General features: G+C 36.7%; 5 protein-coding genes and 4 long non-coding RNA genes across 19 annotated transcripts; 3 read left to right on the forward strand and 6 right to left on the reverse strand.

Annotated features, from left to right (window-relative positions):
* The first annotated feature begins 2,874 nt into the window (after positions 1-2,874).
* Positions 2,875-5,392, forward strand: LOC113294125 (uncharacterized mitochondrial protein AtMg00810-like). The gene is made up of 2 exons (XM_026542544.1): positions 2,875-3,325; positions 5,328-5,392. Exons 1-2 carry the CDS (start codon positions 2,875-2,877, stop codon positions 5,390-5,392), a joined length of 516 nt encoding a protein of 171 aa, XP_026398329.1.
* A 2,436-nt stretch (positions 5,393-7,828) lies between these two features.
* LOC113295631 lies at positions 7,829-11,947 on the reverse strand. Of its 4 annotated transcripts, none has more exons than XR_003332879.1 (6): positions 11,689-11,947; positions 9,877-11,534; positions 9,628-9,774; positions 9,481-9,537; positions 8,771-9,292; positions 7,829-8,339 (listed from the first exon to the last, which is right to left on the reverse strand). It is a non-coding gene; the product is annotated as an uncharacterized LOC113295631 (long non-coding RNA). The 4 variants fall into 4 exon arrangements; XR_003332877.1 differs by having other exon boundaries at positions 8,771-9,093; positions 9,172-9,292; positions 9,877-11,947; XR_003332878.1 differs by having other exon boundaries at positions 8,771-9,093; positions 9,877-11,947.
* Positions 11,948-12,689: 742 nt separating this feature from the next.
* LOC113295632 (IQ domain-containing protein IQM1-like) lies at positions 12,690-15,835 on the reverse strand. The gene is made up of 9 exons (XM_026543963.1): positions 15,729-15,835; positions 14,925-15,641; positions 14,705-14,819; positions 14,350-14,415; positions 14,155-14,243; positions 13,961-14,048; positions 13,621-13,851; positions 13,434-13,535; positions 12,690-13,313 (listed from the first exon to the last, which is right to left on the reverse strand). Exons 2-9 carry the CDS (start codon positions 15,590-15,592, stop codon positions 12,840-12,842), a joined length of 1,833 nt encoding a protein of 610 aa, XP_026399748.1. The 5' UTR covers positions 15,593-15,641; positions 15,729-15,835; the 3' UTR covers positions 12,690-12,839.
* Positions 15,836-37,655: 21,820 nt separating this feature from the next.
* Positions 37,656-39,532, reverse strand: LOC113292610 (probable LRR receptor-like serine/threonine-protein kinase At3g47570). The gene is made up of 2 exons (XM_026541491.1): positions 38,406-39,532; positions 37,656-38,289 (listed from the first exon to the last, which is right to left on the reverse strand). The coding sequence occupies exons 1-2, from the start codon at positions 39,205-39,207 to the stop codon at positions 37,874-37,876; spliced, it is 1,218 nt and encodes a 405-aa protein (XP_026397276.1). The 5' UTR covers positions 39,208-39,532; the 3' UTR covers positions 37,656-37,873.
* An 11,729-nt stretch (positions 39,533-51,261) lies between these two features.
* On the forward strand, positions 51,262-52,611 carry LOC113295649. 2 transcript variants are annotated; one of them, XR_003332881.1, is made up of 4 exons: positions 51,262-51,598; positions 51,825-52,001; positions 52,274-52,354; positions 52,504-52,611. It is a non-coding gene; the product is annotated as an uncharacterized LOC113295649 (long non-coding RNA). The 2 variants fall into 2 exon arrangements; XR_003332880.1 differs by having other exon boundaries at positions 51,269-52,001.
* Positions 52,612-52,732: 121 nt separating this feature from the next.
* Positions 52,733-54,506, forward strand: LOC113295650. The gene is made up of 3 exons (XR_003332882.1): positions 52,733-52,870; positions 53,266-53,306; positions 53,780-54,506. It is a non-coding gene; the product is annotated as an uncharacterized LOC113295650 (long non-coding RNA).
* Positions 54,507-57,259: 2,753 nt separating this feature from the next.
* On the reverse strand, positions 57,260-58,277 carry LOC113294126. The gene is made up of 2 exons (XM_026542545.1): positions 57,717-58,277; positions 57,260-57,400 (listed from the first exon to the last, which is right to left on the reverse strand). Exons 1-2 carry the CDS (start codon positions 58,275-58,277, stop codon positions 57,260-57,262), a joined length of 702 nt encoding a protein of 233 aa, XP_026398330.1.
* Positions 58,278-59,384: 1,107 nt separating this feature from the next.
* Positions 59,385-62,052, reverse strand: LOC113295652 (60S ribosomal protein L30). The gene is made up of 5 exons (XM_026543982.1): positions 61,935-62,052; positions 61,722-61,827; positions 61,517-61,618; positions 59,750-59,818; positions 59,385-59,659 (listed from the first exon to the last, which is right to left on the reverse strand). The coding sequence occupies exons 1-5, from the start codon at positions 61,953-61,955 to the stop codon at positions 59,619-59,621; spliced, it is 339 nt and encodes a 112-aa protein (XP_026399767.1). The 5' UTR covers positions 61,956-62,052; the 3' UTR covers positions 59,385-59,618.
* Positions 62,053-64,818: 2,766 nt separating this feature from the next.
* Positions 64,819-68,897, reverse strand: LOC113300539. Of its 7 annotated transcripts, none has more exons than XR_003335827.1 (9): positions 68,567-68,897; positions 67,621-67,908; positions 67,153-67,218; positions 66,751-67,016; positions 66,590-66,637; positions 66,390-66,444; positions 66,235-66,306; positions 65,439-66,135; positions 64,819-65,149 (listed from the first exon to the last, which is right to left on the reverse strand). It is a non-coding gene; the product is annotated as an uncharacterized LOC113300539 (long non-coding RNA). The 7 variants fall into 7 exon arrangements; XR_003335825.1 differs by having other exon boundaries at positions 66,751-66,813; positions 66,945-67,016; positions 67,153-67,908; XR_003335826.1 differs by having other exon boundaries at positions 66,751-67,218.
* Between the last annotated feature and the right edge of the window lie 2,427 nt (positions 68,898-71,324).

The following is a 71,324-nucleotide window of genomic DNA, read 5'->3' on the forward strand; positions in this document are numbered from 1 at the left end:
TAATGGCTTTGCGTGATGAGTTTGAGTCTGTTAGGGAATCAGTCCTTCATCGTTCACCTCTTCCCACGGTGCAAGTTGCTTTGTCTGAACTTATTACAGAAGAAACAAGGAAAATAATCACACCAGAGATATCAGGAGTATTTGATGTGACCTCACGATCCAACCCTAACAATTTTCCAAGAAACTCCAATGCTCAAGTGCAACGTGATATGTCTCAAGTACAGTGTCATAACTGCAAGACCTTTGGACACTTGGCAAGGAACTGCAATCTCTCATCGGCCAATACATCACTTGCTGCCACAATACCTGACACACCCACAACACAGTGTGGGTATTGTAAGGAATTTGGTCACTCATCTAGATTATGCACCTCACCAACCTCAAGAAACATGAGAAGGATCAATGCTATGGAGGAAAAAAATTCAATACACCTACCAGATTTACGGCAGCTCCAGTTTCTCAACCTCATGCATTAGTTGTACCTGGTGGTGGTTCAACACCAAACCTTGCTGATATTCAAGAGATGATTAAACAAGCACTCTCAATTGGTAACAACCCTACAGCTGCATCTGCCTTCTCTATCTCCTCAGGTATTTATTCAACGGAATGGTTTCTCGACTCAGGAGCATCAAACCATATGACTTTTAATCAAAAGTTTTTTGAAAGTCTTCATCCTGTCATCACCCCTAAGATTCATACTGCTGATGGATCAACAGTAACTGCAAGTCATATAGGCTTGGTCAACAATTCAAATAACTTCTATGTACCAGATGTGCTTCTTGTTCCAAATATTAAAATGAATCTTATTTCAGTTGGTCAACTGTGTTATCAAGGTTATAACACATATTGTTTTCCTTTTGGTTGTGCTATACAGGATCTCAAAACCGGGAAGCTAGTTGGGATAGTCCGTAGAGTTGGTCGGTTGTATCTCCTTCAATCTCTTGCTCTCTCAGCGGAATCTAAAAGTCATGTCGTAGCTGCTACTCCAACTGCACCTGTATCAATATATCCCTTCATGTCTTGGCATTCTAGGTTAGGTCATGCTTCCTTTTCTCGTCTTTCATATATGATCAATAAGGGTTTACTAGGAGATAATCGGTTAGATAAAGAAACAAATTGCATCTCTTGTAAACTGGCAAAACAACCAGCTCTTTCTTTTAATCTTAGCACTTCTGTCTCAACTGAACCTTTTGCTCTTATACATTCTGATGTCTGGGGTAAATCTCCAATTATGTCAAAGGGAGGTGCTTTGTATTATGTCAGTTTTATTGATGATTATTCGCGTTATACATGGGTATATCTATTCAGTTCTAGAGCAGATTTTCTTAAGTTATATGTTGATTTCTCAACCATGATAAAAACTCAGTTTGGTAAAGTGATCAAAGTTTTTCGTGTTGATCAAGGAGGGGAATATATTTCCAATCCATTCAAAAAATTTCTTAAAACCCAAGGCACCATTCTTCAACTGTCATGTACTGAAACTCCAGAACAAAATGGAGTTGCAGAACGTAAACACCGTCATATTATAGAGACAGCTAGAACTCAGTTAATTTCTGGCTCAGTTCCTTCAAATTTCTGGGGAGAATCAGTCCTTACTGCAGTCTACACCATCAATAGAGTCCCAACAACTGTCATAGGAGGAATGTCACCTTATGAGCGTCTCTATGGTAAGAAACCAAACTATTCTGAGCTTCGAGTCTTTGGTTCAACTTGTTTTGTACTCCTTCCAGAACGTGAACGTCATAAACTTGGTCAAAAGAATGTCTTGTGTGTCTTCCTTGGTTATGGTATTGAATAAAAAGGGTACTGTTGTTATGATCCAGTTAATAGAAAGCTTCGTGTCTCTCGTCATGTCACATTCTGGGAGAAAGTTCCATTCTGGTCACTTCCAAGCAGCAAATCATCATCTTTTGAGTCTTTCACTTATTCTGATCCATTTCCTAGTGAATCCAATCCTAGCACTTTTCCTATATCTACTCCTGAAAGTTCATCTCCTCTAGTTGTTGATCCACCAAATACGGATGACCAAGACCACTCTACGACTCAACCTAACAGTGCAACTCAGGAACGAGATCCTGATTCTGAAGAAAATTCTTTGCCACCTCGCAATCGAAGACCACCAGCTAAGTATGCAGACTATCATGTTCCTTCTTCTATTTTGTCATTTTATGAACCAAAAACATACAGAGAAGCTGCAGCCATTCCAGAATGGCAAGATTCAATGGATGATGAATTGGAAGCACATGCAGAGGCAGGCACATGGGAAATGGTGGACCTTCCTCCTGGAAAATCAGTTGTTGGAAGCAGATGGGTCTATAAAGTTAAGACCAGTCAGATGGTGAGTTTGAACGATGTAAATCACGAGTTGTTGCAAAAGGTTATACACAAGAGTATGGTGTTGACTATGAAGAAACATTTGCACCAGTGGCCAGAATGGTTACAGTTCGTACATTACTTGTTGTTGCTGCAGCACGACAATGGGGGATTCATCAAATGGACGTGAAAAACGCGTTTCTTCATGGTGAGTTACAAGAAGAGGTTTACATGCAACCTCCTCCTGGTTTGCCTCATGAACCTAATCAAGTATGTAAGCTTCGACGGGCATTATATGGACTCAAACAAGCACCTCGTGCTTGGTTTGAGAAGTTTAGCAATGCAATTCTCCAGTATGGCTTTACACAAAGCTTCTGTGATTCAGCTATGTTTGTCAGATCGTCAGAAAAATAAATTGTCATTCTTCTCTTGTATGTTGACGACATGGTTATTACTGGCAGTGATCTACAAGGTATTACTGAACTCAAATCATATCTCAGTGATTGTTTTAAGATGAAAGATCTTGGATCTTTAAGTTACTTTCTTGGCATTGAAGTTGGCATGTCACCCACTGGTTATTTCATATCACAAGTCAAATATGCATCTGAGATTCTACAGCGTGCAGGGCTATCTGACAATAAGGTAACTGACACACCTCTTGAATTGAATGTAAAATACAGTCCTATAGATGGGACTCTATTGTCTAATCCAACACTGTATCGTCAACTAGTAGGGAGTCTAAATTACTTGACCATTACGAGACCAGACATAAGTCATGCAGTTCACATAGTCAGTCAGTTTATGTCTGCTCCAAGATCTACTCATTATGCAGTTGTTCTCAGAATTCTAAGATATATCAAGGGGTCTCTTCATCAAGGTCTGTGTTTCTCATCCAAGTATGATCTCACTCTTCAAGCTTACTCAGATTCTGATTGGGCTGGGGATATTACAGATAGAAAATCTATTACAGGCTATTGTGTGTTCTTGGGAGACTCGTTGATTTCATGGAGAAGTAAGAAACAAAGTGTGGTTTCTCGTTCAAGTGCTGAAGCAGAGTATAGAGCACTTGCTCACACCACATCTGAACTCATTTGGTTACGGTGGCTACTTCGTGATATGGGAGTTCTAGTTTCTGCTCCTACACCACTGTATTATGATAACAAGGATGCTATTCAAATTACACACAATGATGTCTTTCATGAGCGTACAAAACATATAGAGATAGATTGTCATTTTACTCGTCATCATTTCAAGAAAGGTACAATCACTCTTCCACATGTTAAATAAAAATTTCAAGTGGCTGATCTTTTCACCAAGACTCACTCTGCAGCTCGTCTTCGATTATTAATTTCCAGACTCAAGATGTGTACTCCACCACCTTGAGTCTGAGGGGGGGTGTTAAGATATGTTCAAGATATGATATATCTTGACATTATTGTATTTGTTATTTAGTTGTAACTGCATATATATTCTTTCTGTATATATCCTAGATATTGTTAGGTGTATCTTTTATTTGCCTTATCTAGTTGTGTAAACATGTATAAATCAGGCTTTTGACTATCAATGAAGATACAAAGAATTATTCTCACAACGCATTAGAATCTCTATGCTCATGTTCATCAGAAATTTCCTCATAGCCTGCTGGACTAAGTTTCAAATATCATATAAACAATTTTCTAAGCAATGTAAATAGTGCTGGACAAAATTTCAAATATGATATATACAATTGAACATATTCTGCCTCACTTCACAGAGAAATGCATGACTGTAGAGCCAGATTCATGAGAATTGAGAACCCAAAGAATGATATCTGAATAAAATTAAGATAATGAACTCGCATTGTTGCAGGAAAAACAAAAACTGATTTACTAGCAGAATGTTGAAGAAAATACAAGAACTTGGGATTGAGTTCCCTGCAGTAAGTATCAAATGAGAAAAACCCAACTAAGATTTCGTGAAAAAAGAAAACCCAGAGATTAAGAATACAAAATAATGAAGTAGTACTACTGCTCATCTGGTTACAGGAGAAAGAACAACAGGTTTACTGGAACAGTGCAAGAATTTGAGGTTGAATTTCCTGAATGAAATGAACAAAACTAAGAACTCATAAAAAAAAAAATCCAGAGATTAATAATACAAGATAATGAAGTGGTAGTACTACTTACTCGTGCAATTTGATATCCTAGGTCACAGGAATCAGGGAATAGCCCTGAAAATCCGCCCCTATTACTATTGGCCTTTCCCCTGCACAACACAAAGACTAGCTTGAGCCACAATCTCTTAAGTACATGAAACTAAAGAGAATGTAAACAACAAGAATGATATGTTTACCTGGTAATGTGAGCCATTTTTGTGCAGAAATGGTAGGTTTCGGGCAAGTATAACAGGCAAGATTCCGCTCAGGCACTCTGTCAACAGGCAAGATTCCCGATCTCGGCGACAACTCCATAAGCATTCCTCTCTATATGCAGAAAGCATTTACACGAGATAAATATGAACCACAAGCCCTACTTGAGAGTGAAAAAGAATATACGATTTTAAAAAAGACTTAGCTTGACAGCTGTTGTCCTTGCCGGTACCTTCAGGTGAGGAGCTTTGTTAAAAGAAAGATACCGAACTCTGCTTGAGAATGGCTTCTACATATAGCAATTTAGAGGAAACCAAATAAAATGAGCATCAAAAGATCCTATATGCAGAACTAGCATCTGAAAAAAATAGAAAAAGTGATGCTAATTGCATACCAAAGCTCCTCAACCACTACTCCAGAATCTGCGAGATTTCGCCGAGTCTGGTAACTCTCAAATGACAGGTTTTGGAGGAAAAAATATTGTCGGCTCTACAGTGGGAGTTATGTGCTTTCCTTCTAACGCAGTAAGCGAGTTTCCCTTGGGTCTTCGAAGCAGACGAATTTTATAAATTTGCACTATCAAGAACCAGGATTCCATATTAAACTCTTCAGTGATCCTTCAAAAGAGTTGATGAATATTTTACTTTTTTGAAACTTTTTTTTGCAGAGTTTGATAAAGATGGAAAAGGAATTCAACTCGGTGATCTTTACTGGGAGAGCAAAATACCTTGAGCTATTGCAAATACTAAACCTCATCGACTACTGTAATAAAGCAAGGTGCTACAAATGCTGCAACCTTTTCATAAAACATTCTTAGTATCAATGTCAGGGGTTAGTATAGTTCTTAGCAGATTATAAATAGAGCTAGATAAACAAAATACAATCTGTGTTGTTTAATTTGTGGAAGAAGAAATTTACTGAAAGTTGTTAGTTTTCACCAAAAATTGAGAAAATTGTTTCCACATTGACCCAAAATAAAATCAAGCTAGCAGTATGCTAGGTATCTTGCTAATTGATCCTTCCTACGGATACAGAAACGTAGAATCAGTTGATGACAAACCAATTAGGTTGGTGTGGTCAACGGCAGAATTGAAACATAACTGAGAACTTGGCTTTCAACTGTTGTTGTGAAATTTATTGATGAACGAAGACCAACTGACAGTGCAGTTTCCTACTCAAACTAGCACGTTTTATAACTAATACTAATAACCGTAACACTAACATAATCAGTATGATAAGTTGATAGCACTAAAAGAAAACATGGAAAACTATAAATATGGATCCTTAAGATAATGTATTAGATAATGTACGAAGTATTCCCAACAATTTCCTTGATTTTTCCTGCACATACTTATTTGAATCCCATCCCATACATGAATAAACAAAATAAATCACTAACGTATGCATCACATGTTTCTATTGAAATAAGGTTGAGTCACTAACGAAATGTACAAATCATAAACCAACACAGGTTAACTCAATAAAAGGCCGATGATATAAAGACAGAAGAAAAGAAACTTATAATAGTTATCCAAATTCAAAACGAAAAACTTATAAGTCTGTAGATTATATGAATATCACTTCAAAATATCAATGAAGATTAGCAGTTTATAAGAATGTTATCAGGGTTCGCAACTTCTATTTAGCTTCTGAAAAGATTATCACGGCATAGTGTCTCCTCAATTTCAACTGACTCCATTCTTTTTGTGTCTTCCTCCCCTAATTCTTTCAATGAAAGTAAAGTGTTCTTGTGAGGGAATACTATACTAAAGTTTTCCTTAAACTCCACAAGCTTTTTCGAAGTTGAATCTTTTGTGTCATGAAGGTAGAGATAGTTATGAACATAACTTAAAACACAGTCACTCTTCGTAATGGCCAACAATTCTCTATCGTCAGCCCTAAAATCTTTACTTCAACCCAATGACAGATGTTCGTCTCGTTCTTTCATCTCATGCTTATCATTCTTACCTTTTAGAAACCATGTGTCAACACCTTCAATTCCTTGGGCAACTATAGAATAAAACAAAAACCCATCCAAAACCCCTATTCTGCTATGGAAAAATTGGAAAAATGCCCCAATATGAGATGCAATGTTGGAAATCTGCCCCAACGTTAAAAATAGTTGGAAAAATATCCCATTTCGTTAATTTTGACATCCAACCCAGTTAAGTCACATGCGTAAAACCACCATCACCACCAGAACTACCATTAATACCGCCGCTTCCACCACCAGAACCTTAAACATGAACCCTAAACCCTCAATCCTGGATTTTGAACCCTTAACCGTGAATTTTGAAGGACGTATTTGTCTTTTTATTCGCGTGTGTGGGCTCACACATGTGACTTAACTGAGTTTTTGACGGAATGGGGCATTTTTCCGAACTTTTAAATGTTGGGGCAGATTTCCAACATTGCACCCCATATTGGGGCATTTTCCCAATTTTCCCTTCTGCTATACCACCATTCACTCTCTGGTGGCAAAGGAGGTGGTGAAAGATGCTCACAGAACTTCTCCTCATCCAAATCAAAGGTGACGATCATTTTTAATTCATAATCCAGCCAATAAAGTGCTCCATTAGCAAAGGCACCAGGTGCATCCCCTACATGGAAATTGAATTGAAAATCGAACTTTCCAAGGTTTCTCCACCCAGTGCCACTCCCTAGAGTGTATATGTGGACTTCGACGTTGGTCTCTGACATATATATTCCTACAACTTTGTACTCATCGGTTGAAGAAACATAACCACATCCGGTCATCAAAAAGGCATCCTCACAATCTCTTTGAAGTTCTGGAAGCATGACATATTCCTTGGTAAAAGGGTTGCAAATGCAAACAGATAAGCCTTGGGCAAGAAAGATCAACCCATTAAATGAACCAAGATAGCTAAAACTCTCAAACGATGGATGAGAAAAAACACTTCTCCAATTTGTGCAGACTAGTTTAGAATCGAGCACCAATTCAGTCGGTAGTCTGCTTAAACATTTCTACGGTAATCTCTGTAGGTAGAATCTGGAAGTAATCCATGAAACCCTTGTATAGAGAAACAGAAATTCTTCTTGGGGATTGAGAATTTGGAAAATAGGGTTTTAGGGCTGTGGAAAAGATATAAAAAACATAGCTTTGTCGAATATAAGAAGGGATTCGGTTATCTTCACACCCACATTTTATACTGTGACAGCCACACGTGGGATGTGCCTTATTAGTTGTTACGGCAATATTTTACAGCAAATCCGCTTTACAACCCAGAAAAAATATGAATCCAAGGTAGACAAATTTTATTCAACATTTCATCACAAGGCCAAAAATTCGCATTAGCTTACATGTGGAAACTCTGGGACTACGGAGTCGCATGTATACAAGTTTAGGACTAGGCACAGGACCGTATCTTTCCGGAGGCTCACAGAGCTTGGAATTGAAGCTCCCTGGGGAATTTATGACAGCCAATATGAGGTCCAATTCCTGAATTCCATAATGCACATTAATCATTTTCCAAAACTGTATGCGGGTACTTCCACATGTAAGCTTCGACGACAATAGAACAGTGTTATCAAAGGGATAATTGTTCAGAACTGTATCTTTGTATTCTGGTAATGCACTTGCTGCAGGAGCTGCTGTTGCCTCTTGGTTGGTGTCGGCATCCTTACTTTTATAAGGATACTTGCAACTGATAGAACACCTCTGGAGAAAAATAACGAAACATCAGTAATCTGTTTGTTGAAGTTTGTTGCTATCCTCTCTCTGTTTTATTGTGTTGAATAGATGTATAAATTGCTTTATTTGATCAGGTTGATCGATCTTGTAAAGAAATTGAGAACTGAAGTTGTTTTGTATTTTGAATGGATATGATAGTGAAATTGATCGATTCTGATCGATTCAGTGGATTATATGATAAACTTTGAACTAGTAATCTGTTTGTTCGATTGCATGTAAATGAAATTGTTCATCAATTTGACTGATTCTGTCAAATCTCAGCTTAATCTGATGGAATTGTGAAATCGAGAAAGCTAATTTCTATTTCTTGGGACAAACTTTGTGACGGACAAATAACAGTTAAGTCATCTTAGTTAAGAGTTAGAAAGAAGGATTATCTGAATTATAAAGGGACTTACGGGTCCAAGACATTTGATGTAGTTGAGTTGCAAATCATTCCTGGAGCATCGTTCATGGTTTACTTCTTTATGAGCAGAAACATAAAAAGTAGATCTGTTATGGGACAGACATCTTCAAAGGAAGTATCTACCAGTGGTAGAATGGTTGACTGCTCTCTCCTTCGAACCACACATCATAGTAGAAATGTAGGTTGTGACCATACCAATGTCGTGGGTCAATCTGACAGTTCATATTGATCAAGGTCCCTGAACTTACAGCTTCAAGCCAACACTGCAAGGCTAGTTTTTGAGCCCCTTTCATCCTTGGATAAGCCCTTTCCAACCTGAATAATAAGTTCACGGTGAGTTTTCTAGCCAGAACAGAATTTTTAGGTAGAAATTTGCTGTATTTGTAGAGTTACCAAGCCTAATATCTAACAAGCAAAAAATAAATCCCATCTTTTGAGATTTGTACGTCACAAAATACAACTGTATCTGGTAAGCTTGAAAATCCACCCCTTCCTAGTAACATTGGTCTTTCCCCTGCATAACACAAACACTAGGTTGAGCCACAAACTCATAAGTATATGCAATTAAAGAGAATGTAAACAACAAGAATGATATGTTTACCTGATAATGTGAGCCATTTTTGTGCAGGAATAGCAGGTTTTTGGCAAGTATAACAACAACAAAAAGAAGATATTCTAGAAGCAGCCAGAAGATAAACATACCACTCTGTCAGCAGGCAACATTCCAGATCTAGATGACTACTCCATAAGGATTCCTCTCTATATGCAGGAAGCAATTACACGAGAAAAAAATGAACAACAAGCCTGCTTGAGAGTGAAAAAGAATATACGAATTTTCAAAAGACTAACCGGTCCAAGGTATTTGATGCATTTGTATGGTTAGCCAGGTGAGGAGTATCTTGACAGCAATTGTCCTTGCCCATACTGTCTGTTGAGGAGCTTAATTGAAGAAAGATACCACACTCCACTTGAGAGTGGCAAAGTCCAACTTTCCACCTACAACATTTGAGAGGAAACCAAATAAGAACAACATAAGAAATCCTAAAATACAGATCTAGCATCGGAAAAAAAATAGAAATAGTGATGCTAATTGTGTACCAGAGTCCTCTACCACCAGTCCAGAATCTGTGAGATTTCTCTGATCTGGTAGCCACGGCAATTTAAGACATGAAGCAAACTTCTGCAGTATTCTCAAAAGGTCATGAACTTTGTGGGGAAGACAAAGTTGGAACTAGGAGAATGAAGCATGCTGCATTGGATTTCCATAACTAGAATGGGCAAGTGCTTTGACTTGCACCAATTTGTTATAGTTTCTATCCCCCTTGACCCAAAACAAAATCTACCTTGCTAATATTTGATCCTTCCCAAGGATACAGAAAAGTAGAATCATTTGACGACAAACCAATTAGGTTGGTGAGGTCAAAACTGAAACATTAATCATATGATAATTCTTACAGAGAAGTCTGCCTACTTAACTCAACTGTTGTTGTGAAATTTATTGACGAACAAAGGCAAACTGACAGTGCAGTTTCCCAATCAATTAGTAACTGCGACGTTAACATATTTTCAGTACCAAAATGCAGGATGAAAATACGGAAAAGTAAAAATATGGATCCCTAAAATTATCTACCAGATAATGTAAGAAGTATTCCCTAGTACTGGAAAAGCTGCCATTTCCTTAATTTTGCCTGCAAATACTTATTTGACTCCCATCCCATGTATAAATAAACAAAATAAATCACTAACATATCCATCACATGTTTCCATTGAAATAAGGTTGAGTTATTAAACAAATGAACAATTCAGAAAGCAACACAGATTAACCCGATACAAAGAACACTACTATAAAGTTAAACCGATGATATAAAGGATAAAAAGTAACTTATAACACATAATTCAGTGAGACAATGCCAATAACTTAGAGCATCACCCTAGAATTATACAAACATCACTTTAAAAACTCAATGTAGAATACCAGTTTATGAGAATGTATTCAGGGTCCGCATCCTCTATAGCTGCTGGAATCACGGATTTCTGCCTCCTTCAACTGACTCCATTGAATGTGTATATTCTTCCCCTAATTCTTTCAGTGAAACTAAAGTGTTTCTGTGAGGAAATACTTTACAGAACATTTCATTGAACTCCACAAGCATTTTCGAATTTGAAGCTTTTGTGTCGTAAATGTGGACATGTCTATCAGCATAAGTTAAAACACGGCCGCTCTTCGTAACCGCTAATAGTTTGCAATCGCCAATCGTAAACTCTTTACTCCAACCCCATGACTGACGTTGGTCTCGCTCTTTCATGTGATGCTCATCATTGTTCCTTTTTAATAACCATGTCTCAAAACCTTGGACTCCTTGGACAACTAGCCTAATAGAATAAAACAAAAGCCCATCCAAAACCCCTATTCTGCTATACCACCAATTACTCTCTGGTGGCAAAGGAGGTCCTGAAAGAGGTTCACAAATATATCATCCAGCCCATGAAGTGCTCCATTAGCAAAGACACCAGCTACATCCCAAATATAGATACGGAATTGAAAATTAAACTTTCCAAGGTTTCTCCATCCATTACCAGATCCTAGAGTGTAGACAAATATATTACTACAACTTTGTACTCATTGGTTGAAGAAACATACCCGAAGCTGCTGCTGCTCGCGAAAGTAAACCGTTCAATATCACACCAATTTCTCTTAATTTCTGGAACCATCACCTATTCTTTTGTGATGGGGTTACAAATACACACTGATTGGCCTTCAGCAAGACAGATCAACCCATTAAATGAACCAAGAAAACTAAAATGCTTATTGGGGGGATTTGATTCATGATTTTCAACACACTCAATATAATGAATTTTTTTATTATGATAAATAAATATCATAAGTAGAAGCAAGAAAACCCAACTTACCAGATTCATCATCAGCAGAAGAATTATTGAGATGATCGAAGTGAATTTTGGAGAATGATGGATGAGAAATAACATTTCTCCGATTTGCATTCCAGAACAAATTCCTGCTTAAAATGTCAATTGTGATCTCTGTAGGTAGACAATTGAAGTAAACCATGAAACCCTTTTAATCTTTCTATAAAAAAAAAACAGAAATTCTTCTCAGATTTAAGAATTAGCGATTGAAACAGTGGAAGATTGGGTTTTAGGGCTCTAGAAGAATGAGTAATAAAGCCAATAAGAAAAAATGAAGGAGAGAGCGGATAAAACAAGAATGGATTTTATTTTCACACACACATTTTATATTTTGGCAGCCATGTGTCGTATGTGCCTATGATACAGCATAGCGCACCATCTTGAACCATCATGGTGCATGTCATTCATGGAATATTTGAGAGACAAGTAAATTCCATATCATGAGATCATTCTTACTAAGTAATTTCCATGTTAATATTGCAGCTATTACTTCTAAAAAGATGTAAATTTGGGCTAGTTAAATGTATTCGTCTCTCTGTAGCAAATTTGATTCGAAACGCGACATGTTAACATATTCTGCTTGGAGCAATTTCATTCAGACTCTCAGTTTTGATGCTGCATGAAGTTTTGGTGGTTTCCACGTGCACTATGATTACGGTATGTATCAGATAAATTGACGAGACACATCACTCTTGGACTTGAAGCAAATATCTGCAATCTTCTTGAGGGATAATGGACTAGGACAGAGAAGCGTGTGGCAATGAGATACTAGAACTAGATTATGGTCAACATTTCAGTGTGTTTGACCTGCACCAACCTATTCTAAGTCATCACTAGCCACATTGACTAAACAATGAAGAAGAAAGAAAGAGACATCTCAAAAGAATTTTTATTCAAAATTACATTACATTACACGTGGTTAATAATTGGTACCTGCTTTACAAGAAAAAATAGGTTAAAACCCAGAAAGATAAAAGAATCTAGGTAAAAAAAAATGAGCAAGGTCAAGTAAGACCTACAAAAAGGAATGTTGGGTTAGTCCCTTCATCACTTCCTTTATTATTTCGTTGAAACTGGGAAGGAAAAAGATTGTTCTCAGGATCTAACAATTTCTCTATGATATTCTGATATGAATTCTAGTTAGCTGGTGTAGGTGTAGAGACCCTCCTAGGGCTAGGGAGTCCCATATATGCAAGTCTTGGAGAAAGTCGGATTTTGGGACTCGGTCGGGGTGAAGGGATTGGACCGTTTTTCCGGATGGTCCCAGATGCGACTCTAGGAGATAGATTGACTTGCTCGAGTGCTTGGAATTGAAGCTCGCTCGGGTAGTCTCTGACACAACCAATACGAGGGCCAACTCCTGAACTCCATTTGCAGGATAAACGTTTTCCAAAACTGAATGCGGGTACTTCAACATTTGTTTCTTTGGTTTTCGTCTTGTCTTCTTGACACTCGGTGATAACAGGAGTAGTGTTGTGAAAGCGCTCATTGTCCGTAACTGCATCTTTTTCCACTGGCAGTGCAGTTTCTGCGGGAGCTTCCAGTACTGCCTCTTGTTTCGTCTCTGTATCCTTAGTTTTATAAGGATAGTCGTCATCGACAGCACACCTCTGCGAAAACGATGATGAAACATCAGTTATCTAGTCAATTTTTAGTCTTAAGTTCAGAGTGTTAACCTCTTTCATACAATGCACGAAATACCAGCTAATGAAACGCTTCAGAGCACTTACCTTCACATTTGTCAGGTCTACGAAGTGATCCTCGAGGAAGCTAATGAATTCCTTAAAATTCTCCTCGGTGGGAAGATAATGTCCACTGTAAGGCCATATTGCCTGCAAGGACAAGATACTATTTGTCAGAAAATGAAAGTCGCACTTTCAAATCGTACTATATGCACGAAGTTATATGTATATATACCTGGAGGACACCATTATGCGCAACCAATCTTCCAGCAGCTGTTGTAGCTCCACCAGCAAGAAAACTAGAGTGTTGAAAGGCACCTTTCTTCTTTTGGCCTATATACAATGATCTTGATGTGCTAAGAACAAATATCCATTTGGAACCCTCAACAGTATCCACAAACAACCGGCTCTGTCTATAAACAAGCTTCCCGCCTTGTACTACAACTTCATACGCTTCCCTCTCTATCTGCAGAAAGCGATACACGGTATATATGAATCACAAGGCTTCTATTAATTATTTTTTATTCCTGCTTGAAAGCTGTGAAGAAGAATATATGAATATTATAGAGACTTACGGGTCCAAGATATTTGATACAATTACGTTGCAGATCATTTCTTGAGCATCGTTCATGGTGCACTTCTTTGCCATCTCCAACATCCAACCTTCATGATCAATAAAGACCAAATTATGAAGAGAAAAAAAAGGCACGTGATGTTATTGTAACTTTGTAAGGAGATTAAATGAGATCTAAAAGAAGTATCTAGCTACCAGTAGAAGAATGGTTGACTGCTCTCGCTTTTGAACCACACATCATAGTAGAAATGTAAGTTGTGACCATACCGATGTCGTGGGTCAATCTAAAAATTTGAGCATGTAGAAATACGTTAATCTCATATCAAATGACTTGAAAAATCTTAGAGTTTTTCTCAGACAGCTCATATGGATAAAGATCCCTGAACTTACAGCTTCAAGCCAATGTTGCAAAGCCAGTTTTTGTGCCTTTTCGTCCTTGGATAAACCCTTTCCAACCTGTATAATAAGTTTGCAAGGATTCAACGATATTTTCTGACCAAACTAGATATTTTTTTGAAACTTTTGATATACCAACAAGAAAATGAAAGCAGGGATGACAAGAACGTAAGACGCAATAGTCAAAACCGAGCCCGCCACAGAAGAAAATGAGAATACACCCAAAAGAGTTCAATGGGGTATCTCTTTGACAAAAAATGGTCCCTTAATATCAGCAAGGAAAGAAATTCCAAATAGAACTCTTTATAAGTGTCAACTGCATGTGTATGGTTAGTCAAGTGAGGAGTACCTTGGCAGCTCTTGTCCTTGCACGTGCCCATCGTGAAACAGCGGTTTCTGGTCTTTCAATATTGAAGAAAGATACCGAACTTTGCTTGAGAGCAGCAAAGTCTAATGCTTTCCACCTATAACATTCAAAAGAGAAACAAAATTAGATTAAAAAACTATGAAAATAAACTAGCATTTGAAAGAAAAAAATAGATTAGGAAATAGTGATGTTAATTGCTTACCAAAGCTCCTCCACCACGACTGCACAATCTGCAAGATTTCTTCTAGTCCGGTAACTCTTATAGACTTTCTGAAGCTTAACCGCAGCAGCATCAAGTTCGCTGACAGGTCTTGGAGAAAAAAATATTGTTGGCTCTACAACCGGGATTATGAGCTTTGGACCTTTTGGTGCAATGAGTGAGTTCTGTTCCCTGGTCTTCAAAGCTGCCGGTTGTATGAAATTTGCACTATCAAGAACCAGATTTTCATACGAAAGTGTAGTCTTGAGCCTCAATGGTTGATTTTCCTCTTTCCTGAAGCTTATTGACTCTTCATTGATCACATTATGAGACTCACCGGACTCGCTGTTCTTTGAAGTCATCCCTGCATTGTTATTTTCAAGGACTAGATTCTTGAATGAAAAAGTTGTGTTCAGCTTGGACGCCTCATTACTCTTCGAGTGTTTAAAGCTTACTGATTCCTCAATAGCCATATTATTTTTATCAGACTCATCCATAACAACACTCTCAGAATCATTCATCTTAAAACTTAGTGTTCTGAGCATCATCTCAGATTCATTTCCATCTAAACTAAATGACCTTACATTAACTGTTTCGACATTATCCTCCAAAGATTGGGTTTTGATGATTTCTTTACAAGTTGATACCAACAAGGATAGTGACAAACCCATAGACACAAATCAACAAAAAACACTATATTTTCTTCAAGCAACCTTCAATCTGCATAGCAAACGCAATGAAAAATTCAATATCGAAGCAACAGATAATACAAAAAGAAAGAAAGATTCAAACAAAGGTTAGGGTTACCTACGAATATCCAAACTCCAAAGAGATAAGATTTCACAATCTCTCCTTTAAGATTAAACAAACTGAATTGAGATAAGAATAAATATTGTAACTCCAGTTGTTGGCCTTTTATATAAGAAGCCATGAACCAGAATTTAATGAAGTATCTATCCAGAAGACAGTTGAACCTTCAAGTACGTACGGACAAAAAAGTGTTGAAGTCTTATGTCACTTTCTCTAAAAACAGTGTTGAATGGTAAACAGAAGATGGATGCAAAAATGGGTTTCAACTTTTGAAAGAGTCAGAATCAAAGCTCGATGTTGTGGAAAAACAAAAAAACAAAAAGAAGAACGCGTGTTTTTTACATTTCTGTCAAAGACTCAACAGCAACAGCAACTACAGCGACAGAACATGAGCAGCAGCAACAACAACTAGTGGTACATGTCTATGTTAGACGTATGATGAAAATTTAAGAGCTTGAAAACAAAAATCTATCCATGGATGGATGGAGATGGTCAAGAATGAAGAATGGGGTGACTTTTGTTTGTTTTTTTGTGTCTGTGTTGAGTGTGTAAAGGGGCAGTCAAACTAAACCTATTTTTGGACAAAAGTCATAGAAGAAGAACACGAGTGTTGAGGACACGGCCTTTTACTAGGAATTCTTTTACTAAAATGGCCCCTTCTTTTAAGCTTTTGAATGTTTCAAAAAAGCTTTCGTTCTCTTTTACAATTTGTTTTCCATATCTTTGTGGAATTTTTTGTTACACTTTTGGCAGCCACCCCTTTGATTCGGTTTCATTCTTGTTTTTCTTTTTTTTGGGCATTATACAGTGATAATACTTGTTTGTAGGCGAATACATTTTATTTTTCCCCGGAAAAGATTGATTAAATAAGTAAAGGCTCTAAACAATTTATTTTTGTAAGGCTGACAATGTTGCATTCCCATTAAATAAGGTTTTACTTTATACATTTTTTTTTTGATCGGTAAAATTAATAATATTATAGAAAGGAAAAAATGTTCACGAAACATGAACGAAAAGTACAGACGATAATCAATCCAAACATCCCAAAGCAACGACCAGATGAGAAAGAAATGCAGACAAAAACAACACATAAGACTCATGGAGGTTCAAACACCACATCCTTCCATTTCAAAATAAAGTGTTGAACAGTAATGCCTATGAATTGAGGTTGCTGATACACCCAATACGCGATTGTAAACTTAATCTTCTGGATGACCTTCGTTGTAGGTAAAGACTTGTTTTCAAACGCGCGCCGGTTTCTTTCCTTCCATAAATTCCAAATGATTGCAGCAGGGATTGTGCTAATCACAACATCTTTTCTCGTTTTAGGTTTGTAATTAGGCCAAGAGTGAATAGCAATTTCAACAGATGGGGGAGTAATCCATACCAGGTTGAATAACTCAATGAAAGATCTCCATATGGTGTTCGCATACGAGCAGTGAAGAAGCATATGATGTGATGTTTCTCCGTCATCGATACATAAATAGCAGTGATTCACCCAATCTCTCCATTTTCTTTTACAAAGATTGTCTTGAGTTAAGACCTTTTGATTGACAGCAAGCCAAATGAGAAAACTCACCTTTGGAGGCCAATATTTGGACCAAATCTTCTTTGGAGGGACGTAAACCGCTCCTTGCTGAGAGTTTTTCCTAGAAACCAGCCACGTATAACATTTCTTAACCGAGAATTTACAAATTTCATTCTTATCCATCCAACCTCTTTCATCTTGATTGTTGTTAAGTGTAGTGTTGCTTTCATCCAGAGCATGCAGCAGCCTTGCAACACTTTCGATAACATGGTCTTGTATTCTTCTTGTAATTCCCAAGGACCAGCTCTTGTCGACATGATTGTACATTTGAGCTACTGTGAACTCTTTATGAGCGGAGGCTTCGAAGGCATAAGGAAATTGCTCGGCTAAAGGAGAGGTACCTAGCCAAATGTCCCACCATAATTTAGTTCTTTCACCATTCCCGACAATAAATTTGCAGTTGGACTTGAAGTCAGATAACTGGTTTTGAATTCCTCTCCAAACGCTGCAGCCATAAGCTTGTTTCGGATTCACCGCATTCCAGCCTAGCTTTTCAATGCCATACTTTTCGGAGATTAATCCCTTCCACAAGGGTGTGTTGGAAACAAAGCACTATAATCAAATTACACAAAGAAACCGCTGAGTCGCGTACTAGGTCGCTATCTTTAAGGTGTTTCGCGACTCTGCCTCTTGATTGTGCTAGCAGTCAGTTTTTTGTCGAAACCCTATGGGATAAAACAGCTTATCTCTTTCGATTTCTCTGCACTGAGAAATCGAATCAATAATAACTCTTTCAACAACACTTGCTCAGAAAAACTTGACGAAATACAAATAACGTTCTATATCTTTTCTTCCAGAAACCAGTTTTTTTTTTTATAATCAAAAAGAATCAATGGAATTAATGGAAAATTAATTTTCGATTAAATGCCAATTAAATTTCTTTGTAACAGCAAAAAAACGGCCGTATTAAAATTTCAACATTAACTGTAATTAATCATGATATAATTATCTTAATACGTTTTGAAAATTTAAGTTAAAACCAGCAAAAAAATTGTTTCTGGATCAGCAGACCTCCCAAGGCCCCAAGGCCCCGCTCCCGGACTAATGTAATATAATATATAGTATAAATAGTATATACCCTAGTGAAATTGTGTGGGGTGGGAATTGAACCCATGCCTATAGTGTGGGAGCTCAAAACAATGCCACCATACTATCTCTCTAACTTTGGCATATTATTACAAAACTATGTTTTTAAATATATACCCCAACAATCCCCCACTTATATTTTAAAACATTGAGCAAGTGCTATACAGTTGTGCATAAGCAAAGGTGCCTTTCGACTTGAACCTCTACATAGTGTTGAACTTTCTAAGTATCAGGTAACTAGAGTGACTCTCGTCTTGAACTCTAACTAATAATAGATTATACAACACACACAACTATATCTTAGAGTAAAGTTCTTAATTTTGCACATTAGGGCCATGTGCTTATCCCTTTCTTAACGAACGATCTAGAGAAATGCCCAAGTTCTCATAGAAGGCGGCCACACCTTCACATTCGTATAGGTGAGTCTATCAAGGATACTCCTGTATATCCCACTCTTAACTTAAGAGCTATAAACATCATTAAGAGTTTAAACACTCAACTTGTTTCCCACTTCAGGATATGATGCTATGGGAATGCATGACTCTATCATATTATTTGTAACTTCGTCTAGTCCCTTTGAACCTATTTCTAGGTTGGGTATCCATTACAAATGACTCAACTTCTCACGGGCAAAAGTCCCATACTTTTAGAGATATTCCATACCTTTTCTCTTGCTAATCCTTTCGTCAAAGTATCAGCTATATTTCCTTCAGACCTTACATGATCTACTCTAACAACACCAGTTGTGAGAAATTCTCTAACTGTGTCGTGCTTTCGACGTATCTGTCGATTCTTACTGTTATTATAACAGTTCTCTACTACTCCGATAGCCGCGGTACTATCGCAGTGGATCAAAGTGGCTGGTATCGGTTTTTCCCATACTGGAATGTCTGATAACAGACTCTTCAGCCATCCTGCTTCTTCACTAGCTGCTGCTAGTGCCATCAATTCAGCCTCCATCGTAGATTGGGCTATAATTGTCTGTTTCTTTGATCTCCAAGATACAGCGCCCCCAGCAATAGTAAAAACATATCCACTGGTGGCCTTGGAATCATCTGAAAGAGTATTCCAATTAGCATCGCTAAATCCTTCAAGGACTGCGGGATGCCTCTTATAGTGTAATCCTAGGTTTGTGGTTCTTTTCAGATACCGCATAACCCTCTCAATAGCATCCCAGTGTTCCAAACTAGGATTACTGGTAAACCTGCACAGAACTCCCACTGCATATGCAATGTCTGGTCTTGTACAATCAGTTGCATAACGCAGACTTCCAATTATACTAGCATATTCAGATTGTCTAACACTTTCTCCAGTGTTCTTAAACAATTTCACATTAGGATCAAACGGAGTACAAGCAGGCTTACAATCAAAATATTCATACTTTCTCAGAATTTTTTCAATGTAGTGAGATTGATCCAAACAAATACCACTACTAGTTCTAGTTATTTTGATTCCCAAGATTACACTAGCTTCACCCAAATCTTTCATGTCAAAATTCGAACTAAGCATACCTTTAGTTTCATTGACAACAGATAAATTGGAACCAAATATCAGCAAATCATCCACATACAAGCAAACAATCACACACACATCATTCTCAAATTTATAATAGATGCATTTGTCACCCTCGTTTATTCTGAAGTTATGTGAAATCATTAAATTATCAAATTTCTCATGCCACTGTTTAGGAGCTTGTTTTAAACCATAAAGGGATTTTTCTAGCTTACATACTTTCTGTTCTTGTCCAGGAATTACAAAACCTTCAGGTTGTTCCATATAAATTTCCTCTTCTAGTTCACCATTCAAAAAGGCAGTTTTAACATCCATTTGGTGAATAACAAGATTATGAGCAGCGGCAACAGCAATCAAAACACGTATAGATGTTAATCTAGTAACAGGAGAATAAGTATCAAAGAAGTCTACGTTCTCTCGTTGCCTAAATCCTTTAGCAACCAGTCTAGCTTTGTGCTTCTCTATTGTTCCATCAGGTTTTAGTTTCCTTTTCAAAACCCATTTACAACCTATAGGCTTACAACCAGGAGGTAAATCTACTATACGCCAAGTTCCATTAGACATATGAGAATCCCATTCATTATCTACAGCTTCTTGCCAGAAACTAGACTCTGCAGAACTGAACGCCTCTTGTAAATTAGAAGGTTCTTCCTCTACGGCATAAAATTCAAAATCAGGATCTCTTGTGTCAGTCCTAGCTCTTTTACTTCTTCTAGGTTCAACTTCAGTGATCCTAGTTTCTGCACTTCTAGGTTCTTCTAATCTATGTTCAGAATCAGCACTAGGTAAAACACTAGATAAAGAACCCCCACTATTACCCCCACTATTTCTAGATTTAAAAGGAAATCTCTCTTCAAAGAAATCAACATCAATAGATTCAATAATAACCTATTATTAATATCAAAGAACCTATAAGCTTTACTGTTTTGAGCATAACCAATAAAAACACATTCATAAGCTCTACTTTCTAACTTATGTCTTTTAGGATCAGGTTTTCTAACAAAAGCTAAGCAACCCCAAACTCTAAAATAAGAGACATTAGGTTTTCTATTTCTCCAAAGTTCATAAGGAGATATCATGGTTTTATTATTAGGAATGCGGTTCAAAACATGGCAAACAGTCAGCAAACATTCACCCCACCAATGAGAAGCAGCACCAGAGCTAAGCAAACAAGCAACAGTCAATTCAGTAAGAGTACGATTCTTTCTTTCAGCTTTCCCATTCATTTGAGGATTATATGGTGCAGTTCTTTCATGTATAATGCCATTAGTTTGATAAATTTCAGTAAAAGGAGAAGAATCATATTCAGTGCCTCTATCACTACGAAATCTCTTAATTTTCCTACCAAATTGATTTTCAATTTCAGCAATAAAAATCTTAAACTTTTCAATAGCTTCGTTCTTATGGCTCAACAAATAAACATAAGTATAATTAGAACAATCATCAATGAACGTCATGATATACCTCTTGCCATTTCTAGTTAGGATACCTTCATATTCACACAAATCAGAATGTATTAAGTCTAGTGGTTTCGATTCTCTTACAACAGATTTATGTGAAGTCTTGGTTATTTTTGCTTGACTACAGTATTCACATTTTTCAAAATCATTTTCAGAAAATTCAGGGAGGACACCTAACTTACTCATGTTATTTACTAACTTTTTACCCACATGACAAAGCCTTCCATGCCAAACATTAAAATTGCAAACCATATAAGCAGAAGAATCAATTTTATTCATAGCATCAACATTAAGCTTAAACATTCCATCAGTAGCATAACCCTTTCCTACAAAATTCTTATTCTTAGTTATAGTGTAAATATCAGACCCAATAGTTTGATACAACCCAGCCTTGTTGAGAAGATAGCCGGAAACAAGGTTCTTTCTCATTTCTGGAGTGTGAAGGACATCTTTCAGCATGAGTGTCTTCCCAGAAGTAAACTTCAACTCTACCGTACCAGAACCTTTCACCATAGTGCTGTGGGAGTCTCCCAATAACACTTTCTTGTCCTTGGTTTCAGCATAAGTCTTAAACATGGACCTATCAAAACAACAATGACGCGAAGCACCACTGTCTATCCACCACCCATCAGATCCACCAACCATGTAGAACTCTGGATCAGAGACCATGGCAATTATAACGTCACCCACAGCATTAGCTTGTGCGTTATTCTTTTCCTTGTTAAATCTGCAATTCCTAGCCATGTGGTTTGGTTTATTACAGATATAACAAAGAAATTCAGAATTGGAATTCTGTCCATTTTTCGATGGGTGTTGGTTCTTGTTTTGATTAGGCCTTCCTCCTTTCTTCTGGTTCGGGTTAGGTTTCATATCCCTTTTCTTAGGTTTTAAATTCGGATGAGTCTTATTGTTAGAAACAATGAGAATCTCTTCCTTCTTATCTTGTTTCCGAGCTTCTTCCTCAACCCTGAGCTTAACAATCAAACTTTCAAGAGAAAATTCTTTAGTCTTGTGACGCAAAGTATTACGAAAATCTTTCCAGCTAGGTGGTAACTTGTCAATCATTACAGAAACTTGAAATTGTTCATCAGTTTTCATACCTTCGGCCACAATTTCGTGGTAAATTTTTTGAAGTTCATGAGCCTGTGCAACAACTGATCTATCATCCACCATTTGGTATCTCACATACCGGCTCACAGCATATTTCTTTGAACCCGCTTCCTCGGTGTCATATTTTTTCTGTAATGCATCCCATACATCTTTAGCAGTTTCAAAAGTTGAATAATACTCATATAAATCGTCAGATAATGCATTAAGAATGTAGTTTTTGCAATCAAAGTCATTATCGATCCATTTGTCGATGGCCTTTTGTTTTTCCTCGGGAGTTTGAGAAACAACTTCTTCAACACCACCGGTAGGAGGTGGATCTGTAGCAGCAGCAACAGCAGCAGCAACAGTAGCAGTCTTATCAGCAGCAGGTTCCAGGGTTCCAGGATGAACACTCGACACAATCATATGCAGCTTCATCAGTTTGAGATAAAAGAACATCTTCAGCTTCCATCTTCTGAAATGCAACCCTTCAAATTTGAAAGGCTTGTTGGTATCATCAACGCGCTTCTTTTCATTCTCCATAGCAGAAACGTACACCTTAAAATTGTTGGAAACAAAGCACTATAATCAAATTACACAAAGAAACCGCTGAGTCGCGTACTAGGTCGCTATCTTTAAGGTGTTTCGCGACTCTGCCTCTTGATTGTGCTAGCAGTCAGTTTTTTGTCGAAACCCTATGGGATAAAACAGCTTATCTCTTTCGATTTCTCTGCACTGAGAAATCGAATCAATAATAACTCTTTCAACAACACTTGCTCAGAAAAACTTGATGAAATAAAAATAACGTTCTATATCTTTTCTTCCAGAAACCAGTTTTTTTTTTATAATCAAAAAGAATCAATGGAATTAATGGAAAATTAATTTTCGATTAAATGCCAATTAAATTTCTTTGTAACAGCAAAAAAAACGGCCGTATTAAAATTTCAACATTAACTGTAATTAATCATGATATAATTATCTTAATACGTTTTGAAAATTTAAGTTAAAACCAGCAAAAAAATTGTTTCTGGATCAGCAGACCTCCCAAGGCCCCGCTCCCGGACTAATGTAATATAATATATAGTATAAATAGTATATACCCTAGTGAAATTGTGTGGGGTGGGAATTGAACCCATGCCTATAGTGTGGGAGCTCAAAACAATGCCACCATACTATCTCTCTAACTTTGGCATATTATTACAAAACTATGTTTTTAAATATATACCCCAACAGGGTACGTCATCTTCACCAAACTTCCATAACCATTTAATAAGTAAGGCAATGTTCATCAGATGTAAATCCTTGATGCCCAAACCACCCTCCTCTTTGGATTTCATAACTATGCTCCAATCAACCAAGTGATACTTTTTGTTGTCTTCACCGTCATCCCACAGAAAATTACCCATGATTCTTTCTAACTTTTTATCACATTAATGGGAGCAAGGAACAAAGAAAAGATATAAATTGGAGTGGAGACAAGAACCGAGAGAATGAGAGTCAGTATACCTCCACGAGAAAGGCTTTTGGCTATCCAGCTTGGAAGTCTGGCTTCAAATTTTTCAGTAAAAGAGTCCCATTTGTTGCTTGATCTATAAGATTCACCGAGGGGGAGACCTAGATAAGTTGAAGGTAGCACCATAGTTTTGCACCCCATTGTAGTCGCAAGATAGTCAAGGTTATGCACGTTGCCAACAACCATAAGAGAAGTTTTATGAAAATTTATTTTGAGGCCTGAAATCACTTCAAACCAAATGAGAATATTGCGCAAATGGCCAAGCTGTGAGTTTCATTCTTGATGAAGACCAAGGTATCGTCGGCGAATTGAAGATGAGTTATCTTTGAACCACCTGGGGTTATGTGGAAACCTTAAATCCATTAAGTTTGGTTTAAGGATGAAGATGAGCAACCTTTGCAAACATTAAGTTTAAGGATTCAGCAACAACTAAAAACAGAAAAGGGGACAATGGATCGCCTTGACGCGGGCCCTTTGAGCTTTTGAACCTTCCATTAGAGGATCCGTTGATAAGCACAGAAAAGTGAACATGAGAAATAGCTGCGTCGATCCATCTTCTCCACTTAATACCAAACCCAATTCTTCTTAAGACATAGTCAATGAAGGACCACGCAACATTATCATATGCCTTTTGAAAATCAATTTTTCAGAGAATACCATTTTGATTGTGCAGCTGAGCTGAGTTGATGCATTCATTTGCAATCATGGTACTGTCCACAATTTGCCTCCCTTGAACGTAAGATGACTGTTGGAAGCTAATAATTTGAGGAAGTACAACTTTGATCCTGGAAGATATAACTTTAGAGATGATTTTGTTGATGCTACTCATGAGACTTATTGGTCGAAAGTCAGAAATTTGCTCGAGATCCTTCACTTTAGGAATCAGCACCAGGAAAGTCGATTTAAGTCTCCAATTAATGTTATTATTTCTATGGAGCTCATTCATCACCTGCATAATGTCAGATTTCATGAAATTCCAGCATTTAAGAATAACGAAAATTGGCATACCATCAGGTCCAGGAGCTTTTTCCTGGCCTAACTCTTTAACAGCTGACAGAGCTTCATCTTCAGTGAATTAGTCTTCTAATTTGGCAGCAGCATTCGCAGATATGGAAGGGAAAGCAAGGCCATCCAGTTGAGGTCTTGAGTGAGTATTTTCTTTGAATAAGTTCTGATAGTAATCCACTAGTTCCTTTTTTATTGTAGGCTTGTCTCTTGTGATCGCACCATTGATTCAAAGCTGAGAGAAATTTTTGGACCTTTGATTTGAAGAAGCATACTTGTGAAAGAAACGTGTATTGTTTTCATGTTCCTCCACCCAATTTATGTTGGCCCGTTGCTTCCAAAATTCATTGTGCATTTTAGCTAGTCTCTTAAATTTAGCTTTATCAACGATTTGCTCATTCAACATATGAGGGTTGACAGGGTCGAGAGCAACTCTTGCATCGATGCTCTGGATAGACAACAGGTTAGCTTGCACGAGCTTCTCAATCTCGCCGAAGACATCCCTATTCCAAACTTTCAATTTCTCTTTTAAGGCTTGCATTTTTTTGGCGAGAATAAAACCAGGTGATCCATGAAAAGAGAAAGAACTCCACCAGGTTTCGATAAGCCCCAAAATTTTGTCATCTTGCAGCCACATCTTCTCAAATCTACAAGGGATAGGGCCCCAACCTTCCTCTTCAGTAGACAACATAATGGGAAGGTGATCTGAAAAGGGTTTCGGAAGAGAAGATTGTTCGATCCTCAAGAAGTGATCCTCCCACCGCGAGCAAATTAAGAAACGATCCAGCATACTCCAAGATGAGTTTTTAAACCAAGTAAAATGACTGTCCACTAGGGGAAGGTCGATTAGCTGGTGATTGTTAACAAGATTGGCGAACTTCCGCATAAACCTGGTGGTAGTTTGGGTACCAGATCTTTCGAAAGAAAATCTGGTGACATTGAAGTCACCACATAGGACCCAGGGATCATTCCAAAGGTATCGAATGTCTTCGAGTTCTTCCCAAAATTGAGCACCGGACCATAAACAGAGGTAAGTAACCAGACAAAGTCATCATTGATATATTTGCATCTTATTGAGATCGAAAACCCTCCAAGAAGAGACTCAATCATGACCACTTTGTTGTTATTCCAAATCATTTGGATGCCACCTGACTGCCCAATGGAATCTAGCGCAACCCAATCAAAATTGTTAGCACCCCAAATTTGTTTAACCTGATGACGCTGCAAACCTTCCATGTGAGTTTCCTGAATGCAAATAATTAAAGGTTTCCAAAGCCTGATGAGAACTCTAAGATCATCTCTCTTATTATTATCTGCCAACCCATTAACATTCCAAGAAATAATTTTTGTATTCATGGATCCACCAAATTGACTGATGCAAGGACTTCAGCAGTTTCATTATCTATATCTTGGTGAGATGGAGAATGAACATTTAGCAAAGCACAATTATTGTTAGTAGTTGTATGATGTAACAATTGTTGTAGCTGGGCTTCTGTTTGATTGAACGACACTCCTAAAACGGGTCCTGCTTGCTGAAATTCTTGGACTAGAACTTGCAATTCCTTTAACCCATCTACCTCTGCAGAATAACAATCCTTGTTCGAGGTACTTTGTTGCATGACTGCGTTCTTTGTGGTATCTTCTGAACTTTGGGGAGATGCCGACGGCAAAGACGCAGCAGACGAGACCAAGGAGTCTAAGATGAAAGATGGACTAGCATGTATTTGCCTGTGTAAGGTGCTTGGATTGATATCATCCGCCTTGTTGTGGGCCTGGTTAAGCTCTGGAGCCATATGGATTCTTTTGTTGACCCCTCCACTACCACTTGGCGCTATATTTGATAGCAGATCAAATTCAAAATTTGAATTTTGATGAGTAATTAATGCGGGTCGTTGAGGATGTTGTAATAAGTCAGAAAAAAGCACCTTGTTGACTGCATGTACTGAACTGAAATCTCTGTTGAGCTCAGACTCATTAATATTTCTTGGAGAAAGCATCATCATTTTTTCTTCAGCCCTTATCTCAGTCGAATTATTACGAACCTTGCCATTGGAAATGCCTTGATCAGATAGATCGCCGATGGGGAATCTATCGACCGGAGGGGCTACTGAAGCTTTTTCGAATTGATCTTTGGTCTCAACCGTTTGGAATTCCGAATGCTCGATGATGTCTTCATTTTCCAGAATTTCACCAAGAACAGGAAAAGATTGACCGTCAATGTGCACCATTTTGAATTCAGCCTGATCATGTACTGGACCCGCAACTTGAAGTAAAACAGCCGAATAATCTTTACCATTTAAAGAATTCCGATGAGTTGAGACTAGACCTCCCCATAATTTTCCTATTTTCCTGAATGTTTTAAATTCCATATATGCATCGGAACACCATGAATGGCCAGCCAAATAGGCTTAGGAAATGTTGTCCCCAAAGAACTTAAGCTGTTAGCATCTGGATGCCATTCCGAAAAACGAACTTTAATACCTTGTTCTTCCCATTCACCTTTGTTAAGAATTCGATTTTTCCTATTTAGAGAATCCACAAAGAACAGAGCTTTAACCGACAAAAAAGGGGAGAGGGAAACAGAACCTGGAATACTAAGAAATGTTTTCTACATGTTTGCAACCTATATCCAAGCAAGTTAGGATTTTGAATCTCACAAATAAGAGCTCCCTTCCACCTGTTTTGGATAAAATCTGATGAAGATGGATTTTGCCTGTGAAGTACTCTTTCGTTAGGCTGCTGCACAATTAGAGGGGATGTAATTGCCATAGCTAAGCAAAATTTCATTGCTTCAGCTAAATCCGTCCATCCCTTGCCGTTACCTCCTGATGGAAAAAAACATACTTCAGCTGGATCTCTTTTTGACGCCACTTTAGTGCGTTTGAGCATCTCACCATCCGCAAAGAAATTACGGACCATTGAAAGCTTGTTGTTAGTCTTATTGTGACTCCAATAAGTGGTTTTTTCTCGAAGGATGGCTGATTCTTGCTCAAGAATTGAGATAATCCATTCGACAGCACCAGTTGATATTACAAATTCCTTGAATCCCTTGTTGATTTGTTTCACAGAAACGACTACCTCATCATTGATCTTAGCTTTAACAAGTTCAAATGAACTCTTTCCTATTGAAATGCATTGCTTAGGTTGGTGAGAGTTAGCTAGATTAACAGTTCTTGGGGCCCTTTGAGCTGCAGATGAACCTATGTTGCGATTGAGTTTTGAAGATGGATTAGCTCGTGCAATTAATGATGCCCATGATACAGCACCTTGACCCACCGAATTCATGGTGGAAACTTACCTGAGGTTGCACGAGAAGGCCAACAGAGCACTTGTCAGAGCTTCTCTCTCCTGCAATCTAGCTGTTTTCGTCACGTTTTACTTTATACATTGAAGAGGCAGAACTTTATAATAATCTTTTACATCAAATGAAAGTCATTGTCACACCAATCAATCAATAAATTGTATTTGATAAAAGCAGAATAAAATGTAGGTGTGAGAGGTTTAGATTTTGGGTTACAGTGGGTTAAGTTACAATGCAGGTCATTATGCTAATAACGGGGCAGCTTGTAAGTCCAATCAGATAGTCTGATGGTATTATCGGCCACGAGGCCTACTATGGATCTCTAAGCAATTTTTTGGCCTTCCAAGCAACTTTTTATTTTTTTTTGGTGTCCATTTCACCCATACTAATTTTTACTCGTCCATTTGAACCATGTTTTAAAGATATTGGACAAATAATCCATTTTTCAAACTGATTAATATTCAAACTTTCTGGCAAGAATGAAAGTCAATCCAAAAGACTAAGAGTTGATGCCCCTTATGGTCGTTTTTTTTTCTTTTTAGCTCATTGATTATAGTAAAAATCCATACATACTGTCTAGAAAAAGAAAAACATAGTCTGCATTACCCAAAAAAAAAATTAAACCTAAAAAAACAGAAGAATTAATTTAAAAAACTTATGCCCTTTCACCACGAATACGCCTTGCTAGTTGAATGTCTTTAGGCATGATTGTAACTCTCTTGGCGTGAACTGCACACAAGTTGGTATCCTCGAACAACCCAACCAAATAAGCTTCAGAAGCCTCTTGAAGTGGAACAACAGCATGACTCTGGAACCGAAGATCTGTTTCGAATTCCTGAGCAATCTCATGAACTAGTCTCTGGAAAGGCAATTTCCTGATCAGAAGTTCAGTACTCTTTTGGTATTTCCTGATCTCACGAAGAGCAACAGTTCCCGGACGATAACGACGTGGCTTCTTAACTCTTCCGGATATTGGTGTTGATTTCCTCGCAACCACGGTGGAGAGTTGCTTCCTTGGAGCTTTACCTAGACTTACGAGCAGTTTGCTTAGTTCTAGCCATTGACGAAACGAAGAAGAGAATCTGGAAACGGTAAGGGAGATGAGGAAAATTAAGGGTTTCTTAATCTTTTGTGGATGCTGGCTAGAGCTGGTACTTGCGGGTATTTATATTAGTAGTAAAGGTTAAGGCGGTTTGGATTTAGAAATACACCGACGTGGGATAGGTTTCTGTTTTTAGGAGAAAAAACACACAATCTGTATGCTTTGTATACTTTGGCTCTCATTGGTTGGTTTGTATTTCCTACGGATCGGCAATATTGTGTTGAGTATAATTAGCTTGCAGTTGCACCCTAGTGTTTGTACAAGGAACTAACTTGATTAGTCGGATTATCTTGGTTATTGACATCCCAGTCTACACAGCATCCTAATCAAGCACACCCTCTCAATAATAGGCATCACATGGGAAATTTAAAGATCCCATAACGCTCTGTACATGAGCATTTTTCATGAATTTCCATTATTTTGATGTACATGACATACATCATGTACATGAACGACTAATAAACAATTCTCATTTCCAAAGCTCTTGGTTCTAGATAACTACCATGACATACATTCTTCATGTACATGAACGAGTAATAAACAATTTTCATTTCCAAAACAATATGTACATGAACGACTAATAAATAATTTTCATTTCCAAAACAATAAAACAAGCATGAAAGAACGATAAATAAAATGTTAAAGAGAGGCGGCAATTAAAAAAAAAACATGACAGACAATATACCCGTAACGCTTATTCTGGTCTTTGAATACCTTCATTAATTCAGGTACTTCTTGCTCAAACGGTTTCGCAAATCTGTCCAAGAAGGACTAATCCATTATTTTGATCAGAGTGGCGAAATAGGAACCTTGATCTTCAATCAACAAACTAATTAGTTAGCAAGAAATAGAATGTTAACGTACGAACTGGCTATATGCCTTACAGTCCTTTATTTAGTTACATGAATTTTCGCTGCTTTTTTGGCTTATACAAAGAAGGTTACTGTTGTTCATGTGATTTCTATGATAATGAGTGGGATCATATGGTTATGAATTTCGTCGGAACATTCATGTGTCATTTTTTTATTCACTATCTTAACAGGCGAAAACAGAATCTTAAAATGGCTTAGAGTGTTAGCATTGATGGAATTGGTAAATACATAACGAGTGACATGGGTTGCCTTTTTCCATTATTGATTTGGTATTTGAGAAGTAAAAGGAAATGGGATAGCAAGGAAAACATCCATGTACATCTTACAGATTTCAGGTATAATGATCGTTAATATAGCTACACATACCCTCCCTGTGCAATTACCGTCTTATATTTTTGTAATTAAAAATTGTGATTCCATATTTCGATCCTATGTCAGTCGTACAACCACACCTTACCTTGCAAGTTTCCAATAGAGTTCTAGCTTCTTGTTTTCCCATAATGATTGAAAACGGGATTTCTAGCACACTTTCGGCTTATCGTGTAACATGAGGCATCTAAGTGATATGTACAAAATCTGCTTTAATGCAGAAATCCTATTAAAATCTTCTCCAAAAATAGGAAGGTAATCGAGCAATGTGGTAATGAACATTACATTCATGCTTGTGCAGATGCTTGATCTTGAAACAGGTCCATGTGATCATCTGCGTTCCATATTAATTAATTAGTTGTATGTTTTTTTGTCAAGAATTGATAATAATAATTTGGTGTGTTTATTCTTATTCCATAAACATATATTTATACAAGCCAAGACTTGGGACTCAAGGAACAAAAACTTTCCTAACACACATATAATTCCTTTTCCTAAACCTTATTAAGACTGTCTATACGAGTCTTAAACAAATTCTACCTTTAAGAGACTTATATATGGAATACTTTCCATATCAGTCTCCGATACGTGTCTTAATCCCCCCCCCCCCCCCCTCAAGACGGAGCATGCAGGTCACAAATGCCCATCTTGGACAAAATTCCATGAAACTGAGCTTTCCCTAATGATTTAGTGAAAATATCCGCCAATTGCACTTTGGTAGGAGTGTAAGAAGGTGATATAATCTTCCGCAATATTGCATCCCTGACCAGATGACAATCCACCTCTATATGCTTGGTACGTTCATGAAAAACTGGAGTTTTAGTAATGTACAATGTTGACTGACTATCAGAAAGAAGACTCATTTCTTGTGTATGTTGAACTCCCAAATCTCGGAGTAATTGTTTTAACCATGTCAATTCACACGTTGCTGCCGCCATCGAGCGGTATTCTGCTTCAGCTGAGCTACGTGACACAGTGTGTTGCTTCTTAGTCTTCCAGGACACTGGCGATTCTCCAAGAAGTACAAACCAGCATGTTAGAGAGCGCCTAGTTAGAGGACAACTTGCCCAATCTGAGTCACACCAACCTCTCAAGTTTAGACTACTATCCGAGCGCCGCAGAATTCCTTGTCCAGGTTTCTTCTTCAAATATCTAACCACACGCAGTGCGGCTTCCCAATACTCCAGTCTAGGTTTTTGCATAAACTGAGACAAAGTATGTACAGAGTAAGCAAGATCTGGTCTTGTGACTGACAGATAAATTAGACGTCCAACCAGTCTTCTATATTTCTCACATCATTGAGCAACTCACCTTTTGCCAAAGCAAGACGATGATTCGTTTCCATTGGAAATTCCGCAGGTTTTGCTCCCAACAAACCTGTTTCCATAATAATATCCAACGCATATTTTCTTTGGCATATGTAAAAACCTTGTTTACTACGAGCCACTTCCAAACCTAGGAAGTATTTTAATCTTCCCAAATCTTTCATCTTAAAACATTGACCCAAGTATGTCTTAAATTTTGTAAGCTCAACTAGATCATTACCTGCAATAACCAAACCATAGTAAAGAGAGAATAATCTGAGTATGATTGACGAAACCCATAATTCTTCAATGCGGCTGACAATTTTGCAAACCAACACCGGGGAGCTTGTCGTAGACCATATAAGGATTTCTTCATCCTACACATCATATTCGGATTACCCTTGGCAAACCCAGGCGGTATCTTCATCTACACTTCCTCCTCCAAATCTCTATGAAGAAATGCATTATGTACATCCATCTGATGCACTTCCCACTCTTTAACCGCTGCAACGGCCAGAAACATACGAACAATTGTCATCTTCGCCACTGGTGCAAACGTTTCATTGTAATCTAATCCTTCAACTTGATGATTTTCAAAGATTAAAAGTCTCGCTTTTAATCGTACCAACTTCCCGTTCTCATCATACTTTTCTGTATAGATCCACTTGCTGCCTAGTGCCTTTTTACCCGGCGGTAACTCTGTCAAATCCCATGTACCTTGTTCTTCCAATGCTCTTATTTCTTCTGCCATTGCTTTCCTCCATCCTGGATACTTCATTGCTTCTCTGAAACTTTTAGGCTCAAACTTTGCATTTAGCGCTGCAAGATAAGTTTTATGTACTGCAGAAAACCTATCACAACTAACATAATATGTCAAAGGATAAGGTGTATCTGAGGACGACGATTGTGCGGAATGAGGTTGACATGGAATATTTTCTCTAATGGTGTGCGTCACAAATCCTTTGAGCCGACTAGAAGGAACATTCTAACTCTTACCCTTACCCATCTCTTCTTCTGTTGTCACATCTTTGCGACTACCAACATCTTATGTAGCATCGACATCCCCTTCAGTCGGTTCTGGAGTAACTTCTTGTGTGTATGCGACTGCCTCTGCGACCTCACCTATGCTCGTGACTGAGCTATCCTCATCATCGCTCCAACTCACATCTGGACTGAATGGATGAGTCCCTGTCATAGCACCTTCTGTATCCGTCTCAATCGAGTCTCCATAACTCGACAGATCCTTGACAGGCGAAGCATTAGGACCCGACTGTCCTTTCTTATTCAAAACACTTTCCATATCAGTCTTATATGGAAACCGATGTTCATAAAACCTTACATCTCTTGACACCAGAAATTGTCTTGTGTCCAAGTCATAAACTTGCCATGCCTTCTTACCAAAAGGGTAACCAAGAAATATACATCTTCTTCCTCTACTTGCAAACTTATCTCCTTTACTATTTTGATCATGCACATAACACAAGCATCCAAACACCTTCAACTGATTATATGGAGGTTGCTTTCCAAACAATATCTCATAAGGAGTTTTATTGTTCAGAATAGGTGTAGGTGTACGATTAATTAAGTATGCTGCAGTCAGTGCACATTCTCCCCAAAACCGTATAGGCAAATTCCATTGAAATCTCAAAGCCCTTGCCACATTCATTATATGCTGGTGTTTTCTCTCAACTCTTCCATTATGTTGAGATGTACCTACACACGATGTCTCAAAGACTATCCCATTAGTCTTTAAATAAGCACGCAATGCATTAAATTCAGTTCCATTGTCACTTCTAACAATTATTATTTCTTTGTTAAATTGTCGCTTTACCAGAGCAACAAAATTACGAAATATTAATTTAACCTCAATTTTACTCTGAAGTAAATATATCCACACACCTCTTGAAAAATCATCTACTATTGTCAGAAAATATTGAGCTCCACATGATGAATTTATCTTATATGGACTCCATTAATCTATATGAACTAACTCAAAAATACAGTTTGATTTGCTCAGACTCTTAGCAAAAATACTTCTACGATGTTTTGCTCGTGGACAAATATCACAAACATCATTATTCTTCTTTATTAATCTACTCACTCCTTGTAACTTCTGTAAAACTTTTTTTGAAGGATGTCCCATTCGTCTATGCCAGAGCTCATATGTATCTTCACTCACGGCCATAACTTCAACCTGAGGCACACCACAGAAAATATATAGTCCACCTTGTCTCTCAGCCACTCCAATCATCCTCCTCGTCAACCGGTCCTGTATCAGACATAAACTATTAGTACATTGGATAATACATCTCATCTCATCAATAAGTTGTGTAACAGAAATTAGTTTACAAGTTATCTTAGGCACATAAAGTACGTTATCAAGTCTCAATCCACCAGGAAGAATCACAGTCCCTATTTTCTCAGAGTACGCATACTTTCCATCAGGCAATCCAACGGAACATGCTTTAATATCCCTTACATTTAAAATTTCACGTATTTCATACGTGACATGGTTTGTTGCTCCTGTGTCAACAATCCAAGAAGTTTTATTCTTTTTACCTTGTAGATGTGAACCGGACTTTCTTGAGTTTAAAAACTCCATCACCTGCTAAACCTGTGCTGTTGTAACTCCCACCAGTCCTGATACATCAGCTGTCAACGCACCACCAGATTGATTTGCTGCTGGAATATGCACGTTGTGTGCACGAACAGTATTACCACCTTGTCCTCTGCCACCTCTTCCGCCTGCATAACCAGTACGTCCTCTTCCTCCAGTTCGACCTCCTCTTCCACTTTTTGTTCTATCTACCCACCATTCAGGGTATCCAATAATTTTAAAACACCCATCATCAGAGTGTCCTTGTCTATTGCAATGCTTCCAGTGCTTAGAAGGATCATAAGCGTTATTTAGCATACGTTGATCAACTTGTACTTTGAAAGCCATGATATTGTCTTGTACATCTGCCGACACACCTACATCTCCAATTCTCAGGCGCTCCGTGTTGACAATTGTTTGATACACAACGTCTATTGATGGGAGTGGATCCCTAGCTAACAGTTGTTCACGCACAGAACTGTAAACAGAATCCAGGCCAATCAAAAAATAATGCAAGAAATCTTCTTCTCTTAATGTACTTACCTGAGTTGCAATATTACAAGTGCATAGTCCACACTTGCACTTAGGTATCTTCATATAAGTCACCATCTCATCCCATATTTTATTCAATCTTCCATAATATACAACAACTCCCTCTGTTTTCTTTTGATTGCAATCACTTAAAGACGCTTTTAGTTGGCATATTCTTGTTCCACTCACAACACAGAATCTTCTCTTCAAGTGTGCCCATAACAGACTCGCATCATCATAGTCTCCTAAAGTTGATCTGACTGATGCCTCTAATGTATTACTAATCCATGAAACTAGCATCGAGTGAACTCCTATCCAATCTTCCAATTGTTCTGGTTCTACAGGTTTTTTGATGGTTCCATCAACAAAACCAAATTTTCTCTTGGCTATCAACGACCTCCGTATGGCTCTAGCCCATTCATCATAATTAGTTCCTCTTAGAATAATTGGCGTGATGATAATTCCCGGTCCATCACTAGATCCTAGATGATATACTGGGTTCTTCTTTTGTATATCATACTCCACCATCTTCCCTTTGGATGATTCTATTTCGTCACCCATCTTTTAGGGCTTGAACGTTTTTTTTTTTAGGTTTTGTAACTGGCTCTTGATGCCATGTGAAGAATTGATAATAATAATTTGGTGTGTTTATTCTTATTCCATAAACATATATTTATACAAGCCAAGACTTGGGACTCAAGGAACAAAGACTTTCCTAACACACATATAATTCCTTTTCCTAAACCATATTAAGACTGTCTATCCGAGTCTTAAACAAATTCCACCTTTAAGAGACTTATATATGGAATACTTTCCATATCAGTCTCATATACGTGTCTTAATATTTCTCCTCCCTGTAATGAAACATGAATATGAAATACAGCTATGTCTAGACAAATATGTTATGTTTGCATCACCATTTAGTGATTCCTTTGATTATCTTTTACACTTATTACTAAAATTGTCTCAAGACTCTCAACACATCAAAATAGTTGTCTGAGGAGAACTTTTTATCAATAACAAATAGATTTCATTGATTATAATGAAAATTCATACCAAACTAGATCATAAAATTCATGATGATACCAAATATAAAAATTAAAAACATATTCTCCATTACCCTTAGAAACACTTAAACCTAAAAAAATAACGGAAAATGGGTCATTTGTCCAAATATTTTTAAATCACGGTTCAAATGGACGAGTAAAAAATAGTTTGGGTGAAATGGCCAAAAAAAAAATAAAAGGATGAAACTGGATTCAACCTAGCTTAAATTTAAAAAATAGCAAGGATGAAACTAGATACATCCTGTGTAAATTAAAAATAAGAAAAAATATTTGAAAATGGGCATGATGAAACTGGTTACATCCTGCCTATTTTTACATTTTTGTCCATTTAAACAGTATCAAAATCTAACTGTCCATTTCACCCAGGAATTGTTGATTTTGGTCTTTTTAACCAATTTTGTGAAAAAATAACATAATACTTTTAAAAAAATTAATCCCTTTCTCCACGAATATGCCTTGCTGAATATCTTTAGGCATGATCGTAACTCTCTTGGCATAAATAGCACACAAGTTGGTATCCTCGAACAACCCAACCAAATAAGCTTCAGCGGCCTCTTCTAGTGCAAGAACAACATGACTCTGTAACCGAAGATCTTTTTTGAAATCCTGCGCAATTTGACGAACTAATCTCTGGAAAGGCAACTTCCTGACCAAAAGTTCAGTACTCTTCTGGTACTTTCTGAATTCACGAAGAAACAGTTCCAGGGCGATAACGATGTGGCTTCTTAACTCCTCCAGTTGTTGGTGCTGATTTCCTAGCAGCCGCGGTGGTCTTCCTGGCAACCACAGTGGCCAGTTGCTTCCTGGGAGCTTTACCTCCTGTAGACTTACGAGCGGTCTGCTTAGTACGATCCATTGATAATGAAACGAAGAGGAAATCTAAAGGGAGATAATAAAACGAAGAGGAAATCTAAAGGGAGAGAAGGAAAATTTAGGGTTTCTTAATCTTTTGTGGATGATAGAGGTGATTATTATGGGTATTTATATTAGTAGTACGTGATTAAGGCGGTTTAGAAGTATACCGACGTGAAATAGGTTTCTGATTTTGAAGAAAGAAAAACACAATCTGTATACTCTGTATACTTTGCTCTCATTGGTTAGTTTGTATTCATACAGATGGACGTGATATAACCTCGATAACTAACTTTTGATTTCAATGTCGGCATATTGATTTTACACAAAATTGGTTAAAAAGACTAAAATCAAGAATTCCTGGGTGAAAAAGACTTGTACATTTTGATACTGTTTAAATGGATAAAAATTAAAAAGATATTGTTCAAATAGACAAAAATATAAAAATAGCCAGGATGTAACCAGTTTCATCCTACCAATTTTCAAATATTTTTTCTTATTTTTAATTTATATCAGGATGCATCCAGTTTCATCCTTGTTATTTTTTATGTTTAAGCCCCGATGAATCAGTTTCATTCTTGCTATTTTTTTTTATCCATTTCACCCATACTAATTTTTAGTCGTCCATTTAAACCAGGTTTTAAATTTTTTTGGACAAATGACCCATTTTCCGTTGATTTTAATACATGTTATGGCATTTACAATGGCCTTATACTTGCTAGAAAGGCCTAATACAATTTCTTTTACAATAACAGGAAGTTGATAATTGAAGAACAAGATCACAAGCTAGAAAACTTCAAAATAGCACAATGGCACTTCCATCAAGCGTGACTATACTTTGAACCATCAAAGACAAGTGCAGAAACAGGATAACAACATGGAGAGTAGAAACAACTTATTTTGATGACATTCCGATCCCAAGAAACCGATTCTTTACCGCCTGTACGTCCACAATGACCTCATTCATGCTGATTCGATCTGAAGGTAAATCTGAGGAACATATAACTCCAACCTGAATAATAGAAGCTAAAATTTCTCTCGTACCATGTCTTGCCCTATTTCTTCTTTCGCATCGTGGTGTATGATAATAGTTTGTTTCACTATCATCATGATTTTCACCATCTAGCATTCGTAAATCAACAATATCGAGTACTCGCTCTGGTATTGCGTGCATCTTACAGAAGTAATGAATGTTTACACCATTTTGAAACATCTCATCAGTTGGTCTCTTTCCTGTAAAGATTTCTAACAATAGGATTCCGTAACTATATACATCACCTTGTGTAGAAACTTCGCCACCTAATCCATATTCTGTTTAAACCAAAACGAACATTTTGTCAAAATACTTGCAGAACGAAATATATTCATTCTAATTGAACTACTCATATACATGCACACGATAATAGCAGTTGATTTTTTTTTCTTACCGGGAGAAACATAACCGATGGACCCATTAATTTCAGTTGAACTTGCATCACGTTCATTAAGCTGTCGAGAAATACTGCAGTCCTGATGGAGGAACGTAGCCAAGCCAAAATCACCCACATGGGCAATCAAATCATTATCAAAAAGGACATTGCTAGGCTTCAAATCACAATGAACAATGGGTGATTCACAATCATGGTTTAGATAACTTAATGCAGAAGCAACATCAACTGCAACGTTCAATCTTCTTTCCAGGTTCAGATTTTTCACATGTAGCTCATCATCATTGCGTGTGTCATCTTCATATGGGTGCAACCATTTTTTTAGACTCCCATTAGCCATGTATTCGAAAACGAGAGCCTTGAAATCATTACCTTGAAAATCAACACTCGAGCAACAAGTAACGATCTTGAGTAAATTCTTATGTCTAACTTTCCTGGGAGCATTACATTCAACCATAAAACTCTTGGTTGCACCTTTTTGCTGAAGATGTAGAACCTTTACTGCAACAGATTTTGAATCATCTTCTCGAAGAATTCCCTTATACACAGAACCAAAATTTCCCACACCAAGAAGATTGGTAGAACTATTAAATCCATTATTAGCTTTCAGAAGCTCATTGTAAGAAACACCTTTAAACCACTTACCAATGTCTAAAACAGTTGAAGGCAGTTTGGATTTTGACTGCTTTCTCCAATAAAGAGCGGCCAAAATCACAACCAAAGTAAAAAACCAAACTACAAGTATGATGATAATAATAATAACTTCGAAAATGATATATGGCACCCAGTTTTTGGCACCCATTTGCACCCACTATTAGGTGGCGCCTACGTGGGATTGTTTTAAGAACCGAGGAAAAATATTGCGGAAAAATCTGTTTGATTCTGCTAAGTGCCTTAGTATTTCTCTGGCATCTTCAACAAAAATCATCCCATTGAATCATTGATGCACTTGGATTAGCACAAAGAGGTAAGAATTTGTTCTTTATTCCACCTCCGAGTTTCTTTTTTTAATCATGTTGGACCGATTTTCAGATCGATACTGAATTTCTTGTACTGTGTTCGTTGAAGTCATTGAGATGAATTAGTTCTCTCGAAGTTGCGTTACCTACAATGACTGAATGAGGTTCCAAAACATAACTGTAATTAACTCAAAACAAATAAAATAAAATAAAATAAATAACCTAGTTGCAGTGAACTTGTGTACATATGGTAATCCCATGTGTATGGAAAGAAAATTATTCTGTATGAACAAGTGACATCCTTTCTAGAATATGATTGACTACTTAATTATGAGAAATGGAAATAGGTACTTGATTTTTGGTTGGATTCTGCAAGGAATTGATGATTTTTTAAGAGATATATAGAAAATGAACTTGCGAAATTTGGTTGGATCCACTAAGAAATTGGTGATTATTTTGGAGACGCAAGTGCTATTGGGTTGTAACTATCGGAAACTGATGGTCGCTGGGACATTACTGATTCTTCCTGAGATAGAACAAAACCCCTAATGTTCATCTTCGTTTTCTCCTCTTCCGTGAAGGAGAACAAAACCCAGTATGTTTGTAACCTAAGCCGTTGATCCTGATCTATGGTTAAAAACTAAGCACTAATAGTCAACAAAACTGTTTTTTCCTTTACTTTTTTTTTTGAAAGAAAGCCACGTAATACCGGGTGCAAATGGATGCACAAAAAGTGGGCGCCATATAGTTTGTGTTTTTGTTTCATATTTGGGTTTAATGGCACGGAGCAATTCTGCAACTTCAAAACAGGAATACCACCACAAAGCTTACTATTCCCTTCAACTGGAAACTTACTTGCATTCTCAAAAACACCGTCTGTTGGTACGGCTCCCTCCAAATTATTATATGATAAATCCAAAATAAAGAGCGTTGTTAGATTCTCAAGGCCTTTTGGAATTATACCAGACAAATTATTGCGGGAAAGTCTTAAACTTTCAAGATCTTTCAAGGAAGTGATAGCTGAAGGAATTTTTCCTTGAAAGAAGTTACCATCCAAATAGAGGTTTCTTAAGCTTAAGCATTCACCTATGGTACTTGGGATTGCCCCTGATAACTTGTTTCCGGACAGGGCCAAGAACCCAATGTCTTTCAATACCGACTTCCATTGGAAGGCTACCGGTAAATGAGTTATTACCTAAGTCTAGAGCAACTCATAAAGAGGGAAGTAGGAAAACTTGTTTGGGTATATTACCACTAAGTTTGTTGGTGTGCAGGTCCAATATCTGCAAAGAGTTACAATTTCCAAGACTTGATGTAATTACACCCATAAAATTATTGTCATTCATATAAAGAATGATCAATCTTGTGAAGTTACCAAAAGAAGAAGGAATTGAACCGACGAGTTTATTACTATCAAAGCCTAATATTCCCAAATTTTGAAGGAGCCCAATACCAGGAGGAATGCATCCTGTGAACTGGTTTGAACCCAAAAGGAGTTTAGATAGACCTTGAAGATTCTGAATACCTGGAGGTATACTTCCAGATATTTGATTCTCTGTAAAATCTAAGTAAACAAGTTAAGGTCTTGACCGAGAATTCACCATTCTTTGTTAACAATAGTTCTACCAGATATTTGTTGGGGTTAATTAGTTTTGCATATAAGGACTTGACAGAGAATTCACCATTCTTTGTTAAGGTCCATCTTAGCTTATCCTTTTTGAGCTGACCATTCCTGGTAGTGTAAAGGTTTATGTTAACTATTTCCTGCACTAAGGCATTATCAAAAGTAGATTGTAACAAAAGCAAGTTCCAATTTTTAGTGCCTGGATTGATTAATTCTGACACAAGCGTTATGTTGGTGCTTGACCTGTGAACAGAGTTAGCTAAGGTCTGTATTCTAGTTGGCAGCCATCTATTCTCCCAAATATTGATCGATGTTCCATCCCCAACCTCCCAAACACTATTATTTTTAATATGTCCAATTCCTTGAAGTATGCACTTCCATATACGAGAGGCATGAGCTTTTTTTTTGGCATGTAAGGCTCCTATTTGTTTGAAATATTTACCATTCAAAATCGTAGCCCAAAGGGCATTTGGTTGACTGACTGATCTCCAAGCTATTCGACTAATCAAAGCCTGATTTACCTTGTTAGCTTCCTTAAAACCCAGACCTCCCTGATCAATAGGTTTACACAAAAAATCGAAAGCTTTAATGTATATACCTTTCGAATTTGTGTGTTTACTCCACCAGAAATCCCTCTACGTATTGTTTATTCTTTTAGTAATTTTCTTAGGCAGAACAAAACACTCCATGCTAAAGATGGGCATACTAGGAAGAACTGATTTGTTCAGAACTATTTTACTTGGTTGTGAAAGAATTTTTCCAACAAGTTTTTATCCTCTGTTCCATCTTTTATATAATATTATCGAAAGTTTTTAGCTTGGACTATCTATGAAAAGAGGGACTCCTAAATGAGTGTCTTTTATGTTGATTTTTTTTTAATTTTTATTAATCTGCAAATGATTCCCTGGTGTTTATTATGTATTTTATTGCAAAAAAAGTGAGCTGACTTAGAGAAATTAATTACTTGTCTTGATGCTTTGCTGGATAATTGGATACCTTCTATTAGATGATTACAACTATTGAGGTACGCCTTAGTGAACAGAAGCAGATCATCTGCAAAGAAAGGATGAGAAATGGGTGTGGCCTTTGGTGTGAGCTTAATGCCTGCACTTTCTTTTTAGTTTCTAAGTGAGTAAGTAATCGTGAGAACCCTTCCATACATAAGATGAATAAATAGGGGGATAAGGGATCCCCCTGTCTAATACCTCTTGAAGATTGAAAATCCTTACAAGGATTGTCATTGAGGAACACAACAATAGAAGTTGTTGATATGCACTGATGGATCAAAGTGCACCAATCTTCTGAGAAACCAAAAGCTTTTAAGGCTTTTAGTAAGAAAGTCCAGTTAACTCTATCAAAGGCCTTGGACATGTCTATCTTAAGGCTGATGTTCCCTATTTATTTATTTATTTTTTACTTTTTTTCATTGAATGAACTATTTCATGTGCTACAATTATGTTGTCAGAAATTTTCCTAGAAGAGAGGAATGCTGATTGTAAAGGGGAGATGATGTGTTCTAAAGATTTTTTGAATCTATTAGCCAAGAGTACTTTGTATGGAGTGTTACACAGACCAATTGGTATGTAGTCAGCAGGTGACTTAGGGTGTTTTGTTTTGGGAATCAAAAATATATAGGTTTTGTTTAGTTCTGTATTAAGAGTTTTTTTTTTGAAAGAAATCCTACACAACAGCCACTAACTGAGGGCCTATAATGTCCCAGTTATGTTTGAAAAAACTCATCGGGAAGCCATCTGGCCTCGGTGCCTTGTTTGATTTAAGGTTCTTAACCACTTGTCATATCTCCTCCGGAGATGGTAGAGCCGTTAGAGAAGCGTTTTCTTCAACAGAGATGGAACTAGTAATGTGTGAAAAAATTTCATCATCCCGATCTTTAGAAGATTTTGTGAACAGTTCACCGAAATATGAAGTTAAAACTTCATCTTTCTCGTCTCTAGAAGACACAACAGTATTGTGTTTGTCTTTAATACAGTCAATATTGTTTCGTTTTCATATTTTCAGTGTGTGTATGTGAAAAAATTTAGTGTTTCGTTCCCCTAGAGCTATAGTATTATTTCTAGACTGTTGTCTTGCTATTTATTCTTGTGTGTCGTAAAGGGATTCTAATTCTAACAGTTTCTTATCTATTAAGGATTGGGTAATAGGGGAAGAAAGTTTTGATTCTAGATTTTCTATAGTTCTCAACAGAACTTTGATTTGTTTATTTGGTTTTCGAAAAACGTGTCTTTTCCAAGTGAGTAGATTAGATCCTAGGGTGGTAATGTTTTCTAAAAGATCCAAAACAGGTCTGTTTGTATTTTTGCACCGTGACTTCTTAATAACCTCGATGCAAGTTGGTTCCTTAAGCCAGGTATCATAAAATTTAAAAGTGGGAACCAAAGCTTTGTGAAGAGAAGATAAAGAAATACAAATTGGCCCATGGTCAGAGCCAATTGCCACTAATTTTTGCAAAGAAGCTTCTTGGAATTCTTCATTCCATTCAGCGTTTGCCATGTCCCTATCTCATCTTTGTTTTATGTTTGCACTCCCTTTTCTTTTATTGTTCTAGGTAAAGATATTCCCTGAAAATCCTAGGTCTTCTAAACCTGTTCTTTGAATTAAATTCAAAATAGGTTCTATCTTTTTTCTATTAAAAGGGAGCCCTCCTAATTTTTCCTCACTGTTAAAGATGGTGTTCAAATCCCCTATTACCAGCCATGGCATTGCAACTAAATTTACTTTCTCAGCTATATTTTCCAGATAACCCATTATTTCTAGTTTGTTTTCATGCTTGGGGGATCCATAAAAACAAGTTAAGAGCCATTCTTTAGAATAAAAATTACTTTTAACAGTGACATTAATCATGTTAAGGTTCCATTGAACCACTTCAAAATGAATTCCATCCACGCAACCTATTGCTAGACCTCCAGCTATTCCATCTGGATCAACAATTTGGTAATTGGGGAAGTAATTAAGAATGTTTTTCATCAAGCTCCTTTGATACTTGGTTTCAGACAAAAACAAAATGTCTGATTTTTCATTATTTAACAGGGTATTCAGATGTTGCTGAGTTTTCTTATGCCCACACCCTTCTGTGTTCCATGCCAGAATCTTCATATTATGACTAAAATTAAAAGAAAAAACTTGCATAAAACTGTAAAGCACTGAGTCTAATTGAACCTCAGCCTATACTTAAGGCTTAAGCAAGGGCAGTGCAGATATAAACAATTATAGTAAAATGTAAACACAATTATAGCAGAATGTAAACACAGTTGAAGAAGCAGTATATGCAGGTCAGAAATATATGATTTTGCTAACAATGAGAGTGAATGAGCAGGTAGAAAAATTAAATGTTTTGGAATAATGTTGTAGGGTACATACCTGGATGATCCCTTTCCCTTTGTCTGCATCCTGGACTTGTAAAAGCTCGATCTTTTCATTTATGGGAAGCTTATCATCAGTGTTGGAATTAGGGGACAAAGAAAAGCTACCATATTGATTTAAAACATTTTCGTTGAAAATCCCATTGCCTATGACCTTTTGAAAATCAGATTGATCAAAATCATTTGAACCTAAAGAGCTACGGGAAGAAGAATCGAAATCCAAATCGAATTGATCAGAAACGGACATAGAAAAAGCAGGGATGGTATTTGGTACAGATGAATGTTGAATTTCTTCCTCCGAAGAATCTGAGAAAGTGATATTAAATGATGGTTTTGGTAATGCAGGGTTATCAGAAACCTCCTCTTCCGGAGTAAATACTGTTCAATAGAATCCTCGATCTCCCTGGAGCTACAATCGATTGGAATGAAATCCTCGTCAGGTTGGGAAGAAGATGAAAGAATTTGATTTACCACATCTTGAAGGAGACCCATTTCTCTGATTTGATAATCTGAATATGAGATATCTTGATACTGTGAAAAAAAGAGAAAAGATAGGCCTTGGTGGAGAAACCCAGAATCTCTGTTGTTTGCCTAAAATCGAATCATCTCTAGCAAAGAGATCTTGTTCTTCCTCCGTATCCAGAGACGAAAAAAGAGAGGAGGAGATTTCAATGTTAGGGTTAAAGGATAGAATAACTGAGTCGTGGGATACTAACACCATGTTTGTTTACTCCTGACTCATCTGAGTCGTCTGCATCTGAATCATCTGGATCTGAGTGAAATCACCTGACTCATCTGGATCTGAGTCGATATGTTTGTTTTGAGTCAGATCTGACTCATCTGACTCAGAAATAAGTGAGTCAGTGGTTTGGTCCCATGAGTCAGGGGTATTTTGTTACCTGACTCAAATGAGTACGAGTCAGGGGTTATGTCTGAGTCAGAGGTCGAGTCAGATCTGACTCAAAATGGAAAACAAACGGTCTGACTGCTGACTCGGTCCGAGTCAGGGGTTGACTCAGATTCAGACGCCGAGTCAGCTGCAAACAAACAAGTTCTAAGTTTACAGCTTGTTCGTGTTCACCGTCAGATACAGTGTCTCGATCTATTTTCTCATTGATTAACACTTTGAAACCGTTATCCCAAATCTGCGATTCTTCAGTTGGTTCCGGTTCAACTCCATCATCATAAATATCTTCCAATTTTTGGTTGTATTTAATAGTACATATTTCCTCCAAGTGCCCCAAACGATTACAAAAGGTACACACTCTATGTGGTAAGTCCATGTAGATGAATGTAATTATCGATTCAGGATGATGTCCTACCTTAACTCTAGCAAATGTTTTAGGTTGTTTTTCAATATCCTAGCAAAAATATCTAGGGCTTCCATAGGAATGGCATTAGGGGGGTGGATTTTTGTCACAAAACCTAGGTAATTGCCTATCTGTGCTATGATGAATTCTTCGAAATGCAAAGGTTGTAAGTTTAAAAATTTTACCCAAACTGCTATGGTTTTCATAATGGCAACTGCAAGATGAAACTTAGCTTATATAAATACAACTCTCTTTATTGATGTTTAGAAAAATCTCTCAAAACTAAACACAAGCTCTAATCTTGCTCATATGATCAACCACAACTTTGGTGATCATATATATATAGAACTATGAATTCCTTTTCCTAGTCCTATTACCTTATTACATGTCTTTCCTTTTCTTAGAACTAGATGACTTTTAATTCCCTTAGGATTACATCAATTTCCTAATCTTGTCCTAACCAGCTTGTTAGTGACTTCTATGTTGAAGTTTAACCAACATTTCAATGTGTTCCTTTGAATCTGCATTCCCGGAAACCATCTTGCTATAGGAAAAGCATCACCATACAAATGTCAGGGTGCATTTGTAAGTATGCTACTCATGGTTTCTGCGTCCAAGAAAGAGATTACAAACACATTGTACCCATTTTTTTTTGTTTTGAAAATCGTTTTTTTACCCCATCTGAATTCCAGGGCTCTTGCAATGTTAGTTTTTTGTAAATGATGTAGTTGAAAAAATCCTGGCTACAATTGAATTTTCCGGATTAAAACCTTTTAGAGCTGGTACTTTGAACGGCAGTACTTGTGTTTTGAAAAGTTTTCTTTTTGTTGTTGCTCTACCCCCTAGTTAGCAATTCGGGATTCGGCAAACGTACGGAACGGCAAACGTACGAGTATTATACGGTTTTGTAAAATCCAGATTCGATCCAAAATTCGGTCAACGGGACGTGATTCGTCAGTAATTCGGAACGACATACGTACGTGTATAATTCGATTTATAAATGTGAGTTCGGCTCTGAAAATTCGGTATCTATATATAACAAATAATTTGTATTTATAAGGTCATAGACCAATTTTTATGCATATGTGTGAGTTATTTAAAGAAAAAATAAACTTAATATGATGATATTAATATTATATACAACATTAGTTATCCAAGAGGACGTCGTATGGTGGTTTAGATGCTTGGTTAGTGAGTTTGAGATCTCTCTCACCTTCACCTTCAAATCTCTTCAGTCGTTTTTGTTTCATAAAAATTACAACACGTCTAATATTCGGTCGTGTATGCTCGGAAGGCAGTAAAGCCCAAAAAGTGGATTCTTTGGAAAGTAAAAGCTAAAGAATTTATGGCGAATTAAGCGGACGTATCATTCGGAATACGTAAAATTCGTGAACGGTTCGCGAATAATCCGGGAATGCCACATAATACGCGACTTGGGTTCGGAGTTGCAAACGTACACGAATAAAACGGTAAAATTCGTGATACGGAAAAATTCGCGAATGATTCGCGAATCATTCGCGAACTTACTAACTAGGCTCTACCCATCTGAATAGGCTGAGAACTCATTTGTTCAAAAAAAATAAAATCTGTGACATAAAGACCATAATGACTCAAGTAGTTTTGTTTTGTTAAAAGACTTTATGAAATAAAACAGACACTAAAGAAAACAGTGGACAAAAAGTGATTTTACAGAGCTATTACTACTCTAAAAGAAGGAATGAATCAGAGAATGAGAATTTACTTCTTTCTAAGATTTTTATCTTTTTTGTTGCTAGCCTATTGGTCTACTAGACACTCCGGTATTAGCAGGCTAAAAGGATGGTACACCACCCAAAAGATGACACGCGTTGTCAATCTTTACAAAATCTTACCAATGTTTACACTTATTGACCGTCCAAAGATTGCCATGTATTGTACCCCCTTGCTGAATAGGGTCTTAACTAAGGGTGCACAGGAACCGAGCTGGACCGAGGAACCGTCCCGGAACCGGCGGAACCGAGCCGATATTTGTCCCGAACCGAGGAACGGGGTACAGGTACCGGTCCAGAAAATAGGAACCGAGGCTGATGAGGTACAGGTACACGGTCTTGTATAAGTCCCGTACCGTCCGGACCGAAAGAACCGACCATTTGTAGCCATTAGATTTAGGGGTACTGAACAAATATAGCCGTTAGATTGGGGTGGGGGTGGGGGGGGGTATATATAGTACCTTAATGATAGGGTTTCTCTCTTTCTCATTTTCGTTTTTCTTTTCCGTCTTCGAGTTCGACTATTCCCTCTGAGAGACTGATATAGAGAGAGAACTGAGTTCTTGAGTCTCTGATTCTCTGAAGTCTGAAAGTGAACTGCATTAATCAGTGAACACGGAACACCGAACAACACCTCTCGATCCAGAAGAAGAAGGAGAAAAAGTCAGTGATTTCAATGATTTGATTTGTGTAAGTTTTTTACTTTTTTTGCTTTTTTTCTTCTCCAATTTTAATCCTAGGACTATGGATTTCTATATGAAGTCGAGTTCTGGATGATCCTAGGAATTTTGATTAATTTAATTTAGGGTTTCAGTTTCACAGGGTAAGTTATCAATCACGTCAGGGAGAAGACGAAGGGAAAGGATTCAAGGAAGAAGCTGAAGGAAATCCATTAAGGTAATTTGTATTTCTTTAGGCTTTTTATAATTTTTTTAATTAATACTGTTTGAGTGTTCTTTTAGCTTCTTTTAGATCTTTGGAGCTAACCAATTTTGTTGTTTTCAGTTTTTAATTTTATGATGTTTTGAGTTTTTAATTTTATGATGGTTGAAATGTTTCTCATATTTGTCTGTGTAAAAAGTTACACGACTTTCATTCTTTCACATTAACATGCACATATAGTGCTTCCTACTTAATCTAGCAGCTTGCTTGTGTAATGTGCGTGTGATAGTAATTATGGGCTATGCCATTTACTCCATAAGTTGTTCGATGAACCAAATGTGTCTAAATTTTATCTCAATGCTCCTTGAATTCCTATGCTACGTACTCTGTTTTGAGTAATTTTTGTTGTATCTTTTTGTTATCGTTAAAAGTCTTTTCTATTGTCAGTGATGGAAATATGGCGCATTTTCACTCGGAGAAATGTTGAAGAAGCCACTTGCAATTATTGTGGAAGGACTTATAGGGCTAACATGTTCAGAAATGGAACTTCTGCCTTGTGGAAGCACTTTAAAAGATGCCCCAGCAATCCTAATCATAACAGAGCTCAAATAAATAATGCTTAGAATTTGTAACTTATGCAGTTATGCTTAATGAAATTATGCTTAGAACTTATGCAGTTATGCTTAGAACAATGTCCAGTTCTTATTTTTTATAACAGAGCTCAATGCTCCTTGAACAATGTCCAGTTATGAAGTTCTTATTTCTTCTTCATTTTATAAGTATGGAATATGGATGGATCAAGTTTCTTATTTAATTTTTCAGTTGAGTTCTTATTTCATTTCTTATTTCATTTCAGTTTCATTTCATTTCTTATTTAATTTTTCTGCACTGATAAGCTGGCATGGATGAATCAAGTCAAGCTCATGGAACAGATACCCCTACACCTACAACTGCTACACCTACCACTTCCACAGATACAATTGTTGGATCAAATCCAACCAACAAATGAAGCAGCACAGCCAGAGACAGAAACAATAGATGTCAAGGAGTAAGAGGTTCAAGAAAAGCCCAAATGATGATGAGGGAAAAACAGAGTTGGATAAATATTTCATTGACGAGTATAAATAAGGTGAAGGAGAAGATGATGATGAGGAGTTTGACTTATTGGGTTGGTGGAAGACCAACAGTACAAAGTATAAGGTACTTGGACATATGGCTAAGGACATATTAGCCATTCATGTGTCTTCTATTGCTTCTGAGTCTGCTTTTAGCACAGGAAAGCGAGTCTTAAGTCCTTGTAGAAGCTCTTTATCTACAAGGACAGTTGAGGCATTGCTTTGCACACAAAGCTGGCTAAGGAAACCAATACAACTTGATCTTCTATCTGATTACATACCAAATGATGATGTTGAAGTTGAAGAAGGTAACATATTACATTATTACTTGTGTTTGGCAGTAATAGATATAGTCTAATAGTTACTAACTGCTATTATTTGTTTTTGCAGCGTACTTGGTCCTATCAACACTGATGACACCACAAGTGCTGCTGACATGGATTAGAAGATCAAGATTCAAGACTACTGCAGCACTAGCTGCACTGCTAGTTGTTCTTTTTTCAAATTTTCTCATTTTCAAGACTTAGACTAAGTCACTTAGTGTGTGTGTCTATGGCTACTGCCTACTGCTACTTGTTTTTTCAGATTTTCAAGACATTATTTGTTTGGTTTGCTACTTATTAGTTGTTGATTTGAATGAGAATTGAGATATTAGTAATACTTAATATATTGGAAAACAGGTAAAAAACAGGTACTTAGATTGTCAGAGAAAAAGACATATTTATGTCTGGAAAAGTACCGACGGGTACCGGAACCAAGGTACAAGGTACAGGTACCGGTCCAAAATTTTGGAACCGAGGCTAGGAAGGTACAGGTACTCGGTCTCGTCAAGAACCGAGCCGAACCGTACGGTGTGCACCCTTAGTCTTAACACAAGTACGTGAAGAAATGGCTCATCAACAATAAATGTTAAAAAGACAACTGGCTGAATCAGTTTCCACAAGGCACCCTCCTTTTTGTAAAGGGCTGATCCACATCTTACAAGTTAAGAAAAAATTTCCTCGAGATATGATACCTCCCTATTTTTTGAACAGTCATCAGTTTGAATTCAAAAAAAAAATTAATCAATAAAATTAACCCCCTTTTTAAAAAATAAATAAATAAACAGTTGTTATCTTATCCCTTTTTGAAACACAAAATTGGTTAAAAAGACCAAATCAATAATTCCTGGGTGAAAAGGACATTTAGATTTTGATATTGTTTAAATCGACAAAAATTGAAACAGTTTCATTCTACCTATTTTCAAATATTTTTTCTTATTTTTAATTTACATCAGGATGCATCCAGTTTCATCCTTGCTATTTTTTAAGTTTAAGTCAGGATGAATCCAGTTTTATCCTTGTTATTTTTTTGGTGTCCATTTCACCCATACTAATTTTTAGTCGTCCAGTTGAACCATGTTTTAAAAATATTTTGACAAGTGACTCATTTTCCGTTTTTGAAAAAAAAAAAAGCTAGCCGTTATTTTCCAAGCCTCTCTGAGTTCACCGTCTACCGCATATGCCTGCCGGTTTTGAATTATCGGGTAAAAAATAGTTCGGTCAACCTAAGAGAAACAATGAATTTTCAAAAAATTAATTCATGAGTTAAAGAGAAAGATTTTATAAAAGAGGAAAATGATTCAATTCCAACGATAAAACAAACCTTCCCATATCCAAGACATAATAAGTTATAAAAAACCAAGGTGAAACTAGCTGAGCTATAAAAACACTAGCCATATTATTTAGGACACACAAAAACCATATCATGTAAAATTGATACAAAAACTCCATTTCAATTTAGTTTTTATTAATTTTTTTAATCCCTATCCTACCCTTTACTGTATATATCCTTATCGATCTATCTTCTCCACTCGTTTAATATTTCGTTTCTCCTTTCTTCTCCCCACCACCACTAGCTGCTCCTCCGACCGCAGCACCACCACTAAGCCACTGTCACTTCAAGATATTCCATGATCACCGTCGCCTCTTCCTCTAGCACCTTCTCCTCCTTCTCTCAGACCGTCGTACCCGTTATCAATTTCTGATCCTCCATCAACGCCAGATCCGCCTCCTCTTCGTCCTCCTTCCTCACCAGCGCCACTTACACCTTCTCCAACTCCAATACAATCAAATCTCACTTCTAAACTACCTCCACCATCACCACCGCCAATTTTACGACCTTCAATTAGTTCTGGTATGATTAATTTTGGTTGATTTTTAATTGATACTGATTTTGTTCGATTGGTATTTAATCTCTCAATGAAAATCTTAATTTGATCAGATCCAATTTGTTTTTGAAAGTTTTAGCGATTTTTCTTTTTAATTCTCAGAGATTGTTATCCCATCGATTGGATGGAATTTTGCTCCTAACAAATGATTTAGATCTTCTTACCATTAAATCGAATTGAAATTTTTGAAAGGATACAAAAGGGAAGGGTATCTCTTCCAAGGATAAATTTTTGGAATGTGGCAGAAATAATTCGTAAAAATTGGGAGTTGGGTTTTATTATCGCAAACATAATCTGGGATCAGAAGATTATGAAGATAAAGCACAAAACTGCAAGAGTAAAAGGGTGGAATTCAAGACGTTAAAGATGGTAAGAAGCTTATTTTCTTTAAATTTTGGAACTTTATGATTATGACCGTCATGAAAATTTTACATTTGAGGTATAATTTTCTTAGTTCTTTAACAAAATGTTAAAGTTCCGGCACTTTTTTTTTTTGTTAATAGATAACAAAATGTTGATTCGTTTTTTTCTTCTTAGGTTAAGCTTATCATGTTTTGCACATGATTTGGTTTGTTTCTGTCTGTTTTTTGTGTTTCTTGATTAGTACCAATGATGGTTCTGAATATACTATGAGTTAACAGATGTGGAGGCAACTTAGAATTGAGGTACCACTTACTGGGTAAAAACGAAAAAAGGAAAGCACAAAACAACATTCTTACCCGGTAAGTTAATCCTGCTCACCAATTAAACTTTCACAAACGAGTTGAATTTAGTGCAGCTTCTGTCTCTTTAATGAGACTAAAGTATATTACATTGTGGTATGCTGCTATTGTTGTATTTCTCAGGCGTTAACTAATATACTGTTATTCAGGATATTTTGCTGGTCGTACGACAACTCTTTTAGTGGCTCTTGTTTTGGTTATAAATGCGAGAAAGCTTGTACATATGGAAGGAAACATGTTTGCACTTTATAGGCAAGTGAAGACCTTTTCTCCCTTTCTTCTCCAATTCTTTCAATTATTCACTCTAGCTTGTATCGTTGTTTACCGTATAAGCTCCTTTATTGAATTCCTCATCCAGTTTTGTGAAATGCCAAATGCAGTTAGGTCTTCAAATTCGTTAACAACGTGGTGGTTGGTGGTATTAGTTCTCTTTGTATGGATGCACTTAATAGGTGCTTTGATTGCGTCCAGCTAATACTGGATATCACGCAAGCACTACTCATAATCGCATTACAGGTACAAAATTATACACTATCGCATTACAGGTACAAAATTATAAACACTATATAGCTAATTAGGACATATGCTTTAAAAGAAAGAAAAAAAGCTAATTATATTGTTCATGAATTAAATAGGAATAGAAATCCAGGCCAGTTCATGAATTTCGATTATATTGAATCATTTAATTGTCATATTGACTTTTATAATCGGTACACAACAAGTCCACATATGTTCACTGGAGATACTGAAAATGAATTTGCACGAAACCAATTTTGGTATCATCTGTTTTTTTCTTCGTTTTGCTGAAACCAATATTGGTTTCATCTAATTTTTGGTAGTTTTTTTTAATTTATGTCAATGAAACCAATCATGTTTGGTCATATGATATTTTTTTTCTTCTGTTGAAACAGGTGGTGGTCGGCGGCGGTGGGGCTGGTGGTCCGTGGCGGAGGTGGTAATCTTAATTTTACTCTTGAGTGAGAATGTTATCAGCTTGGGATGGAAATATATACACCATTACAATAGTTTTTAGAAAACATTTTTAGCCCAAAAATTGTAGGAAAAGGAAAATTAAAATGCTCAAGAGGAAATTTATGATGAAACCAATTTCAGTTTCACCTAAATTTGGTGAAACCGATTTTGATTTCATGTAACTTTTCCTTAATTTTTTTGAAATTTTTCGGCGAAACCAACATTGTTGGTGATAAATAGTATTCTGTTGAAACAAGCATTTATTTCATATGCGTTTGGTCAATTTTTTTGAGGTTTTATTGACGAAACTAAACTTTTCTAAGTGATTTTTTTTTTGTTGAAACAATTTTGGTTTCATCTGATTTGTTTTTTATTTTCTATGAAACCAGTTTTGGTTTCATCAATATTTCATTAATGATACAGAGATGATTGTTTTCTGATGAAACCAAACAGTTTTTTGACGAAACCAGTTTTGGTTTCATCAAAATTTTAGTTACGCAGGTAATGGTATTGACAGTTGTGGTGCTACTGGGGTGGTAATGGCGATGGTGTTGTTGACATCGGTGGTGGTTGGCGTTGGTGGTGGCTAGTGGTGGTTGGATTTGTTCGAAGCGGCGACGGTGGTGGTTTTATGAATATTTGATGGTGGTGGGTGGTGGATGACGTTACCATAAGTTGCTGGTTGGTGGTGACGGTGTTATGTGAGCTGGTCGACGGCATTGGCGGTGGTCCGCGATAATGGTGGTCGGCCACCGTGATAATGGTGGTCGGCATTGGCGATGGTAGAGTCAATTCCTAACTTAAGAAGAAGTATGAGAAGAAGGTGTGGGAGGAGGAAGCAGAGAAAAAAAATGTGGGGGTACCTTAATGCTTTGGAATTACCTTATAAAAAGGAAGAAGATTATAGTCAATTCCTACCTTCTGGTCAACTGCGGTTGGTATAATATGTCCTTCACCCATTATTCATTTTTTGTCTAAGATTTGGCTTCTTGGTCCCCAGTTTACATGTTGATTGTAGTGCCTTACTGACATGTATATGCCTTTTTGGCTTGGCAATTTTATCATTTGCAATTTCTGGGTTTACCTTCGTTTCAAAAACTCTTGACTGAAGAAGACAAGAAGGTTTGACTCTGATACGTGAACTGAAATTTATAACCCTATATGATTATGTTTCATGATATTCTCTCTGATACATGTGATGATTTCCCCCGATTTATATATGTCGAGGGATTAGTCGTTGAAACCTGACATTCTAATATGTGAATGTTTGACACTAACATTATGGTTTCATCTTATTTTTATGATGAAACCAAAATCGGCCAAAATCGGTTTCATCTAATTTTTGGTCGGTGGTGGTGGTGGACGGTCGTGGTGTTGGTGGCGGTGCGGCAGGTGGTGCTGGGTTTGGTCGGCAGTGGTCAACGGCGTTGGTGATCGGCGGTGGTTGATAGTGGTGTTGCTGGCTGGTGGCGGTGGCTGTCGCGGTGGCGGATAGTGTTGCTGGTGCGGTGGTGGTGGTGGCGGACGGTGGTGGTGGCGGTGGACGGCGGCAGTTGAGCGGCGGCGGTGGTGTGGCGGCGGTGGAGGTGGACGGCGGTGGAGGTGCGGTGACGGTCGTCGGAGGTGGTGGCGCAATGGCAGTGGTGGTGGTCGGAGGTATGGTTGGCGGCGATGGTGGTCGGAGGTATGGTTGGCGGTGATGGTGGTCGGAGGTGGATGGCACGGTGGCGATGGTGGTGGAGGTGCAGTGCTGGTGGTCAGAGGTGGTGGTTGGCGGCGATGGTGGTCGGAGGTATGGTTGGCGGTGATGGTGGTCGGAGGTGGATGGCACGGTGGCGATGGTGGTGGAGGTGCAGTGCTGGTGGTCAGAGGTGGTGGTTGGCGGCGATGGTGGTCAGTGGTGGTGGCACGATGGTGTGCTGTTGGTGGTGGAAATTATAAAATTAAAAGTGGGGTTGATTTTTGTTTTTGTTGAGGTGATTTAAACTAGAAGGGTAATATAACCAGTTTATGTTAAATGGGGTTTTTGTGAAAAAAATTATTTTGTTGGAGTTTATGTGCATGGACAGTGACACCTCTGATGTTGTAACTCGCGGACTATATCCAAGATTCCAAATCATAGTACGCAGGCTGCATTTAGGGTCTTTCGGATCACCCAGGTATTGATTTAGTTATTCCATGCAGAGGAGCGGGAGAGGAGAGAGAGAAAGAGGCTATCAATTACTTTCGTGGTGACTTTTTTACTGAAGATAAAATTTTCTGAAATTGATATTTTCTCCTTTTATTAAGATTTTTCGTGAATCTCCAATTAATGAACGAATTTAAATGCTTAGCTTTTCTATTACATTGGTATGGATGCCTTCTCAGTTCTCAGTTTGTGCTCCCTAGAAGGACAAAAAAAAAATTATCTGCTACAACTACAGTCCTCCGCTCTACCAACTGAGCTAAGGTCGGGTTTGTTCAACTCCCAAAAAATATTATTAAATACGGAAGCATTATTCGCGTTGTAAGACAACTAACAGAATTTTTAACCGAAGTGGTGCTGAATCAAACGTCACTGATGTTGGGTAACCCAGGTTAAACCACCGGTGATGCAAGCTAAATTATAAGAGTAAATTTGTTCCTACAAAGTAGCAGTTGAATTTTACCAGCAACAATTTTGGCAAAAGTACCAACGACCAAAGAAATGAGAAATCACATTTTTAGAGCAGTAGGCAATGCTGTGGAAACTTCTAGGTCGAAACGTAGAAAGAAAAACACAAAAATGGTCTCCTACAGATTTACAAATTTGAAATAGCCAGATTAAATTTCGCACTGATCTGTGGGTCTTTGCTCGCACCTAGAAACAACTTCCAGTTGGCTGAATCATTCAGCTACGATCTCTTAAACTCATCTACCCGCCCAGTAGGTTGTTTGACAAGACAATACCATTGGAGGACTTGACATTTAACAACACAATTAAGAGGAGGAGATAAGGTTGCAGGCGCGCGTGGATAAAACGGGAGTAAAGAAAGCAGGAGTGGTTAGAGGTTAAGGAAGGGTTCAAGCAAATTTTGCGGATTGTAAACATTTTCGCATTCGTAACGACCTTACACATGCAAAGTACGACTCAGACTTCACACTCCCAGAAACGACTCTATTATAGGTTGGTGTCTATATCGTAGGTTGATTGGCGTCTTTATCTATTATATTCTATAAAAGCTGCTACGATGCAATTGAGGCTAGCTTAACTAATATACGCTTTGCTGCAACAAAATGTTACTATCAAATCAAATAATAACCCTAAATTCTCGTACATTTGGAGCTTCTGAGAGTTCTAAGAACTGTTTTGTAACCAAGAGTGTTGTGAATAGTCTCGTGATAAAAAAATGATTTATGTTGGAAAGACACAACTCACAATCAGTCATTTGTTAATTGCAAATGACAAAAAAGGAACATCTCCTTTACTCAAACACTAAATGTCCATCAAAAAGGTACACAATCAAACTACATTAAAAGGGATGGAAAATAAAACCAAACAACTTTCAAATACGAAAACTACAGAAGAGCAAAAGCAGCAGAATTAGAAAAACTTCAGCGCGCAGTAGATTATGATATATCTGGGACTCAAACAAAAACTTATCATTCTACATCTTTGGAATAGAGGAAACAATAGCACCGTTACAGGGGGGAAGATTGTTAACAATAATTGATTGTTTTAAAATGCAAATAAGTCTCTATTTAGCTCATTCTATGATTGCGTCATTACTACATAACAGTTAGCATTCTTACTGATTGTCAGAAAATTTAAACAACACATATCCAACAGAAACCTGCCTAAACAGATTCAGAGCTAAGTTTTTAGATGAAACCGGTTACTACAATCCTTACTGTAATTTTGACATTACTATCTTGAACAATGTGAGCAGAATCGCTATTAGCGCTGCTGCGAAGCTAGCTGCAATCTGTAATAGGACGAGGAGGCCTCATATATGGAGGGTTCAAAACATTAGTTCTCTGACAAGACACAGATACATGTCTCCATACAGAAACACGACAGCTACTTTCAATATGCATGTCTACAATTTCCAAAAGCTAATAGACCATATTTAACAATCTTGAAACTTACTTACAGAAGGTCTAGCTAACCTTTGTGACAAACAGGTAATAAAGCATACATAGCTACTCCACAACAGATGTTTTCCACGTTATCCTAACACGAGAGGTCACACAATTATCCATTTCGAAATAACAACACAAGCGGAGATCTAAAGTGTAAAGAGAGGCAGCAGCAGCAGCAGCAGCAGCTAAACAAAAGGAGGAAAGAATACATACTCGTAGTGCATATTCATCTCCTCAAATCCTTCGGTTCAGAATTAACTCCAAGTAATTAACTGAACTTGGAATATACTTTCGTTAGCTCAGGAGCTTGTTTCTCATACGGTTTTACAAACATCTTCGAAAATGACATATCTGTCATTGTTGAAAGTGATGTCAAAGAACTTTTCTCCTTAATCAGACCCTTTGAGACTAAAATTCTGATAACAAAGCACCTAGGAATAATCCTGTCCTTCAAGCTATTATCAAAAATCCTTGGGTTTTCAGCAATATTCAATGAATTATAACCAACTTCATTCACCAGGAAATCCATCACTGCTGTAATCTTCTTCTCCGAATACATCATACAATATGGACTTTTCCTAAATGCTGTTTGAATTTGATCTTCAGACCAACCCCATCTCTTGTAGACATCCACTTTAGATTTCCAAGTGGCTTCACTCATTCCTACCAATCCCCGTACAGCTACAACAAATGTTGTTAGTAAAGGATTGAAACCCATTCCTTTAATCTTTTCCACAATCGTTTTAAATTTATCAGAATCTCCCGTAAATGCTCTAGGTTTTGCGATTAGAAACTTGGAAATAGTAGATTGAGGGACACCTTCAAATCTCAAAAGCTCTAGGTTGATCATCAACGTTTGAATCCCACTTGGGTGGAGAATCCAAGAAGATTTTTTAAGAGTTGTAATGACATTTGTGTCTTTACGAAGAATAGTCTTAAGGATATCAAATGAAGGGATTATACTGGAATTTCAGCTCCATCCCGGGACAGATGAGTTCCTTGAGATGAAGTTTGCTAGCTTAATTCCATGTAGTCCTTTAGAATTGAAAAAATCCAATTTGGGTTTTAGGGTTTTGAGAAGATCAGATTTTAAGAGAACTGATGGAAGCTTAGTGATGAGTTTTGAAATGTGGGGTTTAGTGAAACCATGGTTTTCAAGTAATTTTAAAACTGAATCTGGTTGTGATGTGGGTTTCAATTTGATTTTCTTAGAAACATAAATAGCTTCATTCTCGGATAATCCACATGAATTTATCGAATAATTAACTACAAATGAAGAATCACAAGCAGAAGATGATGAACCGACATTATTACATTATTAGTAATAGTAGACGAGGAACAGGAGAACATTGACATTATTAGTAATAGTTGACCGTGGGTTACTAGATCAAATATGCTCCAGCCTCGTATTCGCATTTTGGGACACTGAAGAGGCAAAATGGCTGCATCAACAAAAATGTGCGAATATGGAGTCGGAACAGTCTATGATAGTCTACATAGGTGTCAGGCATAGACATGAAAGCAGATTACACAATTATTCTCAGCGAACCTTACCGGTTCCTGCAACACAGAAGATTACGAGATCATTGCAAGAGAACTAGTGTTGATAGTTATTCAATGAAGTATTTTCTGGTTTCTGACATTGTACTATGGTTTCTCCTTGATAATTCTACAATCTGATTGCATCCCTACTCACTGTTGTATAACAGAACCAAACACTGCCAGACAATGTTTCATCTGGCCCCGTTTAGAGAGGATGGCATCTAGTAAGGCTCAACAACTCCACTATATGCAGCCACTAACATAGGCCAAGCTTCTGATCAAAACAAAACAAAACAAAACAAAAACAGGGGGTAAGCTGAATTTAACAGAACAAGTACCAATGACCAGAGAAATTGACAATCACATTTTTTGAACAGGGGCGGCAGGCAATGCTGTGGAAAGTTCTAGGTTGAAATGTTAGAAAGAAAACACACAACAATAGTCTCACACGATATTCATAAAGTGCAAGAACATACTTTCAGATTCAGCTACCAAAAAACATTCAGTATTAATGTGTTCTTTCGGACTTACAAATTTGAAATAGCCTGATTCAATTTCACTATAACTCAACTCATACTAGATAGAAAAAGAGTCAACCCAAACAAGAAAAATTCTGGATCTATTGATTGGATCCACTAGCTTTCTTCGCTTACTGGTCACCGGGAAGGGTTTTTATGATATCAGAATCACCTGGAGAACAGAACGGAAAAGAAAAAGAAGTGTCAGGCAAAAGAAGAAGATTCAGTAAACATATGAAGACAAATGATATTTCCGTCTCACCTGGATCAATGATACTAAGGCATGAAACACGGTAGTATCGTCCACAAGCTGTTCCCAAGTCGACATTGTCTGAAACAAACGACAAGGATTCATCAGCATGAAAGATAACTATTAACTCCGAGACAATTACGTCACCGCCAACCAAAACGTTGAAGTCAGAAAGACAAATACATGGAGACATTATCAGCTAATTCCAGATGACAAAAGAAATCGGTTAAGATGGAACATCTACTTTATCCAAACACTTCATGTCCATCAAAATGGTACACATCCAAAATACTCAACAGGAGTTAAAGCAACAGGAGTTACAGGACTAGAAAAAGTTGTGCATGCCAGATCTATAATATGGCTGGAAACTAACAACAACCTACAATGATACACCTTGGGAATGAACACAACATGTACATCTGCTAAACAATGTATGGTTACAGGGCAAAAGATTGATTGTTGCAAAACACAAATAAGTCGCAATACTACTGATTCACAACATGTTTCTCAAGAAAACAAAGCTTAACTGTTTAAATGTAACAACAATCCACCAAGGCGACATGAATCTCTGCTATAAAGAGTATAGCAGCAGGACGAAAGGTTGGCAGTGGTAAAAGTCTCTAATTTGCTGGTTCATGTCTCAATATTACTAATTTGTAACATGTTTCTCAAGAAAACAAAGCTTTAACTGTTTAGATGTAACAGTCCACCAAGGTGACATGTATCTCTGCTACAAAATAGCAACAGGGCAAAAGGTTGACTGGTAAAAAGTCTCTATTTTGCTGATTTGTGACATTTTTCTCATAAACTAAAGTGTATTGTAATTGTATTAGTTCACCAAGGAGATAATCATCTACCATACTTCATTACCAAATAAGCATCATACATCCAAAAGAAACATGTCAGCACAGATGTAGAGCTAATTTTTGGAACGAAAACAGTGACCACAATTGTAACTGTAATTCTGGAATTGCTAGGTTGAACAATTTCAGCAGCATCATTAATGGGCAACTGCAAAGTTAGCTACAATTTGGTAGTCTGAAATTGCTAGCTTATACAATGAGAGCAGAATCACTAATAGCAACGGCAAAGTTTGCTGCAAGTATGACAGAACGAAGAGGACTCGAACGTAGAGGGGGTCAAAAACTTGGTAGACTGATAAGACAGCTCGCTGAGGATAGGATTCAGCACAATCCTGCTATCCTCTTTGGATATAGAACCGAGGCAAACTTAGAATAAAAAACACAGAAACATGTCAGGCTGGTCTACCTAACCAAGAACTTCCTAAACTAACCCTAATCAAACAACATTATTCTCTAGGCATGCATTGTAGTACATCACGAATAGATACAAACACCAGATAAACAATCAATAACATGTATCAAAGCTGAAAAAGTATAACTACGTGGTGAAAGATTGATTGTTGAAAAATACAAATAAGGCTCTACTTGCTGATTTTGTGGCATTTGTCTCAAAAAAAAAATGTAACACTTCACTAAGGGTATACTTCAATAGTAAATAAAAATTAGCATTCTCAGTCACCGTCCTCACAAGTCCAAACAACACATATTCAACAGAAACATGTCAACCTTGTCCACGTAAACAAGATATTCCACCCTAATCGAACTGATATTTCTCAATAGAGACACTGTCATCACAAACACATAAGAAATAGACAACCCCCATATAAAAATTCAAACAAAAGTAGCTAAATTTACACCAAACAATCAAAAACAAAATAAAGGGGGCCACATTAAACACTACAATAAGAATACTTACTTCCATTAAAATGGTGAACTCCAACTTTAGCAAGCATAGCATAGTACTCAATCTCAGATTTCCTCAAAGGTGGACAATTGTTTGAGATGATTATAAGCTTTGCTGCAACAAAATTTCACCATCAAATCAGTAACAACCCTAAATCCTCACAAAAAAAAAAACAATTTATCACCTAAAATCGCATCAAAAGAAGGATAATTCTTACATTTGGAGCTTCTGAGAGTTCTAAGAACAGTTTTGTAACCAAGAGTGTATTTCCCACTCTTCATCACAAGAGCAAGTCTGTTGTTAATACTCTCATGAGTCTTCTTCTGCAAAAATCAACAAAAAAACAGATTTGATTAGATATCCAAATCAATCAAATAATCAAATATTGTATCAACATGAAAACAGGAAAATCAAAATCGGATTTGGGTACCATTTTCTTAACGGCCACCATTTTTAGAGATTGTTGAGTTTTCTCCGAAGACGGCAGTGGAGGAGGAGAGGAGGCAGAAAGAAGAGATTGAAGAAGAAACCCTAGGAGGAGGATGAGACTTGTTTATATCGGTTGGGCTTTAATATTGGTAGGATTTGTGGGCAATTTTTTATTGAGCTTTAATCCGACCTATCCAATCCGTGGGTTGGTGGGCTGAGGGAATTGGGATCTCATATGTGAGAACTACAACCACAAGTCACAACCCATATTTAAGATTTTTTCACTATGAAACCCACATGCGGATATCTTCATGCGCGCACCCATTTTTTGGGTTAAAATTTTCCTCACACTCATATTTTCTAAAACTTTTTCTTCCCTTTTTCTTCCTCTGTCTTTTCTTTTTTCTGTGACTTCTTTTATCCTTCTTCTTCTCTCTTTTAATCAAGGAAAGGTTTTTGTTCGATCAGTCAATGAATAACAACGATTTTCAGATTATGGAGAAATCATGACATCAAGCGGGCGATCAAAATCACAAAAAGTCTCAATAATTTCATGAATTTATGACTCCATTTAAGAAAATTCGTCACCCAGATGATATGGCTCAGTTTATCAAATTTGATGATTCGTCGTTTTGTTAAGCTAATCGATCCGTGGGAAGAAGCTTTCAGAACCGTGTTGTCATGAATTGGAGACCCTAACTTATATCTATTATGTATTGTATACTGTTTCGAAGTGGGTAATGAGATTCCGCCGATTCGAAAATCCAGTAAGTATGGGACTTTCACATATAAGGACTGGTATGATAGATTACTTGCAGATTCTGAGGCTTTGATTTTGAAAATTTTACCTGAAGATCTTAAAATGAGTACTAAAGAGCTTGTTACCTACTTTGCTGATCCTTTTGGGAATTTTGATTATGATACTGGTCATGATATTAATTTTGATGCTTGGTTATACTGTTTAGCTGGAATTGTAGTTATCAAGGAAGATGATTATCAAGTTGTTATTTCTAGAGTTTATGTTAAGTATCTTAAATTACAAAATGATTATGATCTTGAACTGGGGAGTAGTGGAAGGGTCTTGATGATTATCATTTTCTTTCGTTTATATTTTGTTGGATAAACTGAGTTTGAGGAGATGGTGTTGTTGGTTGGAAAGCTACGGATGTATTGGTGTTGGTTATAATGGTTTTGTTATGCAACTACGAAAATGATTGCATAACCTTTTATGCATCTAGGAAAATTGTTGCATAACTTGTTATGCAGTCCAGAAAATGGTTGCATAACATGTTATGCAGCAACTTTTTTGTTAGTATTGAAACCAACAAACAAAAAAAGACTGTATAACTTGTCATGTACCTACAATAATATCTGCATTACATGTTATGCATTTGTGAAAATGGATGCATAACTTGATATGCATTTGAAAATATGGCTGCATAAAGCATTTCGCATTAACTTTTTTTTGTAAACACTAAAATTAACCAGAACAATGGATTCATAACTTGTTATGTAGTCGAGAAAATGATTGTATAATTCGTTAGACGTTGTTGTTGTTTTGTGATATTATTTTTTGCATATATTTAGTGGTTGCATAACTTAATTTGTAGATGCATGAACCAAAGTATGGTTGCATAAATTTTTATGCATCTTTGGTTGTGTGTGCATAATGTGTTATGTATTTTTATTTTTATTTTGCTGCATAATTGGTATGTACCAAGTTTTCGAAAAGAACAATCACATCCGACTTTTTCGTAAAAAATTTAAATTTGGTATCGCTGTTTGCACTCGTTATGTAGATCTCTTTAAAAGTTTTCCAATTATACCTCTGAAAAATTAGGATGCATAACGAGTTAGTTATTTCAAATAATTTTGAGTGTCACAGAAACAGATAAATGTTTTGGGCTCGACAATAAGAAAAATAATATTTTTGGACCTTAGCCTAATTTTCCTATCTTTTATCCCATAAAAAACCGAAGCAAAAAGATTTTTCATAGATAAACTTTTTTTTAACTTCTGCAAGTCATTTTGCAAACTTTTTCATTCCCAACTTACTTTATGAATTTTTGACTTAATTAAATCAAAAATTATTCTTTCAGGTGTACCTAAACACACTCTTAACTGACAGATTAGACGTAGATGCGAACGAGAAATAACGTATGTGATGTTTTCGGGATGCAAAACAGTACACTGGACAAGTTTGATATTATGTACCAATAGGATATGTTAGTGTGTCCGAGATCTATAACATGATCAATGTCCCAAATTCTATATCGTGGCAGAAATCTCCTATTCTTGTCAAATTTTTCGTCAGTTTTGACAACTAACATCCACTTTGTAAACTTCCGTTGACTTTCTACACTTTCCATCTAAATTAAAGCGATCATGTGATTTAGAATTTACGTCGTGGACAAAAATTTTGTATCTCAATTTGCAGTGGGTACTAACACTACACGAAATTTAACGATTAGCAACGATAAACTGCAGTTGTAAAGTGGGTCGCAACAGTTCAGCTCAAAGTCGGTGTTGCAAACTTTCGCAACGGTAGATAGCAGTTGCAAATTTCATTTCCAACAGTGGTAAGCGTTGCAATGTGAACTCGTCGCAACAGTTAACAGTTGCGAAATTTTTGCAACATCATAAAAAAGAGTGGTTTTGACTTGTTAAACCCTAGTTTTGACTTGGTCAAATCAAGTCAAAATCAGGTTTTGGACCGGTCAAAACCACTATTTATTTACTTTTTAATCAGAGAATTGCAGTGAAATTCCTCATCTTTTCATAGGTTAAACATTCAAAACATATAACCACATAATTCATGTGTTGCATTATAAGCACCAACCACCATTGAACTTAGGCAATTCATGAAATCATAAACTAAAGAGTTCTTTTGACACCTCTGAAAAGAACAACTTAGACAATACACATAAATTTCTTAAGTTCCAAGTTGTAGCTAGAAATATTTCTTAAGTTCTAAAGATATACAAATAATGTGTGTAGGATCAAAAAAATGACAAGTATATAATCGTTTCCTACAGATCATAGAAATTCTGCAGTTGCAGTTGTAATGGGAAGTGTAATAGCAGTAGTAGATACAATCTTAAAGGCACAAGACTGGAGACAAGCTCAACATTCATTACCTACATGCTCAAACAAGTATAGCTTCTTATTTCATAACCAGCCTTGTAAGTAGTGGCACTTACTGCTCATATCTGGGACCTGCAAAACCCATGTACACCATGAGAGTATCCATTGTCAAAAAGAATTCTAACAGTAATACAAGAAAACAAATAACAGTTTTCATGGACACTTAAACTAAAAAAGGTTAGCTAAAAAGATTAGTGTGGTAAAGAATTTTTTTTCCAGTTTCTAAGTGACTTCAAAACTCGTGGACTACTGTTTTTCTTCCATATCTAAGTTCAATAGATATTAAAAAGGTTCACTAAAATGAAAACTAGCGCAAATTATTTGTTTGCCTGTTTCAAAGTAGTTTCAAATACTCAAGTACCTATTTAGCCAAACCAATCTCTTTTAGGCTGATAAGGTTCCTTCATTAGTCGTATCCCACTCTTCTTCAGCTTCATTACTGTTAACAAGAAGAGTCGTATCCCACTCTTCTTCTGCAGAATCAGCATCGACCTCAGAAAATCATCTACCACAGCAAGTAAAACAAAATAGTTTATGAGCACATGTTTTTGGAATGGACAGGATGGCCATCCTTCACTAAAACCTACCTAGTTTCACAAGTATTAGAAAGTGTAAAAAATTCGCAATAAGTCAGGAAAAGAAAATCTAGTTTACACTGTTAAAATTCATGAAATTACGAGACATAACTACTTAAAGATGTTAATCAGTGTAAGAAGCAAATCCAGATATAAAAAATTAGAGAAGAAAAATGAAAAGCAACATAGACTTTTGGTTATCTTACAATGGAACTAACATGATTCGAGTATATGAGTAGCTGGGTGCCATATCTTATGATGAAGATAATCAAACATCCATTACAAATTTAAAATGTAGTGACATGGATAGGTGTGCATTCAGTGGAGAAATACAAAACATACGAATTTACTAAGCTGCGACTGGAGTAGTGAACCTGGGTTGTTTCACCACAATTAGTCCTTCAACTTCAAGAGTCAAACTTACGACACTGTAATTATTCACTATTGCTTCTGCTATATGTTTCGCAGACCCAAGTTTAAAACCTGAAAGACAAGTTCAAACAAGCAAAATGATTAACTACCCGTCGATGAACTGATCTAGAGTTCAAAAAGAATATAAGGCATATGACACTGTAAGAGTACCTGACATGAGAAAAGTGGAAATGAATTATAAGGAGCGAACTTCTCTAGTGCTTGACAGTATGGCAAGATATCCTGGAGGAACATATAGAAGTTAGGAGTATTAAACAAAGAAGAACAATGGGTCAGTTATACCAGTATAAAAAAGATGTACTTACTTTTGCAGGGTACACATATAAATTCTTATTAATGCTGGAAGCTCCTTTTAAAAACCTTCAAGAAGCAGCCACAAATCAACCGAAAATATTAGTTTAATACTTTGATTGGAGATAGTTTTATACTGGTATTAACTATTAATTGAATAACTAAAAGTATGAGACAAAGGTAACAAGAAACCTAAAACTACGACATTGATTACCTCCTAATGTCATTGTAAAGAGATCGTTTCAGAACGCGTTATGAAGGACTGCAAAAAGCACACATACAGGTAGAATAATATAATACACAAGCTAAAGAACTTGAACGCAAGTGGCTTTTCATATATAGACATGATTACTTGAATGAAAAACTGCAACTTACGGTGGGTGCTAAAAGACCACCAAAGATGATAAACCAAATAAGTTGTTGTAACCGTAACTTCAACTGAGAAGAACCACCGTCAAAAACTATATACAACTAGGTATAAACCAAAAGAATTAAACAGTATGAACTAAATGAATTAAACCACGAGAGCACAACAATTTATCAAAACCATGGCCCTTCAACAACATTACCTTGTGAACAACTTCCACAACATCCGAATTGAAAGCAAACCATCCACCACTTTTCTGAGCAACTGTTATAACCTGGGACACAAAAACAGGGTAAATGAGAGATTCATAAGGTTCCAAACAACAAAATGTTGGATGTCAATCACCTAAGATGAGTTTATTAAGAGCAGGAAAAAATGGAATTTTAAAGAAGATAGTGGAAGTTCAATACCGTTTCTGAAGCAAGAACAGATGATATTTTTATATCCTACTGGTGTTCAAACCAATTCTCTTCCTTCTGTGAAACAGATTTTGTGCTATGATTACTGAATACTGAGTTCTGAAAACTTTCTATTAAATAGGAAACTATATGATTTGAAATGAAGCACTCAAATTACAAAAGTAACTTCCACATTTCGGGTTACAAAACTATTGCTATCACGTAAATGACGAACCTGATATAAAATTGGCATAGACAATGTATATGAAGTGGTTAGATAAGTGCAAGTTAGAAAGGTATCCCCAATATCTAAACGGCCAGGGATGCTTAAAAGAAGCATGTAAGCTCAAAAAGATACACAACATAAAGGAAGTTTCAGCAAACTTAAAGTTCAACGAACGAAAAGAGATACATTGTAGTGACATATGAGTTAATACCGTCCAATTTAGCTATCTTTGTTTTTTCTTTAATGGGACTTACTGAAATCTCCATTACCAATCCACCATAAACTCCCACCAACTACATCACCCGACCACCAAAGCCATCACCAGCCAGCCGCCATCAACAAACACCACCATATTACCAGCCAATAATCAGCACCACCACAACTCCGAGCACCGGTCAATAACAAGCTCCACAAACAAACTGCGGCAGCAATCTAATCTACCATTCAGCTTTTCTAGAAAAACCAAAATGAAGTGACAACACTAACTCCAAACAAACACACAAACGCTACAAGCACAAGCTCTAGAGATCAGATCTCATTACCTGTAAATTCACATATAGAAGAACCAACAAACAAACCTACCCAATTAGTTTCACAAGTGAAATCCACCATAAACCTTAATCCCAAAACACTAACAAACCAACTCTTGCCATTTTATTCAGGCACCTCAAAAAATCAAGAATAAAAACTCAATAATAAACTAAAAACAAAAAGTTTATATTCTGAGGTGTCATGGGTACAAGTGAGCAGAAAAGGGAGGAGGAAAGAGGCCCTGATGGGAAGATGCGCTGCTCGACAGTCTTAGGTACTGCAAGACCTTATTGAACCAACCCCACAACCATGTAAAAGATACAAAACGAAACCAAAATCACAACTGATACTAAATCCCCTACAAATTAATCAAATTGCAGATCATTTCATAAAACAAATAAAATCCTAAATATGACTGATTATAAGAAAAAGAAGACTACTGATTTTACTTTCAATTGATAGATAACAGTACTAGTTTCGAAAAACCCAATACTTCTTTCTTTCATACTCATTCAAAATCGAAAGAGCTTTCAGAAAATAATTGCAGTTGAGGAGTTTTCTTTTAGATAAAAACTTCTTAGATCCACACAAATAATCAAAATCCTTCATCTAAAATCAAATAGATTTCGATCCATGAAACAAATTAAATAAAAAATAAGAGTAACTTACAAGATCGGAACGAACTAGAAATGGATTCTCAGTATTGCATGAAGCTAGAAAAAAGAGATGGTTTTTTCGAGATGGAAAGAGAAAGTGAAATGGATATGATTTTCCAAGTTGCTGGTGGTCGTCGGAAGCGCTAAAGCGAAGAAAAAGAGAGTTAAGTTGTGGTGAACGACGCTGCTAGGTCAGTTCTGAAGAATGAAATTTTTTGGGATTTGAGATTAGAAATTCATTTGGGATTTGAGAACTCTGAAATCATCAAATCAATCGACCTTAATCTCGGATAGATAGATTATTGATTTGAGATTTCTTTGTCAGAGAAGTTGAACCCTAATCATCGGAGAAGAGAATAAAAAGAGTGAGAATGAGATTTTCTTTTGACAACTTCCGATGATAATTCTAAACCGAGTCAGTTTTTATCTGAATGGGCTGAATAGTCAAATAAACCGAGTCAGCTAAGAAGTATGGGCAGCACACACACGAATCACAAGCGTATAACTCCAATCTGTTGCGAATCGCAACTGGATTTAACGGTTGCGAGTTTGATAACTGTTCATAGTTGTTGCTAATCTGAGTTGCTAAACCCCATATTTGGTGTAGTGTAAGTACACCACCAACTTTTTTGTTCGACAACCTGTATGGACAAAATTTAATATAATCACGAGTAGATCAACAATAAAGATCCTTGAACAATATTTATGTATAGTTTCTCTCTTTATCTTCTACAATCAATATGTATAGCCCAAAGTTCTGTGTACCTGATTATCTAGAGCTCTTGTACGATCTCAAAAATAAATATTCAATATCAATCTATTATGTACCGGAACTATACAATACCCAAATTCTAATAAGCACGATATTTGAGAACATAAAAGCAAGATAGATAATCTTAGGTAATCTGTCTTTTAAGATATGAATTCAGAAAGAATGAATCTTATTTTATCAAATTCAATAAGTTTTAGACTATCAAGATTAGTTACATACTAATTGATAAAGATAAATGATAGGATCGTGTTATCCCGCACGGATTCTTATAACTCAATTGTAAGCTAGCGGATCAGCAATCGTTGGATTCTCTTAGATTGTACTTTAACAGTAACCATTTTAGATTACAACTGTAAACAATAATTTAAATATAATCATATCTTTAAATTTGATTGATATTTATAATGGAGTCCAATGTATAAGTTATCATCTTCTTTTCTCCTTTTCGCCTTTTCTTTCTTTTCTTTGTCTTCTTCTTCAAGGAAAGATTTGTGTGGTATAAACACTTACACGAGCTATATATTCTCATTGCATAAATATTTTTATTATTATGTGCGACTTACGATGTTTCACTTGTATAACATCTCTATTTATAATAAACTTTATTAATTCATCAAATTTTATTTTTTTATATCAAAAAAAAAAGGTTACTATACTATAGGCTATTTGATAACCAAATCTTCTATTTCTATATATATATATATATATATGTGATACCACAAGTATCACATATATTTTACACAAATTTATGACATATCTCCAGTTTAACGTAATAACAATATTTAAGAAAATTTATATGATTAAAAACTAAAAGAAATGAAGATCCATATGACAATTAAAGTTAGACTGTGCAATATAATAAACAATATCTTTAATATTCAACATAATTCATAAAAACAACTTTAAAAGAAAATAAAATAATTCACGAAATCGAATTAGAATCATCATCATGTAAATCTTGGAGCTCAAAAGGATTCCTTTGTCTCACCACACTGAGTTTACAAACATAACAATAATGAAATGAAATCCAATAAGTGTGATTATGTCTTCTCCTCTTCTAGACAGGTGAATCTTGTTTAGATTGAAATAAGACGATACCAAATAGTAATTTCTGCTTGAAGCAAAAACAACAGGGATCGCGGAAAAGCATATGTAATGCTCGACCTCGGCGACAAATGTTACATTATGGCAAAAACATCAGGTTAACTCCACATTGGGATCAGGATTTCACCTTTGTAGTCGATTCTTTTGCAGATCGAGGGATCGAACTCAGATTGAAGGTATCAACTGTCTACATCAGCGATCATGCCCTTTTCAGGCAGTCTACTATTGGATGGAAGAGGTTTATTGTAGAATGGATTCAGGTCATACCTTTTGAAAGTTGTGAATCATCTCTAATAGACATATCCATATGTTTACAGGCAAGTTTAAGTTCGCGAGATATTGTCCACGGGTATCAAAAAAGTAAATAAATGACATTAACGTCAATTTAACGAATATAGTAGATGTTTAATATCGATATAATTTTTGGGACAATAGACTAGGGTGATCATGTTACGGATTTCGAGTTACAATGGGATATTTAATTAGCGCATAAGAATTTGTGTCACATGGACATTTTCAAATTGAAATGCACACATTTGGTTATGAACGCAAATGTTGGGCCATGACATCGACTTAATTATTTTTAATCGCAGATGTAGAAAGTCGATGAAATTAAAGAAATAAATGTAAACGAAAGACACGCGACGAAAATGATATATTTATTATTACCATGTATGCTAGGGATGGGAGAATGATCACAATAAAATTTCCGTGTTACATTAGGGTATCCTATTAGTTCATAAATACAAAATTAATCTCATACAGACATTTTCAAATTTAGATACACAAATCAGGTTCACAATGTAGACTTTAATCAGTGATCGAAATTCAAATATTAATTTACGAAGTAGATTTTTTGACGCATGCTCAACTGAAATGGTTGCATTGAGATGAA

The sequence above is a fragment of the Papaver somniferum genome, chromosome 7 (assembly GCF_003573695.1).
Source record: "Papaver somniferum cultivar HN1 chromosome 7, ASM357369v1, whole genome shotgun sequence".
NCBI classification, from domain to species: Eukaryota; Viridiplantae; Streptophyta; class Magnoliopsida; order Ranunculales; family Papaveraceae; genus Papaver; species Papaver somniferum.

What these genes read in the sequence shown, in the direction of transcription:
- LOC113294125 (XM_026542544.1), top strand. Translation starts at nt 2,875, where the DNA reads ATGTCACCCACTGGTTATTTCATATCACAAGTCAAATATGCATCTGAG. An exon ending in CTCGTTGATTTCATGGAGAA is followed by an intron (nt 3,326 to 5,327) that starts GTAAGAAACAAA and finishes TTTTTTTTGCAG; the next exon opens with AGTTTGATAAAGATGGAAAA.
- LOC113295632 (XM_026543963.1), bottom strand. Translation starts at nt 15,592, where the DNA reads ATGGGTTTGTCACTATCCTTGTTGGTATCAACTTGTAAAGAAATCATC. An exon ending in GTCGTGGTGGAGGAGCTTTG is followed by an intron (nt 14,820 to 14,924) that starts GTAAGCAATTAA and finishes TGAATGTTATAG; the next exon opens with GTGGAAAGCATTAGACTTTG. An exon ending in TGCAACATTGGCTTGAAGCT is followed by an intron (nt 14,244 to 14,349) that starts GTAAGTTCAGGG and finishes TCAAATTTTTAG; the next exon opens with ATTGACCCACGACATCGGTA.
- LOC113292610 (XM_026541491.1), bottom strand. Translation starts at nt 39,207, where the DNA reads ATGGGTGCCAAAAACTGGGTGCCATATATCATTTTCGAAGTTATTATT. An exon ending in CATCGGTTATGTTTCTCCCG is followed by an intron (nt 38,290 to 38,405) that starts GTAAGAAAAAAA and finishes TGGTTTAAACAG; the next exon opens with AATATGGATTAGGTGGCGAA.
- LOC113294126 (XM_026542545.1), bottom strand. Translation starts at nt 58,277, where the DNA reads ATGATCAACCTAGAGCTTTTGAGATTTGAAGGTGTCCCTCAATCTACT. An exon ending in AAGCTCCTGAGCTAACGAAA is followed by an intron (nt 57,401 to 57,716) that starts GTATATTCCAAG and finishes ATGGTCTATTAG; the next exon opens with CTTTTGGAAATTGTAGACAT.
- LOC113295652 (XM_026543982.1), bottom strand. Translation starts at nt 61,955, where the DNA reads ATGGTGGCCGTTAAGAAAATG. An exon ending in TGGTGGCCGTTAAGAAAATG is followed by an intron (nt 61,828 to 61,934) that starts GTACCCAAATCC and finishes TGATTTTTGCAG; the next exon opens with AAGAAGACTCATGAGAGTAT. An exon ending in CCTTAGTATCATTGATCCAG is followed by an intron (nt 59,660 to 59,749) that starts GTGAGACGGAAA and finishes TCTGTTCTCCAG; the next exon opens with GTGATTCTGATATCATAAAA.